This window comes from Panicum hallii, chromosome 5 (assembly GCF_002211085.1).
Source record: "Panicum hallii strain FIL2 chromosome 5, PHallii_v3.1, whole genome shotgun sequence".
Lineage (NCBI taxonomy): Eukaryota > Viridiplantae > Streptophyta > Magnoliopsida > Poales > Poaceae > Panicum > Panicum hallii.
In genome coordinates this window covers 49,842,218-49,893,691 of record NC_038046.1, presented here as the reverse complement: position 1 = coordinate 49,893,691, position 51,474 = coordinate 49,842,218, and the positions used below count along the sequence as shown (strand labels likewise).

General features: G+C 44.4%; 6 protein-coding genes across 17 annotated transcripts; 2 read left to right on the top strand and 4 right to left on the bottom strand.

Moving 5' to 3' along the window:
* Nucleotides 1-11,958: 11,958 nt before the first annotated feature.
* Nucleotides 11,959-16,650, bottom strand: LOC112893657 (probable receptor-like protein kinase At2g47060). Of its 6 annotated transcripts, XR_003228872.1 has the most exons (10): nt 16,124-16,424; nt 14,602-14,705; nt 14,209-14,456; nt 14,004-14,130; nt 13,622-13,895; nt 13,410-13,542; nt 13,197-13,283; nt 13,041-13,124; nt 12,338-12,452; nt 11,959-12,169 (listed from the first exon to the last, which is right to left on the bottom strand). XR_003228872.1 is itself a non-coding variant. In XM_025961106.1 (9 exons), exons 1-9 carry the CDS (start codon nt 16,162-16,164, stop codon nt 12,165-12,167), a joined length of 1,134 nt encoding a protein of 377 aa, XP_025816891.1. In that variant the 5' UTR covers nt 16,165-16,421; the 3' UTR covers nt 11,959-12,164. The 6 variants fall into 6 exon arrangements, 5 of the variants coding, with proteins under 5 accessions (XP_025816891.1, XP_025816892.1, XP_025816893.1 ...); XM_025961106.1 differs by lacking the exon at nt 13,041-13,124 and having other exon boundaries at nt 16,124-16,421; XM_025961107.1 differs by lacking the exons at nt 13,041-13,124; nt 16,124-16,424 and adding an exon at nt 16,440-16,625 and having other exon boundaries at nt 11,959-12,452.
* Nucleotides 16,651-23,923: 7,273 nt separating this feature from the next.
* Nucleotides 23,924-29,394, top strand: LOC112895813 (squamosa promoter-binding-like protein 1). 5 transcript variants are annotated; one of them, XM_025963806.1, is made up of 13 exons: nt 23,924-24,141; nt 24,217-24,282; nt 24,402-25,055; nt 25,955-26,136; nt 26,244-26,456; nt 26,567-26,634; nt 26,724-26,798; nt 26,908-27,015; nt 27,143-27,260; nt 27,351-27,492; nt 27,570-27,711; nt 27,785-28,399; nt 28,719-29,394. In XM_025963806.1, exons 3-13 carry the CDS (start codon nt 24,535-24,537, stop codon nt 29,184-29,186), a joined length of 2,652 nt encoding a protein of 883 aa, XP_025819591.1. In that variant the 5' UTR covers nt 23,924-24,141; nt 24,217-24,282; nt 24,402-24,534; the 3' UTR covers nt 29,187-29,394. The 5 variants fall into 5 exon arrangements, with proteins under 5 accessions (XP_025819591.1, XP_025819592.1, XP_025819590.1 ...); XM_025963807.1 differs by having other exon boundaries at nt 23,924-24,282; nt 26,570-26,634; XM_025963805.1 differs by having other exon boundaries at nt 23,924-24,282.
* A 507-nt stretch (nt 29,395-29,901) lies between these two features.
* On the bottom strand, nt 29,902-33,083 carry LOC112895814 (S-adenosylmethionine synthase 3). The gene is made up of 2 exons (XM_025963810.1): nt 32,933-33,083; nt 29,902-31,408 (listed from the first exon to the last, which is right to left on the bottom strand). Exon 2 carries the CDS (start codon nt 31,396-31,398, stop codon nt 30,208-30,210), a length of 1,191 nt encoding a protein of 396 aa, XP_025819595.1. The 5' UTR covers nt 31,399-31,408; nt 32,933-33,083; the 3' UTR covers nt 29,902-30,207.
* Nucleotides 33,084-37,840: 4,757 nt separating this feature from the next.
* LOC112892715 (transcription factor TIP2-like) lies at nt 37,841-39,486 on the bottom strand. Its single transcript, XM_025959844.1, has 4 exons — nt 39,366-39,486; nt 38,533-39,115; nt 38,034-38,453; nt 37,841-37,912 (listed from the first exon to the last, which is right to left on the bottom strand). Exons 2-4 carry the CDS (start codon nt 39,094-39,096, stop codon nt 37,841-37,843), a joined length of 1,056 nt encoding a protein of 351 aa, XP_025815629.1. The 5' UTR covers nt 39,097-39,115; nt 39,366-39,486.
* A 3,450-nt stretch (nt 39,487-42,936) lies between these two features.
* LOC112892714 lies at nt 42,937-43,566 on the top strand. Its single transcript, XM_025959843.1, has one exon. The coding sequence runs from the start codon at nt 42,937-42,939 to the stop codon at nt 43,564-43,566; it is 630 nt and encodes a 209-aa protein (XP_025815628.1).
* A 720-nt stretch (nt 43,567-44,286) lies between these two features.
* LOC112893538 (protein WHAT'S THIS FACTOR 1 homolog) lies at nt 44,287-49,400 on the bottom strand. Of its 3 annotated transcripts, none has more exons than XM_025960927.1 (3): nt 47,942-49,400; nt 46,735-46,789; nt 44,287-44,826 (listed from the first exon to the last, which is right to left on the bottom strand). In XM_025960927.1, the coding sequence occupies exon 1, from the start codon at nt 49,359-49,361 to the stop codon at nt 48,108-48,110; it is 1,254 nt and encodes a 417-aa protein (XP_025816712.1). In that variant the 5' UTR covers nt 49,362-49,400; the 3' UTR covers nt 44,287-44,826; nt 46,735-46,789; nt 47,942-48,107. The 3 variants fall into 3 exon arrangements, with proteins under 3 accessions (XP_025816712.1, XP_025816711.1, XP_025816713.1); XM_025960926.1 differs by having other exon boundaries at nt 44,325-44,826; nt 46,735-46,779; XM_025960928.1 differs by lacking the exons at nt 44,287-44,826; nt 46,735-46,789 and adding an exon at nt 46,802-47,573.
* Between the last annotated feature and the right edge of the window lie 2,074 nt (nt 49,401-51,474).

Genomic DNA, 51,474 nt, shown 5'->3' with positions numbered 1-51,474 from the left:
AAAATCTTGGTGTATTTTCGAACATAAGTTATAATGCCCTATTCTAGCCATAAAAGTTTGAACTTAGAACTTAATTATTACATGGTGAACCAAAAGAATCGATATCATATCGGAGTTACCTTGCCACTGCCCCCGCGACACACGACAGCAAGAAGAGGCTCGATCGTGCTCCAGCCGCCCGCCGCGACACGCTCCCCACGAGATCTCCACCGCCCGCCGCGGCAGATCCACCCAGCCGCACATCCGCCAGCACCACTTTCCCCAGATCCACCCAGCCGCACCACCAAAGTATCAGACTGCAAGTTCGGATAGCTTGTTCGGACCTCCAGACCCCCAGGCGGGTCTTGTCTGAGGTGGGAACAAATACAAGACGCCCATGATCTGAGACGAGCCTTGCAGTGGCGCGTCTCCCATCCTCATGATCTGAGACGTTCCGTCCAAAGGCGCGTCTCCCATCTCATGATCTGAGACGAGCCTTCCAGTGACGCATCTCCAGACCCCCAGGCGGGTCTTGTCTGAGGTGGGAACAAATGCAAGACGCCCATGATCTGAGAAGAGCCTTGCAGTTGCGCGTCTCCCATCCTCATGATCTGAGACGTTCCGTCCAAAAGCTCGTCTCCCATCTCATGATCTGAGACGAGCCTTCCAGTGACGCGTCTCCCATTTGTCTCAGTAAAGTAAAGCGAGACGCGTCCCGTCTATTTATCGAAAGAAAATTATAGTCACGAGATGTACTGCTGAACGAGATGACCACGGCTGAAATCCCCCTCCCCAGCGTCCCGGAGACCGAGGACCTCGCCACCGCCAAAATCCCCCTCCCCAGCGTGCCGGAGACCGCGGCGCTCGGCATCACCCTCCTCGGCGCATCCTCCGAGACCGCCGCGCTCCCGGAGTGCACCGCTTCGGAGATCACAGCGGTCGCCACCGGCAGATCTGCGGCGCCTCCTCCAACGGGCTTCAGCACCACCAGCCGCAGATCTGCGACACGGGGACCGCAGCTCCCTTCACCACCAACATCCCCGGGCTTCTCCACCACCAGCCGCAGATCTGCGACACCGGAACCACAACGCCCTTCACCACCAGCATCCCCCGCGCATAAGGATCGGGTACCTCCCATTGTTGAATGTGTTTGTTGGAATCGTCGCATTCTGCCTGAATCTGCATCAGCAAACCCACGGAGGAAGCTTCTCTTTGTTTGCTTTAGTGGTAGTACTCTATCGATTTCTATTGTCTCACGAAACCCACGAAACACGAGCTGGCCCAGGATGAAATTTCCGAGCTGGTCGAAGCTGTTTAGCTGCTTCGGCGGCTGCCTCCCCTGCAGCGACTGTTCAGTCACCCTAAACTGCTGTGGCTCGGGGAACAACAACGTTTACAGGGGGCAGGACGGTGATTCAGCTCGCGAAGCTGCTAGCGCTTGTAAGCCAGCGCCATTGCCTGATTTAATATCTATCTAATAATTAATATCGATGTAATAATAATTGCTGGATTTAGCTAGACATTGTAATGTATTGTGAGATTATTTGTATTTCAGACATTGTAATGTATTGCTGGATTTACTAATGTAATGTAATGTAAGCCGGTTCGTTCGGTTTCAAGGGATTGATTCCATGTAATATGTATTGTACGCTACAGACGCGCCACCGCCACCCCCCCCCCCCCCCGATCAATGCGAGACGAGCCTTACTAAGGCCCGTCTCGCATTACTTGTCAACGATTTTTATAAAGCCACAGAAATTAATGCGCGACGGGCCTTAGTAAGGCGCGTCTCTCATTACTTTCTGTGGCTTTATAAAATGATCGGTGACAAGCCCTCCCACGGCGCGTCTCGCATTGAGGTGGGAACAAATGCGAGACGAGCCACGTTAAGGCGCATCTCAGATCTTAAAATGATCGGAGACGTGCCCTACCACGGCCCGTCTGGCATTTGTCTCTTACCCTCCCCCACCCCACGCAGCGCCGCGCCCGCATTTTTAGCGCGTCTTTCTTTCTGTAATCTGCGACGTGCCCTTAGATGCTTGTCTCAGATTGCTTGCTCCTATTTGCTGTTTTGGCGTAGTGGGCTTCAAGCTCATAGCTTCCATGTCAATGCTGGTCCTATTTACACTGACAAAGCGATGAACTCGCGAACTGATCTCTTTTGTGTACAGAAAATACAGATATAGCAGTGTTAGAATCAATAGCTGTTTCATGGTTTGGAAGATAAACACGGCATGGGCTAATATAATCCAACAGGTTTTGCTTCATGGTCTCAGACCAAATTTGCTGGCATTCATTGTAATTCTGTAGTGCAACTCCGTAGCAGATCACCGTAGCCATTTGAGGTGGAAAAGTATTGAGTTGTAAATTTGTGTTGATGCCATCTTTGTAAAGATGACCTCTAGGTAAACTAGACATTTGGCATGTTCTTTCATCAGATGGTGACTGAAAGCCCGGCAGAGGCCAGGCATGAACTTTCAAGCCGTAAAAAGTAATGAAAAATTTGTTGGGGTGCGTCTTAGGCCACCATGTAAAGCTAGGGACCTCCTTATGTATAAAAGAGTCTAAGTTAGGGGTCTAAGGATTTGTTTGTGAGCTCAAGGAACTTAGTTGCAGCATCCAGAAATCTATTTGTAAATTTCAGGAGATCTTCTTGTAATATTTAACCCCACCAATGGAATAAATATAAACAACCACCTCCTACTCCTCCCTATAAATAGAGCTATAGGGTTTGGAGGAGAAGACTCTTGGCCATTACTCTCTCGCTTATCCGGCTTACTCTCATTCTCACTCTATCACTCTAAGGTTATTAAGCTGAGTTTGAGTCCCTTTTCCTCAATCTGTCTGGTTTCAGCTTATCCAATCTCAACAGTGGCGCCCACGATGGTTTTGCACGAAATAAAAGCTCATGATGATAAAAAAAAAGAGAGAACAGGGCAAAGTACATTGAGCAAACCCTAAGGTGCCAAGCAAGTCGGCAATCAGCATCATCGTTATGGCAAAGAAGCTTCGGTTGGCAAGGGGCCAAAGGTACTGGTGGCCGTGCAGGCCCTAGCAGCGAAGCTGCCACAGTGCCACTTTCATCCGTCGGCGGCGCTGAGCGAAGCCACAGAGCAAGCAAAGCTTTTTAGCTTCGCTCAACCGTCGTCCATGCCGCGCGCCGCGCGCTCGCCGCCTCCGCACATAATTAGCAAGTTTTCCTACCAGCAAATCTGGTTTCTCATGCGAAGCTTTTAGAAATGGATGTAGGTCACAAGCTTTGTGTTGTCACCTTCGATCACTTGTGTGCAAGTAAGCCACGCAAGAAGCCACCGTCGCCACCTTCGCAAAGCGTGCGAAGCTGGTAGGGACCTTCGCACGAGAAGCAAAAAGCAAGGCATGCAGAGCCACCTTCGGCAGCCCAAGAAGCAGATGGCTAATGGCTTGTCGCCCTCATGGACATGTTTCATCCTCACCACCCAGTACATGGCCGGCCAGCACAATTAGCACAAACCTTCAAAGCTACCCAGCACCTTCGTGTTTCCATTACCTGCTACGCATGCATCACTGTAGCATCTGCACGCAATTCGAAGGTGGCAGGACCGGTCGAAATTTTTTACCAAGCATGTTAACCTTCGAAATGTTTCTTGGTTCTCCTATAATAACAAGCTTCAGTTTAATAACTAGCTAGTCCTGTCTTTTTCTCTCTTTCGGAGCTAACCTGATTATTGGAGCCATACAAAAGCCACCATCGCCACCTTCGCAAAGCTGCGAAGCTGGCAGGTACCTCCGTGCGAGGAGCAAAAGCAAGGCCGCCACCTTCGGCAATCCATATCGCCGACCTCCACAGCGAGCTCGGAAACTACGCAACAAGCACCGACCTTCACTGTGAACTCGAACCTCCGCTGCAAGCAGCAAATTTCGGCTGCGAGCTCAACATCACTGACAAGATAAACATGCATCAAGAAAGAACCCATGCAAAACAATTACAGCATCCAAACACCAGTGGCGGAGCTAGGATTGAGAGACAGGGTGGGCCGACAAATTTTTTTCTCTTTATTCACTATAACAAATGTCAAATATGAGCTTACAATATATGACTATATAATAAATACATAATATCTTATAAAAAACTATTTCTCTTTGTTGGGCCTCCGTCTTCTAATGGCTATAAAAGTATCAATAATATCATCTTCCTTCACCGTCAAGAAAATATCTCGCTCAATAAAAGTGAGTAGACAATCATCCAAAAGACTATCACTCATCCGATTTCTCAACTTATTCTTGATAAAATTCATTGCCGAAAATGCTCTTTCAACACCCGCCGTTGCCACCGGTAAAATCAATACCAATTTGATAAGCAAGTATACCAAATCATATACATTATGCCTATTTATTTGAACAAGCTTAACTGAGAGGTCAACAATACTTTTTATGCCTTGGAAGCTATCTTCTCTTCTCATGTCATCAATATAGTTCTGAAGTTGCATTTCAAGTCTTAGCAAGTCCGAGGCCGAAAAATTATTGGGATAAAATTCAGCAAGCCTAAGTACCTTGACAGAATCAAATGAGGCAAATGAGTTTGAAGGATTCAAGGCTGCCATATAAGAGAGCAACTCCATATTAACCTCATCAAATCGGGTATCAAGCTCTTGACTAATTCGATCAATGATGCCAATATATACTTCTCTTTTAAAGTGATCATCATTTGTTTGGATTGGAATAAACCGAGCTGATCTTCCTAAAGGCACATAACCATCATCCATTGCAGGAACATGTATGCCATGTTTTTTACAAAATAAAGTAACCTTTTGAAGAAATCCATTCCACCCATCAGACCTCAATTGTTGAATTCTATTCTTTGCCACGCTAACAAGAGATAGTGCATTTAGAATATCTAAGTGAATAAGTCAATCTGATTTTGTAAAGCCGTTTCTCCTCATTAGTGAATAAGTCAATCTGATTTTGTAAAGCTGTTTCTCCTCATTAGTCACTCTCACAATTCTATTATCAATTGCTATGGCAGGAGTCAAATAAGAGTTATACCTCTCTTGGGTTGCATTGTGTGCACTACCAACATCACCCACATGTTTATCTAATGCATCATCTCTATTCCAATTTCTCCATCCACCTACAGTAAACGGACTATCTTTCCCTCCTTTCTTGAACAAGAAGCACACAAAGCAAAATGCAGTATCATTCTTAATGCTATACTCAATCCAATAATATTTCTAAAACCATAGAAGGTTGAACCATCGATCTCTAGTACCAATTTTTCTTTTCTTAAATTCATGTGCATAAGGTTGAAACGGACCTTTCATGATATACGCTCTACGAACTGCATCTTGGTCATTGATAGGATAACTTACAATGGGCAACCTTTCTGTGGGATCTCGTGGAAGACGATCCGGATCAAAAACCGGCGGTGGCGGCGGTGGCGATGGTGGCAGTGCCGGTGGCGGCGATGGCGGTGGTGATGGCGGTGCCGTTTCTTCTTCCGCTACATTAGTGTTGTCTTCACTTGATCTTGAAATAAGCGAAGATGAAGAAACTTTTTTTGCTGCAAATTTTTGAAACATAGATGCAATATTCACATCTCTCTTCATAGTTTATACACTGATCTACAAAATAATAGAATAATATTTCAATTAGCGATTATATAAAATTATAACATACTATGGGAATTGGCTCATTGGGGATCAAACAATTGTGAACTCACTGCAGATCGGTGATCAAACAACTGGGGATCAAACAATTGGGAATCATACCGTGAGAAGCAGTGGCAGCAGGCCTCATGCCCTCACAGATCTGCGGAGGGTCGAGGGAGCCGGGAGGAGTTGCGGCAGACATGGCGGCAGGGAATGGGTCGCGATCGCTAATCAATTTCGTGGAGTTTGGCGCCTGGCGGGTCGGAGTCACTCGCATTGCAAATCGGCAACGGAATCCCGATCGCCTGCCTGTGCTGGCTAGAGTCCCGATCCAACTCCAAGTCGGTTTCTAAAAAAAATCCAAGTCGCTTGGCCCAAACTCAGGGTGGGCCGCGGCCCACCCTGTCCACCCACCAGCTCCGCCCATGCCAAACACCAAACGAAGGTTAAATTCCACCACCAAACGAAGGTTAAATTCCACCTCTCCACTCAAAATACTCTAATCCTACCACCTTCGTTTTTTTCCCTTTGTGCTTTGCAAATGTAAAAAGCGCAAGACAACCGCATGAGGCAACGTGAAAGAGCTTCGGTTGGCCAGGGCGAGTGGCCGTGAAGGCCCGAGCGAAGCTTCCCAAGCTTTCAAAGCTTCGAGTGGCAGAATACCTTCGAGCGGCACAACTCACCTTCACAAACAGGTTTCTTCTGATTTTCAAAACCATCGCCATCATCTTCGCGGCGAGCGACGGCATCCGTAACTGCCATCACCTCCGAGCAAGGCCATGCTGCAGCCTATGACGGAGATTCCGGAAGCAAGGATGCAGGCATCCTAGACTCATCTTTGCATGTGCTGCATGCAGCCTGCAACGCACCACCTTCGCAGCTCGCACATGATCTTCCACGGACCTTCGATGGATACGAAGCTACCGTCATTTTCTGTGCTACGTGCATGTGCAGGCAGTGCATGCATGCACTACCTATGCATGCATCTCTTTTTATCAAGTATCTGTATCTGCTTGCATGCATCAAGGTAGCGGCTACCTTCGCCTCAGGTTGCAACGCGAAACTCCTAATCAAGGATGTAGGCATCTCTCTCCTCCAGTCGTTACCTTCGATTGTTCATGCCTCGGGTTTTCAAAATGGAACGAGCTCCTTTCACTTTATTAACTAACTTGGTTTTCTCAAAGAACGAAGCTGCTAGACAATAATGCAGGCACCTCCGCGGAATTAACTGCTCGCCACCTCCACACACCAAGCTGCTGAACCTTCGCGTGCAAAATTGTGCTCGTCAGCTCTGCGCCAAGCACTAAAGCTGCGGAACCCTCGCTCGGGACCTCCGCAACAAGCCGAGTTTGGAACCTCTGCGCCAAGCACTCAAGCTGCGGAACCTTCGCCAGGAACCTCCGCACCAAGCTGCGGTCGGAACCTTTGCGCCAAGTAGCGTTCGTTACCTCCGCGTGCTTTCGAAGCAACAAAGAAAGAGGTTTAGAGGTCAAGCAATTGTGAAGCTACCAGACCTTCGGTAAACCAATTCCATCAATATTCTCAAGCATTTCACCACACGAAGGTTATGTTCCTTTTAGTTGGCCAATAATATTTAACCCTGCAACCTTCGATGATACCCTGTTATAGACTAATACGCAAACTGTAGATGGAAAGCTCCCCATCTTTTAAATATTAAAGTTCTCTCACTAACCTAACCTCTTTACGTTGCAGGATGTATCCTCTAGTAAAGCTTTTTTTTAATTGCTCATTTTCACCTTGTTTGCATGTCTTCACCTCTCTGTGCATGCATGTGCTACCTATGCACGCATCTCTTTCTGCCGTTTCTGCTTGCATGCATCAAGGCAGCGCTGGCTGTGCATCCGTGTGCAACACGAAGCTGCTAATGGAGGATGAAGCTGAACCTTCGCCATCGGCGCCCCTGCGGCGAGCCGAACCCTCGCGACCTTCAGCAGCCTCCACGGCGAGATGAAGAGCCATCGCGGCAGCAAGCGCCGGCCTCATCGCACCATGCGAAGCTGTCAGCAAGAAGCTTCGTGGCCATGAACGACCGCCCGAGTCCTCAATTATCGGCGACCCCGCGGCGAGCTGAACCCTCGCGATCTTCAGCGGCCTCCACGGCCTGCTGAACCCTCTCGGCCAACATCAACCTCCGCATCCAGCAAGAACCTTCGCGGCCAGTGCCGAACCTCGGCGGGATCCTCCGCGCCGGGTTCAAGAACCTCTACGTCGAGCTGAACGTTCGCGGCTACCGATGACCCCTGCGGCAGGAGTCAACCTACACGGCCAACACGAACCTCCACGGCAAGCCGCGACCTCCGCTGAGCTCAACCTCCGAGACGAGCGGCAACCTCGCGGCATGTACGTACGTTCGTCCTTCGAGCTCAAGCTCCGCATCCATGCGCTGCATCAAGCAAAGTACGCATGCATGCGTCAACTCCCCAATCAACCATCAAGCGAAGAACCTTTGGTCGACAAAAGGAGCAGTGGAGCTCTTTGCATGAGCATGGGATTTTAATACTACCTCACGCATCGAAGGTTACCTCTCTATCAAATCAGATATTGTGCATCTTGGAGTGAGCTTCGGTCCTCTTTTGGCTATCAAAATATATATATAAAAAAAGGAAAAACAGAGCTATGAGCTGAAAATACTTGATGCCTCTTAGGTTGCTCAAACATACCTTGCTTACGGGTCAATTATGTAAAATCCATGTTCATCTTATCTATTGAAATTTTCTCTCACTAACATCTATGTTTGCAGGATGTATCCTTTAAAGAACTTTGCTCATTATTTATCTATTATTGTATTTGCATGTTTAAACTCTCTAAGCTCATCGTTCCCCAACTAAGTTTGTTTCATATAGTGAAATTAACTCACTAACCCCTCTCTTGGGGATAATTTCTTTTCCAAAAATGCAGAGTTATCGTACTTGACTTTTTTTTGAGAAGGTTACAACTTTATTAGTTTTCTACCTTCATTTTTATTGACCTGGAGAAGGTCAGAGTTTTTGGAGAAGGTTATAATTTTATTGGTTTTATACCTTCCTTGACCTAGAGAACGTAAGAGCTTTTGAAGAAGATTATCACCATATTAGTTTTCAAATCTCTATTAACCACCAGAGAAGTTTATGGCTTTTATTAACCTCTAGAGAAGGTTGGGATGAAAATCCGTAACTTAATTGGCTTTCCTTAGTCATGGATGCGGGCTCTCTTCAAGCAAAGAACCTTCAGAAGAAAAGAGTGTATTTCAAAAATTGAAGTTCAAAGGTCCTCAAGGGACCAAGTTATTTACAGGGCGATTGTTGCTCACCTTAGATCATGTCCTCTCCAAACAAGCAACCTTTAGAAGCAAAGAATATATTTCAGAAATTGACATTAGAAGGTCCTTGAGGGATCAAGTCATTTACAAGCATTCTTCACTAACCTTAGATCGCTGTTTCTTTAAACTAAGAACCTCTACCAGCAAAGAATGTGCCAAAGAACTCTAAGCAAAACATCCCAAAGGTACCACACCTAAAGATGTTTATCTACCTTGCGATACTTAACTGCTTTTGTCTAAGTTTTTCAGCTTATCTTGGGTCGAAGCAACAAAGAGTTGCAAACATCGACCATGGCATCTTGAATGCTCTAATTGTGTAAGTAAGCAAAGTTCACATACCTCGCAAACTTTGCATACTTATCTAAAAGTGCAATAGCACTTGATTAGCAAGGGGCTTCCAGATCTAAGGGTCTTGAAGCCAAAACATCTTATGACCTCCAATCTAGACTTCACCCAAAACACTCAGCTAGAGATGCTTTTTTTGAAAGTTATACGTTTCTTATACAATGAAATTCGCCTTCACTAACATGCAGGTTTTTTTCAAGGTAAATACTCCTTCACCTTAGGCTAACCCCTTTGTGCTAGACCTTCGCATTCATTTTGTAGGAATATTGATTGTCATCCCAAACCTAAGTGCTTGATACATTGATTTTCACGGTATATGGGTTTTCATCAAGAGATATTTCTTATTGACCTCCGGCTCTTACTAGCTATTGTATTGGTTTCTTTTGGTGTTCATAAGCCATTGACTTCCATTATAATGATATTTATCAATAGTTGGATTCCACCTTAACAATGGCAATTCATCCGCTTTGGTATTCAAGAGCACTGTCTTGACCTTCGGTTCATATCAGCTTCAAGGATGTGGAATTGGCAAACCTTGCCATATCTTTCAAATGCATCCATCTCCATTCATATGCATCAAAAGCATAAATCAAATCATCTCATTGCATGATCACATCATCATGCATGGCAAAAAAAAATAGCTCTGAGGAGCAAAGAGGCTTATGACCTCAAAAGAAAGCCAAGGGGCTATCGATCCTAAGGGATGCAAAGCTGAAACACATTCGGCTAAGAAAAAGAAAAGTGCAACAAGTAAAGTGCAACAAGTATAAAAAGCCAAGGGACTGTCAATCCTAAGGGATACGAAGCCAAAACACCTTCAGCCAAGAAAAAGAAAAGGTGCAAAAAGCACTTGTGTTTATGGATAACTTTAAGAAATGGTCGCCGAACCATTCTATACCCGTTGAAAATACATCACCTCTTTCAGATACAAATCGTCGAATCAACTTCACTTAAGTTGAAGATTCAACAAAGCTTGGCGCTCAAATCTTCCCCATCGCCTCCGACTTCGGCTCGAGGGGCTCGCTGTCACCTCCGGCATCGCCATCACCGTTGGCCTCGCCATGACTTCGGCTCAAGAGGCTCGCTAGGACCTTCGGCTTCCCCCCCAACATCGCCCTTGCTGTCACCTTCGGCTCGAGGGGCTCACCGTCTCCTACGGCATCGTCTCCGACGTCGACTCGAGAGGCTTGCTGGGACCTTCGGCATCGCCTCACACTTCGGCTCTAGAGGCTCGCCGTCACCTTCAGCATCACCTCCGACTTTGGCTCGAGAGGCTCGCCGTCATCTTCGGCATCGTCAACGACTTTCGTCGTCACCTTCAGCTTCGCCCTCGACTTACCCTTGCCACTACATCGGCTCGAGGGGTTCGCCGGTGATCTTCGACACGGTCGTCAACTTCGTAGTCGCCAATACTTCAGCTCGATGCTTCGACCTTCACCACAACCTTCGCCTCAATCATCACTTCGGCTTCAAGGGCTCGTGGTCACCTTCAACTTCATCGTCACGACGTTCTACATTGCCATCAACCTCGCCTCCATCGCCAATTCGGCTCGAGAGCTTGCTGGCTTGCTGTCAACTTCAATGGCTCGAGTCCTCAACAACGGCATGACCTTGGATCGCTACTTCAACCTCTACATCATCTACGTCGACTACTTCAACTACATGCGAAGCTTATCTCACGAGCACTAGCCAAGAGGGGCTGGGGGTGTACTGGAGGACCAGTTCATCTCAAACGATGGAGTCTTGTCCGGCGCTCGTGAGAGAAGACTTGAAGATGTAGCGGCAACCTTCGACCACGGCTACTCCGACTACGTTGGCTCTTGGAGTAGGGCCTACTGTGTGGGTGTACCGGAGGACCAGTTCATCTTGGACAATGGAGTCCTGTACGAAGCTCAGAAGAGAACCACTCACCGATCGAAGGTCAAGAGCGAAGCGGCCCTCGAAATTAAGGCTATGTAGGGTGTAAAACTAGCGCTTGTGTAAATCAAAGCATGTGCTTGCTCTTTTCTCCATTCCCTTTTTCCACTAGGTTCTTGGGATGGATTTTTTTTGTAAGAGTTGCAAATGACATTCCTTGCAGCCGAGGGCCAGATTGTAGATATGGCTCTTTTAGCGGGGTCAGCTACTCCGTCTCGTTGTGCCAGCCGAGACCAAATAGCTGAGGGGCTACTATTGGGGTGCACTTTAGGCCATCACCCAAGTCCAGAGACCTCCTTGTGTATAAAAGAGGCTAAGTTAGGGGGTCTAGGGCTTGTTTGTGAGGTCTAGAAACTTAGTTGCAGCGTTCAGGAATCTATGTGTAAGTTTCAAAGACTTCTTTATTAATCCTAGGGATCTTCTTATAATATTTAACCCATCAATGGAATAAATATAAACATCTACCTCCTCCTCTGTATAAATAGAGCTCTAGGGCTTGAAAAAGAGAACTTTTGGCCATTTGTTCTCTCGCTTATCCAGCTTGCTCTTATTCTCACTATATCACTGTAAGGTTATTAAGTTTGTACTCTCGCTTATCCAACTTGCTCTTATTCTCACTCTATCAATCTAAGATTATTAAGTTGAGCTTGAATCCCTTTTTGATTGGTTTAAGCTTGTCCGATCCCAACAGAATTCTACAGAATCATCTCTAATCAGAGGCGGGAACGAGGAATTTTACGGAATCATTTCTCAATGAGGCACCAGACGAAATGCAACCAAACAAACGGCGTACAGTTTATACTTGTATATACTATGATCCTTACTAGTCGGTAACATCCAGGAACTGCAAGGAGTTATCTCCTCATGAACATCCAAGGTCAAGAAGCACCATACTTTTGTCTTATTACAAATTACAATGCTACATGATTGTCTGAATCAGATACTGGCGTCAAGTACAAGCAAGAGCAGCCATTCACTCAGCCTGCAACGCATCAGAAGAATTAATGAGGTACTGCTAAGGCAAAAAGCAAATCACAACATAATCTTACATACAGCCAGCTTCCCAGCTACTCCAGAGAAAAAAAACCTTGGCAATACAATATTCTACGTCACAAATGGTGAATTGAAGATTATGATCCGGAGTGTTCACCAGGGTTGTTGGATGCACGTGCATTCAGCAGGGGCTGGAGGGCCTTCACCACAATGCTCATGTTTGGTCGAAAATCAGCTTCGTATTGCACGCACAATGCAGCAACTGCTGCAAACTATTTGAAGGATACAAGGAAACAAATAAGCATTTCAAGTTCAATGACAAGTGTGAGTAGACAAAAACTTAATGAAGAAAATCAAGCAACATGCCACTGTTTTGATATGATATCTAAACATTGCTAGCCGCACAATATATAGCCCTTTCTTATTGCCTTTATTTAGATAGCAAAAACTCGACCAACCTACGAGGCGCTAGGTGCCATTATTAATAAGAAGATATCGCGACCAAATTTAAAGTCGAAGAGGACTGGAACCTGGGTGGTGGGGGTGTATAGTCCCCTTTTCTTTTTTATTGAATTAACTAATTCATTTCCTTTTTAGTTTTGGATTTTTGGATTTTTTTATTTGATTTGGCATTATTCATCAAGAAAAAAAAAGAAAAATTTTGACAAATTCCTTTTTTTTGAAAATTATGTGATAATTATGAGAACCAATCCTACTACTTCGCGTGCCGGGGTTTCCACAATTGAAGAAAAAAGCACGGGGCGTATTGATCAAATTATTGGACCCGTGCTGGATATCACTTTTCCCCCGGGCAAGTTGCCTTATATTTATAACGCTTTGATAGTCAAGAGTCGACACACCTCCCACCAACTGAGGTAGGCTCAGTTCCTGGCCTTTATTCAGATATCATTGGCACAAAGAATGTAATCTCCCTTTGGTAGAGACTGAGAAAAGACTTCATTACTAAAAGCTTATTTAAAGACCAAATGAGTTAGATCCTTAGTAACCTCTCATACCTTTGCAACAGATTTAGGAGGATATTCCCCTCCAAGTCTTGAATCGACACATTGCCTGACTTTGTCTTCACTAAGCCGTGGAGTTGCCTACAAACATGGAATAGCCAGTACTTTAATTAGTCAAACGGAACCAAGGTAAAACATTCCATATATGCAAGATAACTTCTTGATTACAGAATAAAAAAAAGTTGAATATCCAATATAGATGTTTACCCATGTCACGAGACTCTGTTGTCCCCTTGGTAATGTATGATCCACAGGCTTTCTTCCAGTCAGGAGCTCCAGAAGAACAACTCCAAAACTATAGACATCACTCTTAGAGCTAAGTTGTCCAGTCATCGCATACCTGCCCCCAATGTTTTTTATAGCTATAAGTAAAAAATGGTTGCAGCTGTTAATAATACTGAAAAGAGAACTTAACATACTCAGGTGCATGGTATCCAAATGTTCCAAGAACCCTAGTTGAATGAAGTCGAGCTGCCATATCAGGAGCTTGGTTTGACAAGTCAAAATCAGCTATTTTAGATACATCATCATTGAACAGAAGTACATTGCTGGATTTGATGTCCCTGTGTATGATATGAGGCTGTGCTTTCTCATGAAGATACTCAAGGCCTTTTGCTGCTCCAACAGCAATTTTCACTCGTTGTGTCCAAGACAGGACTGGACCTGGCTGAGCTCCTTTCACACCTTTCCGTCCTGTGTTGTTAAAATCCAGACTAATCAGCTATCAGGAAAGAAGCTCATGTTGACAATAGGTTTCAAACTTATCAGTCCATTGGATTTTACAAGTATACAGAGTCATACCGTGAAGCATATCATGAAGAGAACCCAGAGTAGCAAATTCATAAGCAAGGATACGAGTGTTTCCATCGACACAGTAACCAAGCAACTCCACGACATTGTCATGCTTAAGTCTTGACACCATGGAAACCTGAAGGTTAGACATACTTTATAAGAAGCAGAAAGACTAGCAAAGATGAACAATTCATTGACAAAAATCGATGCACACCTGTGCCAAAAACTCTTGTTCTGGCTGTTTACTTGAATCTAACTTTTTGATTGCCGCACTTCTGCCATTTTTCAGTTCACCAAAATACACTCTGCCAAAAGAACCCTCACCAATCAAAGCTTCATCACCAAAACCCTTTGTGACCTCCCGGATTTCTTCAACAGGAATTGTGGGGACAGCAATTGGCTGCACTTTCACAGGTTGAGCACCTCTGGGAGTTGGATCAGCAGTGCGATAACCATCATTCCCTGGAGGTAGGTCGTAATTCAGAAAAATTTTACAGTCAGCTACTAAAGGCAATAGTTTGAAGTATGAGAAACGAGGCTGGAAATATGGCTATGGATGGTAGCTAAAGGAAAGCTAAGTAACAAATATAATTCGGATGAATATTACTTGCTGGGTAGCCACCAGGGTATGGACCTCCACTATCAGGTGCTCTTTGAGTGTCTTCGCCACCACAACATGCCAGACACGACATGTTCAAAATAATCCAAGATCTGAGAGGTGGAACGACTCTCTTATCAAAAGCAAGTCATGTCTGTTTAACTGTTTAGTATCAATTATTATCTGTAAAATCAGAGTTCCACTACGTTTTAAACTTAGTTTCAATTGATACATCACAAAGCACTAACAACAAAAGGGAGAGAAACTAACAAATAATTTTAATGGCAAACAAGCTTGTGACAAAGAAAACATAATACCACTCATCTTAAAATATAGAGAAGAACTAGAAAACCAGTCCCTCCATTTTTGAGTTAAAATGAGGGCAAAATCAAATATTGCAGACTCGTCATGGAGTTAATCCTGGAGATAGCCCCAGATATCATTATGTTTAGTGTAATAAACAGTAGATCCTTGAAGTTTCCAGATTTTTAATGTTTTCAAACATCCTACGGATAGAATTAAAGTATATAACATAAACATTGATTCAATATCTTATCTCATCTTATATTTACTAAAGATGAGAACAAAAAAGGCAATAGAGGATGGACCCTTGTCATTGGCAAGGAGCATAAATGCAGCTGTAAAATCATTTATTAAATCATACATCTAGAACTCACTATATGTTTCTAAGGAATACCATAAAAAACTATTACCTACTACAAATTTCTAAACAACAGAATACACTAACTAAACAAGCAAGAGTGGCTATAAACCTATACTCTGCATTCAGCATTAGTTAATTGGCTACAATGTTCTTTCTCAAGATTTATTTAATAGAAAATGTTCATGCTAAACTACGGAAAAATAAAGGTTTGCACACCAAAATGTAGGTCCCTTCCCAGTTGCTAATCAGGAAGGCAACAATTCCTAGTCTAATGACAGCATATAAGTTCTTGAAGATAACAAGAACTCTATAAGTTCACCTCCAAATTATACATTGACCCTATGGAATGTCAGAAGCTATAAATTGCTCACACGCAGACTCATCCTATATTGGCTGGTACATTGCCTCATTAGTAAAAGCGAACCACACCCCCATTCGCGTCTGTTTTAAATTACCCAAGCCTTACTGCCCATATATGTACCTAAGTACAAGATGTGCAGGAAATGAAAAATATGACAGAACAAATAGCTTAACAAAAAATGCTTCCTTGTCTACTTCAAACAAAGAAAAAATAGTAAAAGTTGACTGGCAAGGACAGCTAGAATCACGCTTCACTTTCCAAGTATCTTATAAGTGAAAGATCTAGCCTTGATTAAAAAATGAATCAGAAATAGGCACTAAAAATTAAGGTAGACCTAAGTTTCTTTGGCCATGAATAAAAGTTGCCAGTTATCGCACCTCAGATCAGAAGCCAATTAAATTAAACAAGCTTTTTGATTCAGGTAATCAGGTAAAAACTCTTGGAAATAAGAACAAAACCAAACAGAAAGCTTCTGCCCCCCAAAGAGGAACAGACGGAATCCCTACCTTCTGGACACGAACACTCCGATTTGAGCATTTGAGCTCATATTAACAGCCAAGATCCCTACCCGCCCACCACACCAGCCCGTACGCTACTCCCATCCTTCGCAACCGAGGTCGCGATGCCGCCTCTCCTTCTCCCCTCCCTCCCTAACTTCCCGCCACCGGAGCTCATAAGGCACACCGGAGGCCGCGAAAGACCACGGCACACCGGCGTCATGCGGTCGGGAGGTGTTCCCCGTCAGTCAATAAACGCGTTGGAGAAACTTTAGCAAGCACAGGAAAGGAGGGGGAACGCGAGTACGGCGGAAAAAGAACTCACCTTTCGGCTTCCGGGAGAACGGCGGAAGGGCGGAACGGGGACGGTGGTGCAGGCTAGCCACGGCGGCCGGTAAAAGGCAAGAAAATTCGCCGCAGCAGCGGAGCAGGGGAGAAGAAAGCTCGGTGGGTACCGGTTTCGAGTCTTCGGTCTTTCCTTTCCTTGGAGGTTCTATGCTCACTCGCGGTGAGGATAAGCTTTGGCAGATTTCAGACTGTTCACCCGCTGGAGCTCGGCTAGGCTGATCTTGCACGCTCTACCGGAATGGCAACGGGTACAAATCGCTCGATTTACCCATCCCAAAAATATACCCGTGAACTGTGTCCGTTAAGAAACCCACAACCCGTCACGGGTACAATTTCCTACTGCTCTGCTAATACCGTACCCACTCGGATCTTGGGCAACCGCGGGTCGCCCGTGCCCCATAGCACCAGTACCTAGTGGGTGTCGGAAGAATTATCCAGCCGGGTGGCGTAATGCACCCGTCTAATTCTATTTTAGGATAAGTTTGGGGGAAGCCAAGAAACGATAGATCAAGAGGCGTATGAACACGGAAAGCACATAAAGGATTTAGAGTGGTTCAAACCGCCGGAGCGTAAAACCCTACGTCCACTGTGTGTTGTATTGCCTATGCTTGAGAAAGCTTTTGTGAGCTTCCGAGAGCTTTATATTCTAATGCGTGCACTCTCCCTTTTATAGGTTCAAAGGGAGCGCGTACACTGAGCGAGGTCCCGACAGGTGGACCCGGCGATATTTTAGGAACTTGAGAAAGCTTTTGTGAGCTTCCGAGAGCCTTGTGTTCTAACGCGCACTCTCCCTTTTACAGGCTCAAGGGGAGCGCGTACACTAAGCGGAGTCCTGACAGGTGGATTCGGCGATATATTAAATAACGTGCACATTGGAGCCTTAAATGCCTCAGATCCTGAGATCTTCCTCATTAGCCTCCGTGCATATCCTCTACCGGGGTATGGTCATATGCCGTTTGCTAGCACAGTGGAAGATGTGCCGTCACTGGGTTAATTCCCGTTGACAGGCGAAGGGGCAATGTTGACCTGCCGTGCTGTAGCCTCCACGCACACTGTAGCAGCACACGCCGCAGCCCTCCTGCAGCAGATCATAATTACCCTTTGCTCATGCGCGCGGCGCTGTGATGTGACTACACGCCGCCTGCCCGCGCGCGCAGCGGGTGATGTGACGCGCCGCCTCGGTAACAGACGGGCTTACCCTGGTGTCAGCATACCTGCCCAACGTGTCAATGGGCAGCTCATGCTCTGTTTTGAGCACGCGCACCCCACCTACCCGCATTTAATGCGGTAGTTGGGCTGGCGTCCCGCCGAAGGCTGGCTGCCACCGGACACGTGGCAGGGCTAGCTTAGCAGCCGCCTCCTCAGGGGCACATGGCGGCACCGGTCCTCCTCCCTGGAGGGAAGGGAGGTCCGGGCTCTCGAGGCCGGTCCAGGTGCACAGGCCCCCTAGGGGTCCGGCTTCCACACGTGGCGGCACCGAACCACCCCGCGGCCGTTCAATCCCGCGGTGACCGTTCCTGAGCACCTTGTCTTTGTTGGCACATGGAGGCGCCAGACCTGCAAGAGCACGGGGTAAGGTCCGGAGACCGTGACCCCAGCTGTCAGGCCCAGGCCGTACGCCTCGTCACCCAAAGGCTTAATGCGAGGTTACGGATAACCTCGCGCCCTTCGGGTTGGACGCACTAGCAGGAGGTACCCCTGTCCATATGTACCGACAGTGGGGCATCATCTCTAGTAGCGGGGTGGGGAGGCCGAGCCGACTGCAAGGAGCTGAGGGTGTGCGGATGCGGTGGCGAAGGCGGCGCGGCGTGATTGGGTGGATTGGCGGCGAAGCAAGTCGGCTTGCGGCGGTGTTCGTAGCGAGCGGAGGTAGGTGGACGGTGGCGAGGGACCGAGGCGAGCACGCGCGGGCGCACGGGTGAGCGAGCGTGGCGCGAGGGGCTAGGGCGAGCACGTGCAGCCACAGGCGACTGGGGCGAACACAACACGGAGGGCGAGTGCATGCGGGGGCAAGCGGGTGTGGTTATACATCCCTTCAGGTGATGATTCTGAAGCGGACGGACTGCGGATGGCACCATTGCTAAGATGGACTATTTCCACAAATGAATGCTGGAGGTGGAGAAAGATTCTATGCACACAAAAAGGATAGTGATGTGATGTTACCCTACAATTTAAAAAAGCAATAACTATTAAACCGAATATCCAAATTAAATTCTGATTGTACCATTATATTTCTTGTGATAAGATCTTCAAAATAAGACCACACTCGCCTATATTTGCATGATATTTTGAAAAGGCACTTCTTAATACTAAATAATTAGTTTCGGCTACTCGGAGAGATAATTTAACAACATGAATAAATAAAATACTTTTACAAATAAAAAATCAAACATAACGAACAAATAATAATGTACAACGAACAAAATATTAAACATCACGAACATTTGATTGTATAGCTAAATAATAAAAAATAAATATCACGAACAAATAAGTTAACATGACCGAACAATTTAATCTATAAAGCGAACAAATACGAACAATATAGTTACACGTACACAAATAATTTTACATGATGACATAAAATGCTTCTACATTGCAAAAAGTTATTGAAACCAAATTACTATATAAAGTAAATAAATTATTTCATATACTAACTAAGGAGTCTAGAATATAAATAAATTAGTGTACATTAAACATGACTCGCTCTTAAAATATGAATAAATAGTATTATACTATTGTAACAGACATAATAGTATTATACTATTATACTCTTAAAATATAAATAAATTAGTTCACTTATAAAAAGACAATCATGATCGATAGAAATTATAAAAGAGTAAATTATAACTCAAATAAAGATTATATATATGATGTTCATAATTAATAGAGAAACAAAGAGAATAAATAAATAAATATAAAGATTGCAAAATAAAAGAAAATAGGAAAGAGAAGAAAATAATAAGAGAAATAAACATATATATTGTTTAGGTGAAATATCTGCAATCCGAGAGATGTGAACAATTCATAATAGTATAAAATATTGAATTATTTCCACAAATGGAACAATAAAATATGTTGTGAAATAATGAAAATTTTGGTCTTTAAAAAATCCAATATATACTAAAATAGAACCACATAGCATAATGATCTTTAATATATTATGGATCAATAGTTTTCACTATAATAGTAACTAATTATGAATTTTCATAAAAAACTATAAGAAATAAATATAAAAAGCACAAATTATAAAATAAGAAAACAAAGACACTAGTAGAAAAGTTAAGTGAATAATGAGAAAAAAATCGAAAAGAGAACAAATAGAAAAGAAGATAAACTAGAAAGCCTACAAAAATGAAAATGAAAAAAGAAAGTAATAGAAAAGGAAAAAAGAAACTGAACAAATCAACAAGTAATAACGGAGGAAAAAAGAATAGAAAGATAAAATGGAATAAAGAAAAAAAAGGACGGAAGAAATTGAGTGACGCAAAGCTAACAGAATAAGAGCATTTTGAGCCGAATCCTACGGTGGGGTATGGAAAATTTGAAATCAAATTGAAAAAGCATGTGGCTGGAATATGATATTGGGTCTAATTCACGCTACTAGCCCACTCACTATCTCTTCAGGTGATGGATTGTTAATTTGCAGCACATGCGACATATAGTCTCCAGTGGGGCAAGTGCATGCGGAGCCAGCGCGAGGGGAGAGAGCTGCTGCAGATGCGCTGCTGCCCTTTGGGATTAGGAGAGATAGTTTAATATTATATATTGGAGTAATTGGGCTGAGGTATAGAATCATGGGCTTATTTGCTTAATGGACCGGGTTCAAACCTACGGGTTTGCCGGTTTGGTTTCTATTGTCCAAGACCTATCCCTGCGGTTTGATCTGATGGATGGGTCGATCGATAGATCGTTTCATCACCTCACAATTCTTGAATAATGTTTTAAATAGCAGGCTATAGGATTTAGTGGCAGGGTCCTCAAAACGCTATTAGCACCGCTATTGCCCGCTATAGCGCGCTATTTTGTACTGCCATGGTCATAGGGGCAGCTCCACGAATCCGTTATAGCACCGCTATAGCCCGTTATTTAAAACATTGTTCTTGAACGATTATGCTTTTGGACGATATTTGCTAGAATTCGCGATAAACGGCAAAGCTAGAGGTAAGATCTGCCGACACCATAGAAACAACAGGTACCGTTAATAAAAAGGAAATCAATCGCTCAATACCATCTGGGGCTATGGTGGTGAGCTGCGGTCAGGAATGGTGACATGAGCCATACCAAAGACAAGGCGTAGGTAGAATCAAAACCTACTCGTATTTGAAAGTAGTTTAAATTTATTTTTTAACAAAAATACTATGCAACTGTATGAATACAACAACCCACAACAAATTGATTTAAGAACTAAAAAATCATTTTAATCCTTCTTTATTTAACATTATTTATCCACAACCTTAAATTGTAATTTTTATTAAATGATTAGACAACTACAGTACTAGTTTTGAATATAAATTTTGAACAAAATAGAAACCAGCATGCAATTCCCTAACATACTACTCCCTCTGTTTTTATTTACATGCTGTATTATATTTATCATAAGTCAAATTTGGTCAACTTTGACCAAATTTATATAAAAAATAATAATATTTATATTACCAAATTTGTTTCATTGAATCCACCATGAAATATATGTTGATAGTCATATATTAGATAGTATAGTTGTTGCTATATTTTTTCTATAAACTTTGTTAAAGTTAGCCGAGTTTGACTTAGGACAAATCTAATACAACATGTAAATAAAAATAGAGAAAGTATATAGTACAAATCACAATATTGTAATATCTGTGAACATAATGGAAAGATGGATGGAGACATGGCGCATGTACTGGACATTTACATCGAGATGTTGTGGCTGACGTTACGTTGACAGTGTTGATGATGATGTGTTGCAAGAGCCGGTGATGAAATGAAGGGCCCCGTGTGATGCACAAGTTGACCGAAAAACATGTTGCGGTAAAGATATCGAGTAGTTACACATAATGCTTCCAAAAAAATCTTATCCTATCCATCCTCTCTTAGCGCAGGATCACAAAGGAGTGTTTCGAAGACATGCTCTCCCCCTTTCCTATGCATGCGGACGCTCCATATGGAGTAGATACGATTTCAGCACACTATTCATGCAAGTACCACGTGTCTGCGCCCTTCACCCTAACCCAAACACAATGAGGTGAGCGTGCGCATGTTGTTCCTTTTTCTCCTCATACATATAGTTTTGGTGCAGTGGAAACAAACTTTATATTTATGTACCAGTGGGACCAAATGTTCCACCACTCCCACTATCCTCTTGTGAATTGTGATACATGTAGCTTTACGGTTTATTTGAAACTTTTTATATTTAATGGGACAGATCAAATATTCCAAGAATCTTGGGGTGTGACATAAGGGAGGAGAATAGCAAATTATCACTCTAGCAAGTCTAAGCGGGGTGTTCTTGGGAAAGTAGAGATAGAAAATGACGGGTTGATGAAAGGGCTAAAGGTAATATGTGAAGTATTGGATGGCTAAGGAGGCATAGCCAAATGTTTACCATTTTTTCTAAAGAAGTAATATTAGTTTTCTACCTTATATTATCCTTTCCTTAAATAAATTCTACTTTTTTAAATAAATCTATTTACTCTAAACATATTTAGCATGTCACGTAGGATTTGCTGATGATATAGCATCGAACTTGAGGAGAAAGAATGATGAGGTAAATTTATCTAGATGAAACCACTTACATACATATGCAGTACAAGTCATCAAATTAAATGCTATATATATATATATAAAGCTTATGAAACAATAATTGAAATCATGCATCGAAGAGGTAGCTTGAACATTATTATTTTGTTCTTAAAAATGTGGCTACCTTGGAAACATCAACGTGAACCCCCACCCTCCATTAGGATTAGTCTAAGGGCCTGTTTGGATGAGAGGATTAAACTTTAGTTCTCATCACATTGAATGTTTGATACCAATTAGAAGTATTAAATATAGTGTAATTATAAAACTAATTGTATAAATGAAAGCTAATTTATAAGACGAATCCATTAAACCTAATTAGTCTATATTTAATACTTCTAATTGGTATCCAAACATCCGATATGATGGGACTAAACTTTAGTCCAGCGAATCCAAACAGGCCCAAAAAGAATAATATGAAACAACATATTATACCCTCACAATTTCAACCATAAACGAGTGCATATATGCTTATGTCTTTTTTAAGAAAAAACAAACCGGTAGCAGCGCTGCAATTATATTATATCTCACTAAGAGCTTCGCATCTTCAACAGACTCTTTATATCTTTAGAAATAAAGATTTTGAATAAAAATTAGCCTTCAACAACCTCTTCAATTGAATATCTAAATACAAACCTTCTCTATAGTGAAAGATGGATATCAAGAGTTGCTCTCTAGACTGCGCACAAGATATAGAAAAACTGTTGGAGAGTACAAAATATAGAAAATAATTTTTACTCAAATAACTCTAATTTAGAAAGTAGATTTTAGAAAGGTTCTTGGAAATACTCTAAAATTGGTGCTCTTGGAGATGCTCTAAGATTGATCTTAAGGACTAGTCTACATTGTTTTACCACCACAAACAACATAGTACCGACGCTTCAATTCACCCTCTTTCATTTGTTTTAAAGAGACGGCGAGTTAGCTATACTAGTTATCTTTAGATGTACACTAGCCCCTCCATTTCAAAGACTTGGTCATTGCTCCCTTCATCTCCTCTGGTACCCTTGCTAGGTCCATCATCCTGCAGCTCGGCTTGAAACCCAAACGGAGGCTTCTTTCTACGGTGGTTGAATCAAACAGTTGTGGTTCCATCCTTTCGTGCTCCCAACGGGGAGTACCCTTTTACATTTTCCTCGCACTTTGGTGCCGGTTAGGTTTGGAGTTACGTCATTGAACCGAACATCACCCAAGATTGATTATGTTTGGAGTTACGTCAATGAATCAAACAGCTATGGTTCTCATGGTGAATCCAAAATTAAAAAATCCATAATGTTGAGATAATTACTTAACTATTAGAGATCAATGAACGTATTTACTGTATCAATATATGTACATGTAGAGAGAGCACGTCTTCTATTATCAGATTTGAGTAACTGAAGGAGTAATATAGAAATATTCAATGGATGAAAACTACTGTATGAGAAGAGTACTATCGAGACCGCAAATTCAGAATCCTGATCCAAATTCAGTCGTGACGAACATTGGGAGACGGAAATAAAAGGACCGGCTACTGTTGCCCGGCCCAGGATCGGGAGGAAGAAAAAAAAAAGAGGCGAAGGTAAATGGAAGCCTGCAACGTGGGGCGGATCACGAAGCAAACGAGCGAATCGCCGCCGGGCTGCCCTGCGTCATCCTCCTCTGATCTTCCAACCGAAGCCTCCGTGGTCGTGGCGTCGCTGTCCGCGCGCCAGACAAGAGACAGGGGAGATGAAAAAGAGGCGGCGGCGGCGGTGTGAATATGCCGGGGCGGACGGATGGGTCCTGCCTCCCCAGGATACTTCGCCCCCCGTTCCGCCGCCGCGAACCCCACGCCCTTCCGCCTCTGTTCCGCCGCTCCGGCCTCCGGGAGAAGAAAAGTAGGAGCTCCGCCCGCCCCCTGCCGGTCCGACCCCACGGTACCCAATTCTTGACTGGCCCTCTCCATTCGGGCTGCGATGAGTACGTTTCTTCAATCATCTCTCGCCTCTCAGTTCCAGTCCGTTGCTTGCCCTGAATAACCACGGTGTCGTTCTAGCCGCCGGCCCCGAGCTAACAAGGTACTTCTTCCTTCTTGTTGCCTTTGCCGACCTTCTCCCGTTCGTTTCAGGATCGGTCCCAAGGTTGGTCATTTCTATGTGGACTCGTGTCTGATTCTCTTTGTTCGTTTCATCTGTAGATGGGGATGTAGCTGAATTCTGGAGTCTCTGGATGCTCACCATACGTGCCAAGAACACGAGAGGATCAATCCCCTCGAAGTAGCAGCGAGAGAAGAACAAGAGGGGTGGCCGGGAGAGGGGAAGGCAGAGTAAATGGAAGCCGGGTTTCTGTGGAAGGAGAACGGCGACCAGGCCGGCGCGGCGAGAATGTCCGGCGGGCACAAGAACAAGAGCCTCGACTGGGATCTGAACGACTGGAGGTGGGACGCGAACCTGTTCCTGGCCACGCCGGCGGCCGCCGCGCCGTCCGAGTGCAGCAGCAGGGAGCTGAGCCGGGTGCAGGGGGAGATCGATTTCGGAGTGGTCGTCGACAAGAGGCGGCGCCTTTCCCCGGAGGAGGACGGCAGCGCCGGCTGCAGCAACAACTCCGCGGTGGCAAATGGAGACAACAACCACGTGGTGTCTGTGCAGAGAAGGCAGAGCAGTGAAGAGGAGAGGCCCAGGAAAGGTGCCAGTTCGAGCACCCCTCCGTGCTGCCAGGTTGATGGCTGCCACGCCGATCTCAGCGGTGCCAGGGACTACCATAAGAGGCATAAGGTATGCGAGGCGCATACCAGGACGAGCGTGGTCCGCATCAAGAACATAGAGCATCGGTTCTGTCAGCAGTGCAGCAGGTCAGTCAGCAATTTCTTTGTGAGGTTACCATTGCCGATAATGTAACCTTGACAAATGCTGAACTTAATAGTTTTATGTCTCTTTACAGAATTCCGCTTCATGCTGTTCATGTATATTGAGAAATGCCAAAATTTATGGTTTTGGCATGACTAGTTGATGCCGATCATTTTTTTTATGACCCTTACGGAATAGTATCTGGTATAATGTAAAGGTGCTTTTACTTGGATCTGTGCTATGGTACTACAATAAAAATGCATCTTTTCTGCTATGGAAGAAAGATATTATTTCGAAATAAATTATGAATAATTGAAGTTACTTGAATGATACTACCTCTGTTCTTTTTATTTGTTGTTTCAGCATGTGAGAAGTGTTCCTTTTATTTATCACTGTCAGATTCAAATAAACAGACATAGCTATATGCGCCTAGTTCACTTAGTATTTGCTGCATTTAGTCTTTGTTCATTGGTCGCTGTGGTTAGTCGAGGAGACTATTTTATTAGTATCTGTCTAATTCAATGACAAAAGAAAAAAACGGAGGGAGTAGTTCGAGTGATGATTTCAACATTTGGGGAAGGAATATACAGCTAAAGGTTCACTTGGTGACATGCTATCACTATTTCTCACCTCGATGTATCAGAAACAATAACACATAAATACTAACTTAATGACACTGGGGCCATCTGTAGAATGGTATTAACTTTTTTTGATTAATCAAGAGGCAGTCTGTTGTAGAAATTGATTTATAACTCTCTTGTAAGTTACAACATTATGACAGGGTGCAAATTGAAGTTTGATGCTAAATTCAAGATGTACATAACAGAAAGAACAATGAACACAGTTGGAATTCATAATTTACATATGAACTGAAGAAAAGGAATTTTTTTATATGCCATGTTAGGTTTCACCTTCTTCAAGAATTCGATGAAGGGAAGAAGAGCTGCCGCTCACGTCTAGCAAAACATAATGGAAGGAGGCGGAAAGGTCAACAGCAGGGTGTTGCGGATGGGAATCCCACAAATGAAAATCAGTCTCTGAGCAGCACCTTATTCCTTTTGTTAAAACAACTTTCTGGGCTAGAGTGTAAGTTCTACTTTCTAAGATTCAATCACTAATTTTAAATGCAAACACTTCAATCCATACAAAATCAAGCTGTGGTCATTCTAACTGCGTTTCTGTGTTGATGGCAGCTGGTAGCTCTTCTGAGCAAATCAACCATCCTAATTATTTGGTTAACCTTTTGAAGAATCTTGCTGCTATTGCCAGCACACAGGCATATCAAGATATTCTAAAGAATGCAAATTCAAATCCAACATCAAATGCCGGTAATAATGCTGCAAATGGCTCTACTATGCATGAACTAATTATACGGTCAATTCCTGTCGGCAGTGAATCTTTAGCTGGTAAAAAAATTTATTGTTTACTTGCTACTATTTTGCATGTTAAATACCAAATCTTTAAAAGAAAATGATATGTGAATAACTTCTGATGTGTGAATAACTTCTGTTGTCAGAAGGGCCTCCAGTGAAAAAACGAGTACAGGATTTTGATTTGAATGATGCTTGCATCGAAGAAGTTGAGGTAAACTTTTTAGATTGGTTCACCTAGATGTGTTCCTGATGTTTAATTTCTACTTAGCTCAGTACCTCTGATGCACATAACATTTGCAGAGCCGAACAGATAAAATTGTGTTCAAGCTCTTTGGGAAAGAGCCGAAGGATTTTCCTGTAGATCTTCGGGAACAGGTCATTTATCATTTACAAACTGGAATCTTGTTCCTCTAATAAATTTATCCGTGAGAAGATATTATGTTGCTAATACAAATTTTTTTCACTAAATTGTTTCAATTTACAGATCCTAAACTGGTTGTCACATTGCCCGACTGATATGGAAAGCTATATCAGGCCTGGTTGTGTTATTCTAACTGTTTACCTCCGCCTCCCTAATTGGATGTGGGATGAGGTAGTGATTTACTTGCTTTAGATATGTATGTATCAAATGACAGTATATGGTGCAAAATCTAAACTGTCAACTTCAGAGGACGGAACAAATTGTTTACTTACTGTTACTTTTCTTTTTTCTTCCAAAGCTTGATGATGATCCAGTACCTTGGATAGAAAAGCTTATTAGCATGTCCAATGATGGCTTCTGGAGAACAGGATGGGTGTATGCTAGGATACAGGAATGTCTGACATTGAGTTACAATGGTCTGTTCACTTTATTTGGGGTACTGTTTTGCTGCCGCCTCTCACATTCAAAGACCAACTTCATCTGTATTGCTTTCCTTGTTTCTGCAGGTAGTCTTATGTTAGCATCTCCCTGGCAACCAGTAATAGGTGACAGGCTTCAGAGGCTCTGTGTAACCCCTATTGCAGTTGATTGTTCTTCAACTGCAAAATTCTGTGTACGAGGTTTCAATATAGTTCAGCCAACCACAAAGTATGTATATTTTGTCACATCTAATTGTCTCCACTGATCCAACTTGTAATAACTGATAACAATTATTTCCATTTTAGACTACTTTGTGTGTTTGGTGGGAAGTATTTAATACAAGAAGAAACACAAATGCTACCTGAAGGTACAACCATGCAGCAAGGCCCTCAATGCCTGACCTTCTCGTGTTCCTTTCCTAGCACAAGCGGAAGAGGATTCATAGAGGTTCATCCTTCGTATTTCTTTATGTCCTCATTTTCTGCTTCATATTACAGAATTTCTCGACTCCCTTTTTCAGGTTGAAGATTATGATCAAAGCAGCCTTTCTGTTCCCTTTGTTGTCAGTGACAAAGATGTATGTTCTGAGATTCGAATGTTGGAGCATGAATTGAATTTAAGTTCATTTGATGAAACCTCAGAAAGAATAGGTGATCTGATGGCTTCTCGCAGTCGGGCCTTACATTTTTTACAAGAAATCGGATGGCTTCTTCAAAGGAGCCACATGCAAGCTACATCTGAGCAGCGACAATACTGTACAGACGGTTTCTCTGTTGCAAGATTTAGATGGTTACTATCCTTTGCGATTGATCAGGAATGGTGTGCTGTGGTAAAGAAGCTTCTGAACACCATGTTCCAGGGTGATATTGATCTTGATGTCCCCTCACCAGTTGAATTTGCCCTAGGGGAAAATTTACTGGTTAGTGCTGTCAACAAACGATCAAAGCCTTTGGTTCAATTCCTACTGAGATACAGAACAAGAAATTACGCTCCAGACAGTGGAGCCATTGATCCAGTTCAGTTCTTGTTCACTCCTGACATGACTGGTCCGTCAAATATTACACCTCTTCATATCGCAGCCACAATCAGTGACTCTACTAGTGTCTTGGATGCTTTAACTGATGATCCTCAGCAGGTACCTACTCTAAAAAACTGCATCTATGTGCAAAGTAGCTTAAGATTTCTGATTCGTAGTGTCCTTCTTTTGGAAGGAGTATTAAGACCACCATTTAGTGTAAGGAACTAAGTCTGCACATCGTAACGTTTTCATCTGAAAATCATTTCCTGTATCTCGAGAATAAAACTAAAAAAAGAGTATTGTCAAAACATGGCTTGTACAGTCGATAAATGCTAGTTGATCTTTTAGGGTATACCATATCATTTATTCTAGAACTTGTTGCAAATGCTGAAACTATCTTCTCTTTTGTTTGCTTTTATCTTGTTAAATTCCACAGCTTGGAATCAAAGCATGGAAGAATGCTCGCGATGATACTGGCTTTACTCCAGAGGATTATGCTCAAAAGAGAGGCCACATATCCTACATTCAAATGGTTCAGGACAAAATTGATCGAAGGCTACCCAAAGCTCATGTCTCTGTTGCCATCCCCAGCAGAGCATCCGCTCCTGATACCGTAAGGAAGCATGGTAGTCAACTGAAGTCTACCGATCAAACCACATTTAATGTGGAGAAGAGCCCGCAAAGCATCAGTCAACCATTGAGCTGCAGACAATGTGTCCATCAGGACCATCAGCTCGCGTACCGACCCCGGACAAATAGGTTTTTCTCGACTAGGCCTGCGATGCTTTCTTTGGTTGCCATCGCTGCCGTGTGTGTCTGTGTGGGATTGATTATGAAGAGCCCGCCACACGTTAGTTCCATGAAGCCTTTCCTCTGGGAGAAGATCCGTTGGGGCCCAAATTGATAGACTGCACACGCAACACAACCAATTCAGTTGTATCGGTGTATAACAAAGTACTGGTGCTGACAACGAGGCTAAATTCTTGTATTGTGCATACTTTTTTAGACTACATTGCAATTTCTGTATTATTCTACAATCCATGGAATGCTCAACTTGTCTTGCCTAGCTTGGAACTCCATTGCATATGCATCTGTTTGAGAGCGAGCTTTTAGTTTTTGATCATACTAAAATTTCGAGCTATAGTTCATATATAAGCTCTCGTTGTCTGACTTATTATTAATTTATTTTTGAAGATTGCTTGTATCACATTAAAAAATATTGGTACGATCTAGGTTGAGAAGCATGGTAATGGTAGGCAACCAAACTCTCACCATCCCGTTCATCTTTCTCCATGGTTTATTCGAGAAAAGGACGAGGACGAGCTCCACGGTTGATGTCATTGGTTTGACCGTGTCAGTGGACCAAACAAAGGGCACTGATTTCTTAAGAACATAATGGTTCCAGATTAACAACTAGAAAGCTGATAAGGGCACATTGGCCTCGGTAGCTTACCAGCCGACACCTAAGACTGAAAGGACAGATCAGCCCACAGGCCAGGAGATGTTGCAATCAGAATTCGGTGGTGTTGCACAGTTGCAATCAGAAGAGTGGTATTAGAACTAACATCACAACTTGATGTCTTGGCAACAGACATACGAATGATAGCTGCACATTCAGAGAAAAGGGCATCACTCTGTACTGAACTGCTCTGTAAACAGGCGGTGCGCAAAAAGTAGGAAGTTCCATTTCTTAGGTAGTTTCCACCTTTGGCTCGACATTACAGGAGAAGGAAAAGAAAAGGCGTTGCAAACCCACAATACAAGCTCCTTAAAGAGACAAACACTATGCATAAGATCTTGCTCACACCTGCTACTAGAGCAGTGAGTGGAGAAACTGAGAAACTTGGTAGTGATGGGTATAGTACCAGCAGTAACATCACAACTTGATGGAAGGTACTGAAACGGAGCTGGCTGCAAGTCTTTGGTCAGGCTGAAGGCTCCTCCCACTTGAGGGGCTTCACCACCTCCCAGGTGAAGTCCGGGTCGTCCCTGCCAAAGTGCCCGTACGCCGCCGTCTTAAGGTAGCGTCCATTCCCGCCTCTCTTCAAGTCAAGGTCGATGATAATCATCCCCGGCCTAAAGTCAAAATTCTCCAGCACAATCTTCAGGATCTCTTTGTCGGGGATCTTGCCTGTGCCATATGTGTCTACAAACACTGAGAGTGGTTCAGGCACGCCAATCGCATATGACACCTGGACAATGCAGCGGCGGGCAAGGCCATTAGCCACAATGCTCTTGGCTGCTTGCCTTGCAATATAGGCTCCACTGCGGTCGACCTTGGTTGGGTCCTTGCCAGAGAAAGCGCCACCACCGTGGGCCCCCCAGCCACCATAAGTGTCAATAATGATCTTCCTGCCTGTGAGACCAGCATCACCATGAGGTCCACCAATGACAAAACGACCAGATGGGTTGAGATGGAAAATGGTCTTCTCATCAAGGTACTGCTCAGGAATAACAGGCTTAATGACATGTTCCTTCAGATCAGCAGCAATTTCATCATTAGTCACAGTCTCATCGTGTTGGGTGGAGATTAGCACAGTGTGGACACGAATAGGGACCATGGCACCATTGTCGTTGTGGTACTCAACAGTCACCTGGGTCTTCCCATCAGGCCTCAGCCATGGGCAAGTCCCATTCTTGCGGACCTCAGTGAGGCGAGCACCAAGCTTGGTGGCAAGAACATGGCTGAGGGGCATCATTTCAGGGGTCTCGTCAGTGGCATATCCAAACATGTGCCCCTGGTCACCAGCACCAATCTCCTCAGGCCGCTTGGTGAAGTGTCCATGGACACCCTGTGCAATGTCAGGTGACTGCTGCTCAATGTTGACAAGCACCTTGCAGTGATCAGCATCGAGCCCTACATCATTGGACACAAAACCAATACCACGGCAAGTATCCCTGACAATCTTCTCATAGTCAACATTGGCTTTGGTAGTGATCTCACCAAAGACCATGACCATGTTGGTCTTAGTGCAGGTCTCACAAGCAACCTTGCTGTCAGGGTCTTCAGCAAGGCATGCATCAAGCACCGCATCAGATATCTGGTCACAGAGCTTATCAGGGTGTCCCTCATTGACTGACTCAGATGTGAAAAGGAAAGTGTCAAGTTCAGCCATCTTCTTGGACCTGCATAACACGGTAACATGTGCAACTCAGAAGTCAGAAAAAATATGGGTACCAAGAAATGTTCAGGCTCCATGGGGTCCCAAAGATTTTGAATGGGCAAATTTGATCATTGACACACAACCAGAATACTTTCAAATAAAACTGATTAAGAATAATAAAAGATATGAAAGCCATTGAACACCCAAGCAGATGAGCTTTTCTGAAAATATGATGAAGATCACAAGAGATCACCCAGTACCACCAGCTACATCAGCACTAGAAAAATTTCAAGATGAGGTACTGTCTGTACAGGACCTGATTAAATCATGTGGCTAGCAATTTCTATAAAAAAGGGTAATTATCTTGTCCTGTTGAAGCAATTAAGTTCTGGAAGATGCTTATATAGCAAGCACACATGACAGAAATGTACTAAGACAATAGTTGTTTGGGTAATCGATAGCACTAAAAAGAACTGCTAGTGAAACAAAAGAAATCTGGGTTTGGATTATTTATAGTTTGAAACAAGACCAAACTTTAACTTATTACCACAAAATGTCTTGTGGTGACAACTTTCCAGAATCCCCCCACAAGGCAAACATCCACAATTCGATGATTTGCTCAATCACATTATTTGCTTCTATTGTTTACATTGAAAAATGTTACCAATGCTGCTCACAACTGTATCTATTCCAAATCGGACAACTGACAGAATCTGCCAAAGTACTACTCGAATCTGCTGGAAAGGCAACTTTAAATTTATCCAAGTCGCACAAGATTCCACAAACAACGGAATAGGCCGCAAGTAACCCAACCTTACATCATAGAAGCATCCAAGTCACCACTCACTAGCTTTGTTCTGGACAGGACAAGATCCTAATTCCTCAGACCAACAGAATCCGCCATTATTCACGGCACAAGTTGTCCAGATGCACTGTCCACTTCTCCCAGTTTGCTGCATACTCAATGGCGCGGCGAGCCGGCGATTAAGCATAGGAATAGCGCCTTCCCCCTTCCTGACGGCGTGCGGAATAATCAAAGTTGCAAACTTTCAGTGAGCAACAGTAAGATTCCAGGAACTAAAGAAGCACGCACTCGCCATTACTTGGTGCTAATCCTTCAATAATTGTACTCGGTACTATACTAAATTACTAAAAGCAGAAATGGCTGCAGAACATACAAGACCGCCGCCAGAAGAAACAAACCCCAGATCTAGGCATCCAATCAGCGAGGACCTGGTCACCTGGCAGTAAACTACCCACTAGTAATCTAATCTTACTGTCCAACACCGCCGCAGCATCAACAAGGCGACTAAACAACAGATTTGGCCCGAAAAATAGCCGCTGATCTAGTGCCCGAAAAAGCGGAAACAAAGCAGCCGTTTCTTCCTCAGTCAACGGGACAAAACCCCAGGAGAGGGAGACCCGGAAACAATGAACATGAACAACCAATCAATCTTTCGCAAGCACAGTAACCGAACTTGATCAAACGAGAATATCGCCGGAAGTGGAATTAGGGAGAACGGAAACGGCCAGAACGGCGCCTCACCTTTGCTCCTGGCGGCGGCGGCGTCGGTGCGAGGTGGAGAGACAGAAACGGAACGGCGCTGCTACTCCGGAAACGGCGTGGAAGCAGCAGTAGCAGTAGATCCGACCCGCTATTCCGGCCGACGCAGGGCCGTGACCGCGCTAGCCGCCGGTATTTATAGCTCTCCCCGCCGGGCACGGGGCGTGGAGCTTGGACCCGGTGGCCCGGGTGGCCGCCGGATGGGATCGGACGGCGGCGAGTACGTTGTGAACGGGGGGGTTGGCTGACGGACACGCGTCACGCGCCCGACAGCGACGAGCACCAACCCAGGCCATGGCCTCGTGGGCGAGGCGAGGGGAAGGTCGTTCGCGTCGCACTCGGTGGGTCGGGCCCAAAGTGTGTGGGTGTTTTGGTCGCCAACCCACCACGGGCCCGTTCGTGCGAGCCCAAGCCGGTTCGGTGATTTTCCTCGTCTGGCCTGATTGGCCATCTCCTTCATGTCGTCGTCGTCAACTCGTCATCTCTTTCTTTTCTTGCTGATCTGACTGTCAATTAGTCAAAGAAATACTGAGAGAAAGTTGCCAAGGTGTCAGGCAACCAGTGCAGCACCGGGTGGCGAGAGAAAGTTACGGTCACGCGTGTGGAGTGGACGAGTTCCACCCAAAGTCAATGTGTTTATTTGGAAGCTGGCTAGAGATTTATTGCCGACCCGCCGTGCCAAATTTATCAGGAAAATGGATGCACGCTGTGCAGCCGAGATGTAGAATCAAGCTATCACGCCACAGTTACCTGCCCCCAGGCGAGAGGATGGCGAATGGCCATGAGAGATCACTGGCAGCTACCAGCTGAATCACAATTCCAGGTACTACTACTGTTGGATCAGATCAGTGTTCAGACTCAGTGAGGGATCAAGTTAAGCTGTTATTATGGAAGACAGGCGCAGTACATAATAATATCACGCACCAGGCCGGACCTACGAGCATTCCAGAGGCTGTTCATGCCCTCTGTGCCATGCAGTCCACGTTCTCTGAAGAACTCCCTGCTGGCGATAAGGTGGGAGGCAAGGGAAAAGCTCCATATTTACCGTGTGACAACAGGAAGCAACGTACAGTGATGCCCAATGAGATGACGAGAAGAGCACGGTGGGAGCCGGCCCCACCAGGTTGGGTGAAATGTAATGTCGATGGGTCCTTCGTTCCCCAAACGGGAGAGGCAGGTGTTGGTGTCGGGAGAGCCCACCATAGCGACGGCCGTATCATTCTCACCGCCTAGCGCGTGCTCTTCAGGTGTCAAGATGCAGTTGAAGCTGAAGCCCAGGCATGCTTAAGGTTTTCGGCTGGCAGCACAGTGGATACAAGACCCGATCATCCTTGAATCTGACTATGCCCGTATTGTCCAAGGCATGCAGCAGCAGGAGGACCGTTCAACGCATTGTTTCGTCCTGGAGGAGGCAAAAGACCAGACGCAGCTGCTGGTAGACTGGCAAATCGCTAAGGTAAAGAGAGAGTGCAATCTAGTTGCTAAGGAGTTAGCGCATCCACCTAGAAGGAATACACACTGCTGTTTGATTGGGTCAAGCGTCTGTGTGCGTCATGGAACTGATTAAAGATGATTGTAACCTTCGCGCTAATCAATAAAGCTCTCTTTTACTTGAAAAAAAGAAATACTGAGCTAACAGCAATCAGTTTAAGTAAGTTGCTTAGGTAGGGTTCCATGGTACCTAGAGCGTAGGGCATTGGTGTTATCTCATCTCCCTTAGAGGCCGTTCAGTTCTCCAGGAATGACTCCATGGAAAAATTCCAAACCGGAACTGCTAGCTAATTTATATAAGCTTTTAACTTTCTAGAAGAATTCCTAGCCTCATTCTAGCCTAACCGAACGAGTTAGCTTAGCTTATCTTACCAGTTAGGGGCAGAGACAGTTGGAGATATATGTACCTCCCAGCTTATCAAGACTCGAGCTTGGTTTCAAGCGAAACTCGATGGTACAAAGGCATGATGCTCTGAGAGGCCATGAAGGGCCGACTCTCGGAGGCCTTTAAGATAAACTCTAGAAACCAAATATGCAGATGACATATGTACTCTCATTCTTTTTTTTCCTTTGTCAACACCCTTGGACAACATCCGGATCCGGATACATAGCTGAGAATAGATGGATACTTTGTGAATTATTTCCTCTGTTCCAAATTGTAGGTTATTTTGATAAATCTAGATACATAGTTTTGGTATGTATCTTGATAAATATTATGTCTATATATAGCAAAAGTTATATATTTAGATTTGCTAAAATAACCTGCAACTTGCAACACAGGGAGTAGTTCATAACACACGGTGTTAGGTTTGTCATCACCTGAGGATAACAGGATGTTTGCACGTTTCCATCGGCTCTCGTACCAACGTTGAAGTTTATTAGATCAATTAATAGTGTGTGTATATGTTATCATTTATGGAGAATATAGACTACAATAGCTTTTCAAATTTTTGTTCACCAATGTGCTCAAAATTCATAAAAATAAAATTTTTAGTTCTTATTGCAAACCTACATATGTACATGCATAATATCAGAAACTATAGGGTTAAGCACTTAAGCAACAATAGTTAAGCCACATGTCAAGTAACTTTTAATCAACAGAGCCACATGTATACATAACATGCTTCCGGTTACAAGTGTAGTATATTTATGTGCTATAGAGTTCTAAAAGGTACTTCCTCCATTCTAAAAAGAATACAACTCTCGTGTTTCAAGAAGTCAAACAGTTTTAAATTTGACCAAACTTGTATAAAAATTTACTAATATTTATATCTACAAATAGATTTAGTATGAAAATATATTACATGATTAATCTAATGATACTTATTTTGTAACATAAATATTAATATTATTTTGTATAAATTTGGTCAAATTTGAAATTGTTTGACTCATCGGGAAGCGGGAGTTGCATTCTTTTTAGGACGGAGGAAGTATAACTTCATGATAATTCTAGGCAGATATGTAAATTCTGTGAAGTTTACTCTATTTTTAATTATTTTTAACAAAGAAATTTCATATAGCATGCCAAGATCTTGCAAAAGGTGAAAGGAAGAAAAGAAAAGTAAAGTGTAAAGAAAGAAGGAAGAAGACAGAGAGGAGCCCAAACAAGCAAGCCCATTGTGACGGAGACCAAACGAGTCAAGTGGTGAAGCCCACCAAAAAAGAAACCCACATTGCAAGCGAACCTACCAATCAAAACTCAAAAGAAGCCCAGGGCGGTGAATCCACCGCTGGTTTGTTAGTGGTCAACTTCCAACCAGCAAAATCCTTTTAAACTTTGTCCGAGGTATTTTTGAATTTAAACTTCACTTTACTAGCCATTCTTATAATAGGGCACTGCATGCATTGCCAAACTTTATCGTAGCTTGATTTCTCCATCAAATTACTCATCTCTCTCCTCAGTACCATAAAATTATCCTTTTAGTAATGGAATGTGCTGCAGCAGATTACCAATTTCATCGTTAATACCAAAATATTTTTTGTGATCACCAAAACACACCTTTCTCTTACTGAAATATATGGATTCCTCCCTCTACCCTAATCCATTGAGTAATCTGCTATAACACTGACTACCAAAGTATTATTGGTGATGGAGAGAAAAAATATATAGGTTACGAGAGATAAGTAATCTGCTGGAGATGCTGGGCTAATGGCTTGATGAAGCACCCTACCCCTACAGGTTCATAGATGCCTCGAGCTTCATTGTAAACCTAACATACCATGAGTAACAAAAGCACATCAATCCGAAAAAAATAAATCAAAATCCTTTGAGGGGAAGGGGAGGACGGAGGGATTTATAGTTAGCTAGTGCATAAGATTTCCCAGATCGATATAGTCAGTTAAAAGTTTCTTTCATGTAGCATTCCTTCTAAATGTATTTTCTTAAGAAAGAACATTCAGTGGGTATGTTTTTTCCTTCATATGGGGCCACCAAATTTAAAGGTGCATGTGAGAATTTATCGGGGTTTTCCGTTTCTTCTACAAAAAGAAATCTTAAATTTAAAATTATTCCCGCGCCCTGAATCTTCCCGCCCGTTGTTTTTATGTATCATGACAACTAAACATATGCTGATCCTAAATGTTCAATTGCGCAAGTTAAGCATGCCCTTGCTTAAGTAAATCTTTGTATTAAGAACAAATAGACGATGACATGCATGGGACTGTAGCTCTAATAAAAGGATATGTGCATTCACATTTGGCATGCTTGTCACACATTTTATTGATTTAAATATATATAGTTCTATTCTCCAACTAAAATTCTGTCACTCTCGCTCTTAAATACCTTTTCGTCCGCGCCTCTGTGAAATGACACAAAATAAGTTATCTTTTCTGAAAACTGGAGTGACGAGTTGGAGTTTGTTTTACACTTGTGCATTCTACCATCCTAAACTGAATCTACCGACCAGGTTGAACTAACTTTTAGAGTAAAGAAGGTAATATATATCATTCAAGAAGCTTTAGGAGAAAAATATAATAAAAACAATTCCAGACCACAATATATCGCATGGAATTAATATAAGCCTATATATATATAGCTGACCAAAGAATCACCTAACCAGTTGCATCCCCCAGAAGGCCAGAACTATACCGGTGTACTCATGCAAGTCACCCTACTCACTCTGTACATCTATGCTTATCTCTCGATCAACAATAATCCATCTATTAATAGACACATATAAATATATGAATCTCACAAGTGTGCCAATTTATTCAATTCGACCAAAACAACCTGATATTTAAAAACAGCTAAACATGTCTCTGAATGCTCATCACAGGATCAAGCAGTTTAAAAATTAAAGCAAAGATAGAACTATAGTCATGCATCCAAGAAACACTATAGCTAGCGCGCTGGTAACGCAGAAGCTAGCATGCATATGCTCAGTAGGCTAGACTGTAAGCCTAGGACTCGTCCACCACTTCCATCAGCCTACTGGCCACTGCACTCGCAAACACCGGGAAGCTCTTGTGAATCTGCACCCAAATCAACAAAGAGAACAAGTGTTATTTTTTGAGCACGTATGTAGCATATGAAACCTCGATGGGAAGATCATGCAAATGAAATTAAACAATAGGATGTAGATCGATGGCTCACCTTGGTGTTGAACATGTAGATGTGGCAGTCGCCGATCTTGCCGCCGGAGAGGTGGACGAGGTCAAGCCGGAGGTCGTCCAGCGCGCGCGACGCGGCCGCGAGGCACCCATCCCGACGGCGCTTGGTGAGCTTGATGTTCACGTCTTCCTCCACGATCCGCACGTCCACGGTCGTGTCCTTGCTCCGGCGCTGGATGTACGTGCTCCGGATCGGCTGCAGCTGGGCGGCCGGTACTGGCGGTGCCACCTCGCCCTCCGAGCTCTCGGCCTCACCGGCCGGCACGACCACCGCGTCCACCACGTCCCCTTGCAGCTCCATCCGGCGCCGCTTCTTCTCCACCAGCAGCGTCAGCTCCTCCACCGTCCTCCCCAGTTCATGGATGTATTCAATCGCGTCCGAGATCACCGTCGCCCTATCATCCTGTACCAAAAATAACAGGAAAAAAATAAATTAGACCAGATGAACAGAAGAGATGAGTCAAGAAATTTGGACAGCTTACCTTTGTACGGTTGGGGATGAGGAGCATAAGGGCGGTGTACTTCTCGGTGAGCCGCAGCCGGCGCTGCTTCTCCTTCTTCTCGACACCGTTGGCTGGCCCACCATGGAAGCCGCCGCCCAGCAGCGCCCTGCTCCGCTTCCTGCCGCCGGTGGCCCGTGGGGGCGGGGAGCTCTCGAAGGGCCCGGGCATGTAGGCAGCCGACTCGTCGTCGGTGGCACCGAAGACGAGGGCGCCGGTCCTTGCCCCGCGGAGGTACGGCTCGGCGGTGGTGTAGTGGCCGTTGCAGTAGTCGCGCAGCATGTTCATGGTGTGCTGGGTGGGGGGCAGCGGCTCGTACTGCACCGCCGGCTGGTGAGGATCGGCGGCGCCGCCGAAGAAGTAGTCGATGGTGGGCTGCGGCGTGACGGCGGAGACCGCCGCGGCGGCGTCGAGGGAGTGGAGCAGGTGGAAGCTGAGCTCCGTCGAGATGGTCGCGACGCCGGCGGAGGCGGTGAGGTGCGGCTGGCCGGCGTCCAGGTCCCGGGTCTCGTGCGCCATCAGGAGCTCGCACTGCGGGTGATACATCCTGCTCAATTGCACGCTACTGAAACACACAAACAAACTGGATCAGTACATCAACACAAGCAGAACATCTCATGCATGTGCCTCCAATTTACTTGTTAAATCTAAGAGGATATATGCAAATGGGAAAGGTAAAATTGAGCACGCCAGCTGCATGCATCTTAGATTTCTTTAAGAAAATAAATAAAAAAACACTTTTGTGTCGAACTACTCCATGTTCTTAACTCCAAATTTGTACACATTGTAATTTATAACAGCAAGAACTTAACTACCTAGCTAGCAAGCGACCTGAGTTGCAAAAATGGAAGACAGGACTAGGTCAAGGACGAGAGTGCGCCGCCTTGGCTCACAGATCAAGTGAAGAAAAACAACTCAAATCATACGTATATAAAGTTATTTGATTGACTGAACATAGCAGGAACACATCACGCATGGTTCTGAAAGAAAATAAGAAGAAGTGCGCACAGAAAGAAGTAAAAGAAGACAAGATGCAGTAGCCTAAGAACAAATCCCGGATCCAATTGAGAGATGAACAAAGTCGCGCAGTTGCAACCAAAAAAAGTGCCAATCATTCGAGAAATAAAGAAACTAATAAACGGATCAAACGAAGAAGATTAATTATTCTGGACATGACAAAAACAAAGGGAACTGCAGAGATTCTGTGTGCAAAATAGATGAGTACTGGCAGGGTTGGGATACATCATGAGTTCAGTACATGCATGTGGTGGCAGCCTTGCCCTAGAAAAGGTCTTGCATATACATATGCACAGAAAGGAAAGCAGAGGGGGCTAAGGAAGAACAACTTAGATCATCAATGCATCTGGTCGAGAAAACAACTTCGATTTGAGGAAAATGAATTTAGGAGATGTGGTTGGCAAACGAACTAAAAGAAAGCAACAAAACAAGTCCAGCAGCTGTATGGCCCAAAGAACAAATACAGAGGCAAGCTATTAATAAGAGTACCAAACCTTTTCTTCAGAGATCGCTGCAGCAAAGCAGTAATTCAGTGCAAGATTAAACAAGATAGCAGCGAGGTTGGTTAAGCTAGCTCCTGCGGCTGGAATGAAGTGAAGGGATAGAGAGAGAGGAGAGAGGGGAGGTATATAGAAGGGGCAACTGTGACATTGGGTAGGAGAAAGCTGTTGGTTCCTTGTGGATCGGCAGGGCAACAGCGACGCCACCGCCGGGCTAGCTAGCTTTCAGGAGAGTGGTTTGTTACTGAGATTCCTCCCCGGAGGGCCCCACCAACCGAACCAGAACTCTGCCATACACCGCACACACACTGACAATTTTAGTGGTACACGCTCATGCAGGATTCAGAAAGGCAGCCTTGCGCTGGCTATGTATGCGCCCATAGAGACATGCAACGATTTGGTTCCTTTGTTTTGCACACCACTTGCCTAGCTGCCTGCCAAGGGAGACAGAGGAGAGAGTAGCTAGCTAGCTGCAGATATAACTAAGCAAACAGGGAGAACTCAGGTTGGACCAGTGTATTGTATTCTAGTCCCTAAGATCGAGTTGGTTGATGTTTAGGTGCAGGTGTTTGTACTGTCTTTATTTGGGTGCAAGATGTTGGGTTGCACTACAATGTTTTATTTCACATACCGACCGGGCAAGGGAATAGTAGTGCATAATTACCGCGGTGAAGATTGTTTACTACTATGTGCAACAGTGCAAGCGGGATTTAAGTCGAGCTAGGCTGCTTAATTACCATATGGTTACTAGCTGATACAATAGGCAGCTATATATGCTGGTAACAGCTTTGCCTTGCTTACAGTTACAAAATCTCTTCATGAAAACATATGTATATTATTCTTCAATGGAAACATGTTGATTTCGTATATATTATGCAGCTATTATGCAGCTAGTTAGTTAGTTTCAAATCAAACCTCCACAATCTAGTGAAACAAAAAAAAAACAAGGCACTGCGGCGACGGCTGGCATGTACATGCACTGCCCTAACTGACAATACGTCCAAGGATCTCCCTGTCCTATAAACCTGATACGAGTAATCATCATCATCTGGTGTGGACAGAGGGAGAAAGAGAAGGGAGGAGAGAGGGATCTGAAACTGTAAGAGCATCATGCCATGTTAACCGGACGGGCGGGCTGTTAGACCGGCGCCCTCGGAGGTTGGATCACGCCTTTTTTCCATCTTCTCCCCTCTCATCGTCGTCGCCCGCCCGTACATAAGAGACGACATCACATTTACACCGGTGCAGATTAACGCTAAAACATTGTGGAAAAATATATGATGAGCTAGGCAGGCAGGGGTAGAAATTAGCACACATCTCGCTATTATTGTACCGGCCCATTGCATCACCAAATATTCCCGGTGTGCAACTCCGGCCGGGCCCTTTGCTTTTTTGACCGGTTCATCGATCGATCTCCATGCATGGATGATCGATCCTCACCAGGCTTTTGCCTCGTCCTCCAACGTACCGTGAGAGAGAGAGAGAGAGAGAGAGAGGGAGAGGGAGCGAGGAGAGAGAGAGAGCGCGCGCGCGCGCGCGAGAGAGAGAGAGAGAGAGAGAGAGAGAGAGAGAGAGAGAGAGAGAGAGAGAGAGAGAGAGAGAGGGAGAGGGAGCGAGGAGGTGGCAATAACGGGTCTGGTGAAGTAGGGGTGAAGTAATGCCTACCCCCGTCAAAAACCGTCACTTGACCACGCTTACTCTCGACCAGCCCGCGGCTGAAATGTCTCACCCGCACCTGCAGGTGTGTTAACAACACAACAATCACTATGATCATGAATCAAGTAACAATTTTTAGCATATAAATTGCCACCTAATAAGCAGCTATATGAATCACAAGTGACCGTATGCATGGGAATGCTCACACGGTTAAGGATTTTTCGTTGTGCTCGATCGGTCGTATACATCTCTAGGTCTAAGGGTCTATTTGAATGCGCTAAAGTTGAGTGCTAAAATTTTAGCACCTATTAGCACTCATACCCTATGCTAAAATTTTTGAGTCTTGACTTTAGCCCACCCTATTAGCACTCATATTTGGATAAGCTAGTGCTAAAGTTTAGCATTTTTAGGTATTAGGACTTGATCCAGACAATCCCTAAATTTGTGAGAAGAATCTCAAGCAAACCTTTATTATGATCCCGCAGGGCACCAGCGTGTGAAAAGATAGATCCACACCCAACTCGCATACATCTCAAATCCCAATCTCTGAGACTCTGGGTGCATTTTGGCATGTGAATTAACCCACACCATGGCATGTGCGGCCACCCGCCGTCAGACTGCCATTCCTTACACGTCAAAGTTCAGTTGTGAGTTGGATGGAGTCATGGAGCTCCGAAGGGGGGATGTTATTTATAGCACGTGCGACTAGCCGCCGTATTATCGCACATATCCGCTAGGGATGTTATTTTGTTCTGGAATATTATCATCTCTAGAATATTTTATTTTGTTCTGAAATATTATCATCTCCAGCGGATATGTGCGATAATATGGCGGCTAGTTGCACGTACTATCAATAAATCCCCCGCTCCGAAGCATGCCGATCTAGTTTATTTCGAGTTTGAATCGAATTCCTTGGAACTTTGTGAGGGATCAGGGAGTACACGTATGTCGGTACGTGCGACGTGCGTACGGTAGCGTGTGTTTTGCCGCCACGGGCAAGAGGGAACGAGCAGCAGCATTGTTGCATTCCGCTGAATCCGACTGTGTTGTTGTGCCGGAGACGAACAAACACCACCGCCTCTTCTCAGTCGGATTCTCGCGTGGCGATCAATAAAAGCCGGCGGTGCATCGACGGGAGTCCATCGAACACCGGCACATCGCCGGCGTCTCCCTGTACCTAGCAGCTAGGGCAGAGTCTCCGCGCGCCGCCGCCATGGCGGACAGGAGCCCGCTCCGCCGGTGGAAGCGCTTCTTCCCGGCGTTCGGCGCCATCGACGCCGCCATCGAGTCGGCCCTGGCCTGCTCCCGGGACAAGTACAGGCGAGTGAGGGGCGACCTCGTGGAGAAGCTCTGCGACGCCGGGGACGACGGCGGCGCCGAGCGCGCGGAGGGGCTCTGCCTGCTGCTGGACCAGACGATGGTCGAGGCGCTTCAGACGCTGCGGCTGGTGCCCGTGACGCCGACGATGCTGACGTCCACCGACGTCGCCAAGGCCGTCGCCGGCCTGCGGGGGCACGAGTCCGGGCGGGTCCGCGGCCTCGCGCGCCGCGTCTTCGACGGGTGGAGGGCGTCGATCGAGGGCGACCTGGCCAGGGTCAGAGCCGCCTTGGAGACGCTGTCGCGGATACCGCAGGAGGACGAGACGGTGCCCGTGTCCGCTCCTCCCTCCGCCGGAGACGCCCGCAGCGGCCGTGAACCCACGGTTCTTGTAGCGAATGTGAAGCAAGCTGCCATGATTCCAGCCCAGAGCGCCCCAAGAAGATGCCACCGGGCGTTTGCGGGGCCGGCGGTGATCGCGTCCGCGGCGAGAAGACAGAGGATGCAAAGCGCAAGCACACAGTAGGCTACTGCCGAGAAGCAGAGGACGTGAAGCGGCACCGCAAGGTCCCGGAGATGGTTGAGCAGAGGTCGACGAAGGCGCACCCGACCATTAAGGAGAGGAGCCGAGCGAGCTGCTGGGGATCGAGGGACGAGAGGCGCTTGTCATGTCGAGGCGCCAATGCGCAATAGGGTTTAGGGACTCTGAGAAGCAGTGTCAAGTCGTCAACGTCTCCTGGTTTGTACATGTAGCAGTGAAGACGAAACACAATGTCTAAATTCGCCCAACTATTGTAATTGTTTTGACATGCATCCTGTTCAATCGATGCTGATCAAAACTTCATATGCATCAATAGAACGCATCCGTTCTTTCAGCTTAACAACGGAGAGAAGTGACTTGCGAGGTTCAGCAATGACATACTGAGATGGAAAATGCGGGTCCAGAATGTGGGTGGTAAACCAGTGAAACGTTTCCAAGACTTGCAGGATAAATTTGCGAGGCAGGAACCAGGAAGCAATGGACCCACTATGTTTCCATGTTACATTTGTCAGCTTAAAATTCATCCTTCCATATCGTTGGAAAGAAAGCCTCAGTCAGATTACCGTCCAATCTGTAAATTCAGAAGACACGAACCCCTGTCAAGTAGGCCAATCTAATGCAGCAGTCAGATGGAAGCCACCACGTTCCAGAGCAGAGCAGGATGGCTTGTTAATTCAAACGTGCAAGTAGATGCTCGAAAGACCATTGCATGTAAAAACCTGCATACAGTGAACGGAAACGAGTGTAGAAATCCTTCCCTCAACACTTAAGTACAAAATCTTCATTTTCAACAGGAAAAGATTCCTGGAGCAGATTCCTTTAATTTATTATAAAGGGGATTCCTCTAGTTCCATTCCATTGCATGAGAGCGGACCAAAACATGCACCAGCATTGTTAGCGCATACAGCCCCAACAAAATAACCAGCACAAAGCCCCAACACAATGACCGAGGCGAGCAGTCTAAAGCTAGAGCCTGATTACTACACCACGAACCTCTTCAGGAATGCCGAATCCTGCGGCCTGTGCTCCATTCAGCAATTCAAAAACTAGGTTTCGATCCCATGAATGCGATATTTCACAAATTGTCAGCTTAAAATTCATCCTTCACTGCCATCAGGAATGCCTCGTCCCATCAACCAGTTCCTCACTGTAGACAGATTTCATGGCTTCCCGCTTTGAGATTTCTTAAGGATTCCCCTCTCAACCACTGCAAGTCCAAGCTGGACATTAAGAAGACACCATCACCTGTCAAACAAGTCAACCAGAAGCCGCAGTCAGATTGGAATTCGGAAGTCATCAAGCTTAAGAGCAGAGTATATTTAATTCAAAATATGCAAATAAGATGCTCAAAAGACCACTGCCACGTAAAAATCAAGGTAGCGAGTTAGGAGCATATAAAAAGGGAGTGTGCCTAATCAAGTCAAGTATTAGGCCGCGACTTAGTTCATGAGTGCAATGGCTCACCCAATAGTGAGGTGAGATCAGCACAGCACTCAGATGTTTATCCTACTTACTGCAGATGATGACACAAAAATAACTATAGAAAATAGCAAGCTCAATTCCTGGCATGGAGAAGGTAAGAATAAACTCTTATGAAGTATTGAGCAAAGATATAATTCCATGTCAAAGTGATATAATTCTATTGAGCAGAGGATAAATTTGAGCCTAGTTAGCCTCATGAACTGCACAAGAAGCAACTCTATAAAGGAGTTCTTAACAATTATGGATGTCAACATATCAAAAGCAATGGATAAGAAAAGTGTAGGTAAGTGGACTAACAGGAAGCTTTGTGAGAACAATAGTTTTTCATTGCTCTTCATTCTTCATGCAGATAATATATGTTACCCAGAATAAGTAAACAATACTTTTTTGCTAAAATGAAAAAACAAGGAGATCTTTTTTTTAACAAGAAGGCACATAATTGTCCTAGCAGGAAGCACAGATAACTGTTAATAAGAAAATGCAACAAATTAACTCCACCAGATGAGATGAGAAGGCGTGGAGAAGATATAATGAGATTAAAAAAGAAAGAACGTAGCAAGGAAAATAATATAAACAAACAAGACCTTACATTAATCAAATACAAAATATCAAAAGAGAAAGATAGTTTGTATTGTTACTCACTAGTAGCAGTTACTTTTGTATGTGTTTCATGGAGGGTGGAGAGGTAACAAAATGGTAGAGGGTTTTCGATAAGGGAAGCTTTATTAATCTTAGGCAATTACTTCAACATCATACAATCATACTAAGACCACCACTCTCAGCCTCTGCATAGCTAGCATATACAGACAGAAAAACAACATATGACAATCATACTAAGACCACTCTCAGCCTCTGCATAGCTAGGATATACAGACAGAAAAACAACATATGACAATCATACTAAGGCCACTCTCGGTCTCAGCATAGCTAGGATACACAGGCAGAGAAACAACATATGACATTGTATATCATGCCGCAGCAAACTACAACACGCAGCTAAATGGTAGTTGATATCCTCTACCTGAGCCTTAAGGAAAAGGAACACTACAGAAAATAGATCCATTTTCATTTGAGCAACTGTACTATTCTGAGCCTGATTACTACAAACCGGTAGTTGTTTTCCTCTACCTGAGCACCCTTATCTTATTAGAAAGAATGAATTACATGTTTTGCCGTTAAAGTACTTTATTAGGTTTTATCATTTATCAAACAAACTGACTTTGTTTACATACACTTTTGTCAAAACAACTAAGCAATACCACTAAACAACAAAGCTAAACTAGCAATTGCAGTCAATGTGATTATCTAGCGCTAGATCTTATATTCATTATCTAGGAGTTGCCAGAGTTGTTCTACTCATTTTTCAAATTTATATTAATTTAATCAACTTCAGCAAGACTCAAGAAAATGCAATATGAGTAGAATTGACCAACTATACTCCACAAACAATCATTACCACTGTATCAATACACATGAAAGAGTTCAGAATAATGCAAAAACAATGTAAAGATCCAGTAGAGCAACACATGTCCCTCCATTTATCTAAATGTTTGAGAGACAAAGTTGAAACTTAAATTAGAGTGAAAATATATATGGCTTTCTGTTCTTGAAAATACATAATGGAATCATAGAGTAAGAAAAACAATAAACAGAGTAATAGTACACTCATACATGGAATAGCAGGCTGATGATTCGATCTTGTAGTGAAACCAGGTCCTGCAATGAACTAACATCTAGTCAGCTTTACTTCAGTCAGCCTATTTCTCAGATCGGGCACAATTCAAGCTCCAATTGAAATCTCGACAAGCTTATGTAAGTAGAGACTTGGAATCAAGGATGATTGGAAAAATGGCCCATATGAAGCTAAAGTGGGAAAGAAAACAAACTTATGGTTGGATTTTGGAAGACTCCATACTACAAACAACATAAAACTCAGAAAGTAAAAAATCTCTTAGGCCACAGGCACACTCAGGCAAGCTAATTTTAAATCAATGCACTGTTCTCTAAGTTGATTCAGATACTTTGCAAGAACCAAATCTTTTTATATAGCCCCACTCCCAGGTAGAACCATCGAGGGCTGCAAAGAATTTCATTCAATTCAACCTATACTCCAAGTTGATTCCAAGTGCTCAGCAAAAATCAAACTTTTTACATAGCCTCAGTCTCAGGTGGAAGTGGAAGTGGAACCATTGAAGGTGGCAGCCGTGAGCCTTCCACTTTCCAGGTGATAAATATGATGTTCATCATGCACACAAGACCAACTGGAACATTTATACAAATTTGATTTCTCGAACTTGAGTGGCCCAACCGAAACCCTGTCAAGACTGTTCCTACCTTGCATAATTAACCATCCATACCCTGGAAGTCTTACCTTTGGCTACACACCACTTGCTATTCTGGGGAAAAATGTATACCAAATGACTTACAGTGACTGTGAGGGGGGGAAATCTGGATAGAGGCATATAGCTCGTCTGATAATCATTTAGGTTTCGGAAACAAATGGGGCACAGCTGAAAATTTGGGTCCATTATTAGAAAGGAAACTTTGCAATTCAGTGTGTTAAGATGGATTCCATTGAGTACAGAAATGTTTTGCATTTATCGAAAGCATTACTTCATGTCTTATATGTGGTATCCATCTTAATGATGTATAGTGCATAAGAGCATGATGATGCAATGTTTTTCACAAAATTTCATAGAAGAAATAGACTTGCACTGATCAGCTCAAAATAACTCTTGGATCTGAACAGATTACATAGGTCCCAACACTAAAACCAGCAGTATCCTCCCCAGCCTCAATGAGCTAACTAACAAGAAAGACTTTCATGAAGATTACTGACAAGAAAATGTTTCAAGTGATAAGTCAAAAAAGATCTCACCAGCATTGATAGTGTATCAAATTCCAACATCCTTTATATTAACCGTCAGTAGATGAAAGAACAAACTTGGGCATTAGCCAATTTCCTTTGCCAGTTCTCAAAGCAATACTAACCAGGGACAAACGGAATTGCAAGAGCCACTAACAACACTGCCTTCATTTGCCTCCTACTGTGCACATGCATCATCCGTGTCATCATCTCCTTCGGAAGCCCCACTATGCCAATCCTCCTCAAACTGTTCCTCCATCTCTACAGGTAATTTTACACCCTCACGACCTGCAACCTCCCTCTCTTTCTGCAGTGCCTCCCTCTTCCTCTTCAAGTCTTCTAAATACTTTTTATGCCCCTCTTCCATGATTGCCACAAATCTCTCCTTTAACTCAAGCAATGGGTCTCTATCTACAAGCTCCCCCTTCTCATCATATGCTTCCCTCAATACTGCTGTCTTGATTCCACCCTTGAGCGATACATAGAAGATCCCTGGGTGCCTTGTGAACGCATTGGCAAATGCATTTGGTAGCCTATACTCGTCACAAAATTTCGCAATAATTGGCAGTGCCATCCTTCGCTCTACTGTCAGAGACAACAGCTCATGTAAAACACCAATTGTTCGCTTCTCAGCCTCCGGGGACGCCGGACAAAGACTGGATGCATCTGCATAAGGTGAGACATATGGCAACTCAAGCCAATCCCTCACCCACTCCCTCATTTCCTTCTTGAGGTAGAACCCCTTGGGCAATTTAACAGTAAAGTTTGGCCTGAGCCGAATTCCGACGACATCAGCCTCCTTGTCAGCCTTCAATTCAATCACCGACCTCGCCAGTTGGTCGTCCCAAGCCACCAACTCGAGGAATGCGTTCCCAGACGCGTCGGGCCCGGGGTCGCCGACGAGGCGGAAGAGATCGGGGTACTTCGGGACCAACGAGACCAAGAAGTCGTCGGGGAGCCCGAAGTCGCGCTTGGCGGAAGCGATTTTGGTGACGGGCAAGGCGTGGGTGGAGGAGATCATGAGGAGCTTGGCCAGCCTGGAGGCGAGGAGCGGGGCGTGGAGTTCGTAGAGGCGGGAGGCGAAGTCGAGGAAGGCGAGGAGCTGCGGGGAGGGCGAGGCGATCGGCTCGGGGGGAGGGGAGACGGAGAGGAGGGTGGGGTACCTTCTGAGGAAAGTGGGGACGCGGACGGGGAGATTGACGCGCTCGCGGCGCTTGGTGAGGTAGCGGAAGAGGAGGCGGCGGCCCGGGGAGAGGAGCACCTCGCGGACGAGGCGGGACGCCTGGCGGAAGCGGCGGTCGCGGGTGATGGCGGCGTCGAGGACGGGGTCGCGCTTCCACGGGACTTTTAGAGAGGATATGCGCCGACATGGGGAGAGCGGGACAAGGCGGCTGGCGGCGGCGGCGGCGGCGGCGGCCGCCGGAAGAAGCATTGTGGGCGGGTACCCCTGAAAGAGTGTGGGCACTACAGCACTGCTACTACTATAGCATAGAATACGCCTTCGCACAGGATTCACGGGTTTCTTGAAAACGCCTTGATGTGTAGTAGCTGGCCAGCTGCGACAAAATTTATGTTGTTTTCTTCTTTGCTTGTAGGAGCCTGGCATAAGCGAAAACGTAGGATTGAAAATTCTCGTGACGTTTTACGGTGATTTCAATCTAAAATTGTAGATAATCCAATCTCTAGACTCTAGATATAGAAGCTAACCTGGCCAAATATTCCCTCCGTTTCGAAATAGTTGCCATCATTAACTTTTGGGTGAGATTTGACCATTCATATCATGTTCAAACAAATTGTTTAAATACCATTTTTTTGTTTGTAGCTTGTTTTAACATTGAATGTACTTTAAACATGACGTAGGAAAAATCGTCCGTAACGATCAACCGGCAGGAGTGCACCAATTCCTGATAATATTCCAGTTATGACTGGGATCCAATGGGTTGAGCTAACTCTAGCGAATGCAGTTGACTGCTATGATATGTTCAGAATGTCAAGGTCAGTTTTTCTACATCTCCATGACACATTGGTACAGAATTATGGGTTGAAATCAAGTCGAAAAATGTGTACGAAGGAAGCAGTAGCCATGTTTTTGTGGATGTGTGGTGGTCCTCAATCATTTAGGCAAGCTAGGAATAGGTTCAAACACTCATTGGAAACAATTAGTAGAAAGGTTGATGAAGTTCTAGATGCTATTATGGGACTGGCTTTTTACAATATTAGGCCACAGGATCCACAGTTCGGAACAATTCACCCTAAGTTGCAAGAAGCAAGATTTTGGCCTCATTTCAAAGATTGTATTGGTGCCATTGATGGCACGCATATAGAAGTCACTGTTCCGGCATCTGAACAACCAAAATATATTGGTAGGCATGGGTATACTTCACAAAATGTCATGGCTGTTTGTGACTTTGATATGAGATTTACATTTGTTGTCACTGGCTGGCCTGGGTCCGTACATGACACTCGCGTATTTTTGGATACTCTACTTACATACCAGAACTAATTCCCAAAGCCTCCCAATGGAAAGTATTATCTTGTGGACTCCGGATATCCTAATAGAAAAGGGTATCTTGCACCTTATAGGGGACAAAGGTATCATGTTTCGGAATGGCAACATCACCAACCAGTGGGACAAAAAGAAATGTTCAATCAAGCACATTCATCACTTAGAAATGTGATTGAACGTTCATTTGGAGTGTTGAAGATGAAGTGGCGTATCTTGTTGCACTTGCCTAGCTATCCTATTACCAAACAAGCAAAAATTATAGTCGCATGTATGGCTCTTCACAATTTTGTTAGAGAAAATACCAATGAAGATCCAGATTTTAACTCCGATGTGCAAGATAATGCTACCGGTGGCAGCCAACCTACCATGATCGATGCTAGTGCTCCAGGAGATGACATTGATATGGGTACCTTTCGTGACGCTATTGCTGCCTCTATGATGTCTTGAATATCATTGTAAAATTGTATTATTTATTAATCTATATTCATCATGACTATTATTTATTAGTGTATTTTATCATTATTGTGTGTTTTATGACTATAATTATACTATAACAAAATTCTGGTACTAATAATATACTTAGAATTGAAAATGGTAGAGAAATCCGATCAAAATGAGCTATTACAGGACTCAGGGGCAGATAGATCATTTTACAGTCAGAACAGACAATCCAGTAGAAATAATCAGGATTGCCAAACACCTCAGATTCTTCAGACAGCAGATTCTTCAGACAGCGGATTATCAGAAAATCTTGATTCTCAGATAAGCGATTCTCAGGTAAGCGAAACCAAACAGGGCCATTACATGATCTGGTACACAGGCAATCAGGATACAACTTAGACAGAAGGAGAAAGGGAACCACAAAGGATTACAATCGCAGCACACGTTCACTGGACAGGAAAAGCAAGTAACATGAACCAAGAAAGTGGTCGAGCCTCCACCAAGCACATGGACAAAGCATATTGCATATCACTGGAAGTTACCACTGTCAAGCATCCAAGATTCCAAGGACATCCAGGCAGCAAACGGGAGTCGAGCA

Excerpts from the sequence above, each read along its gene's own strand:
- LOC112895813 (XM_025963806.1), top strand. The coding sequence starts at position 24,535 with ATGGAAGCCGGGTTTCTGTGGAAGGAGAACGGCGACCAGGCCGGCGCG. Across the intron at positions 26,137-26,243 it reads ACAACTTTCTGGGCTAGAGT|CTGGTAGCTCTTCTGAGCAA; the intron begins GTAAGTTCTACT and ends TGTTGATGGCAG. Across the intron at positions 27,493-27,569 it reads ATAGTTCAGCCAACCACAAA|ACTACTTTGTGTGTTTGGTG; the intron begins GTATGTATATTT and ends TTTCCATTTTAG.
- LOC112895814 (XM_025963810.1), bottom strand. The coding sequence starts at position 31,398 with ATGGCTGAACTTGACACTTTCCTTTTCACATCTGAGTCAGTCAATGAG.
- LOC112893538 (XM_025960927.1), bottom strand. The coding sequence starts at position 49,361 with ATGCTTCTTCCGGCGGCCGCCGCCGCCGCCGCCGCCGCCAGCCGCCTT.
- LOC112892715 (XM_025959844.1), bottom strand. The coding sequence starts at position 39,096 with ATGTATCACCCGCAGTGCGAGCTCCTGATGGCGCACGAGACCCGGGAC. Across the intron at positions 38,454-38,532 it reads TCATCCCCAACCGTACAAAG|GATGATAGGGCGACGGTGAT; the intron begins GTAAGCTGTCCA and ends TTTTTGGTACAG. Across the intron at positions 37,913-38,033 it reads TCTACATGTTCAACACCAAG|ATTCACAAGAGCTTCCCGGT; the intron begins GTGAGCCATCGA and ends ATTTGGGTGCAG.
- LOC112893657 (XM_025961105.1), bottom strand. The coding sequence starts at position 16,164 with ATGAGCTCAAATGCTCAAATCGGAGTGTTCGTGTCCAGAAG. Across the intron at positions 13,896-14,003 it reads TCTTCATGATATGCTTCACG|GACGGAAAGGTGTGAAAGGA; the intron begins GTATGACTCTGT and ends TTAACAACACAG. Across the intron at positions 12,453-13,196 it reads CTCCTAAATCTGTTGCAAAG|TTTGCAGCAGTTGCTGCATT; the intron begins GTATGAGAGGTT and ends TCCTTCAAATAG.
- LOC112892714 (XM_025959843.1), top strand. The coding sequence starts at position 42,937 with ATGGCGGACAGGAGCCCGCTCCGCCGGTGGAAGCGCTTCTTCCCGGCG.